This window comes from Callospermophilus lateralis, unplaced genomic scaffold (assembly GCF_048772815.1).
Source record: "Callospermophilus lateralis isolate mCalLat2 unplaced genomic scaffold, mCalLat2.hap1 Scaffold_63, whole genome shotgun sequence".
Classification (NCBI taxonomy): Eukaryota; Metazoa; Chordata; class Mammalia; order Rodentia; family Sciuridae; genus Callospermophilus; species Callospermophilus lateralis.
This window is the reverse complement of record NW_027514713.1, coordinates 6,391,660-6,463,748: the sequence shown is the minus strand read 5'-3', so window position 1 is coordinate 6,463,748 and position 72,089 is coordinate 6,391,660. Positions and strand designations below refer to the sequence as shown.

Sequence of the window (72,089 nt, the reverse complement as noted above, 5' to 3'; positions counted from 1 at the left end):
TGCTGGTCATTCTGGGAACTGAGCTTCTTCCATTCAGGGGTCCTGCCATGTTTGAGGACATGGGAAAGGAGGATAGAAAGGCTTACCTGCTCTCAGCCCCTGGCCCACTGCATCTCCATTGGTGAGAACTAGTCCAAAGGGCCCTTTATCCATGGGAGGTGGGGAAATGCAGCCCAGCGGCTCCAAATGGAAAGATAATATACAGATATTTGCTACAACCTCCCTGGTGTAGAATATGCCACAACATTAAGGATACCTGGTATCTTTCCTAGAGAGGGAGCTATTTTATTCTTAAGTCTATGTTCTCTTTCTTTTTTAACATGGAAAAAGTACTTTCTTTTGTAGAAACTGATGATACCAGACACTAAGAATTTCTAAATGTTCTCATTTGGCAAAATCAGATGCTGTTAATCTTTCAATGGACTACACGTTCCCTAATTTAAATAAACAACTTATTCTGGCTCATAAATTCCAGAAGTCTGGAACCACTGGCTTATAGAATCCTCAAAGATGAGGAAGATTTTTTCCAGGAATCTACTGACCAACTTCCTAAAACTACGTTTTATCTTTGAATGGGACATTGCTTGCCACAAGCACTCTTTGAAATCTCAAAATACTCTGATATTCCTTTTTACAGACTCCCACAGCTGCACAAGTGCAGGAGAACTAACAACAATGGTTCCTTGTCATTTTTTGATTGGTGGAAACAGTCACATCTTTCTAGCATACTGAACTTCAAAAGACGTTCCCCTAAGGGGATTTGGATGTGTTCTCAGAAGAATGGCTCTCACTGGAATTTAACATCAAATGTTGTAATTTGAGTAAAAGGGTAGCTGAAAAAATCTTTCTTAATAAATATAACACTGCTTCAGAAGGGAGGTCAACACTGCATCAGTTATTACTGAAAAATTTTAGACTTGGGCTCGCCGAGGTCTTCTAGGATAGTCTTTCCCTATCATTGCAGAAGTGTCTGTGATCTGAATATGTCCACCAAGCACCCAATTTAGCCTCTAGCTCCAGAATTGCCTCCCTGAGAGAGACAAACCCCTGCCAGCACCATCCTCAACACAAGTAGCTGCTCATGACATGCTGCTTATCCTAACTCTTTTAGGACTGTTTTCCTGCATACAGGGTGTGCCAAGGTCTCCCAGAGCTAGGAGCTCCTATTGGTGAGTATTGGGTTCTCTTTCTGGTCTTGGTAGGTTGGCTAATAAGTTCTTTTCTTGGTGACTCTTTGTTGCTTTGTATTTGTAATTCTGTTAATTTCTTCTCTAGTCCAGTCTTGCATACATCATTATCCAATCTCTAGCCAGATATGGTGTCCCATGGGTAATCCCAATGACTCAGGAGGCTGAGGCAGGAGGATTGAAAGTTTGAGTCCAGGCTCAGACCCTCTCTCAAAATAAAAAATAAAAAAGGCTGGGGATTCATCTCAGTGGTAAAGTGTCCTTGGGTTTAATCCCTGGTACCAAAAAAAAAGAAAGAAAGAAAGAAAGAAAGAAAGAAAGAAAGAAAGAAAGAAAGAAAGAAAGAAAGAAAGAAAGAAAAGAAAGAAAGAAAAGCAATCTCATATAATCATCTCTAAACATTGTTCTTACTATTGGTCAATTGGTTTGTTGATTTGTCACGTCTCAATGGGAGAAGGTGACAATTTGTAACACTTACTTTTAATTCCCAAAGCTCATCAATCTTTCTCCATGATGGATCATAGAAAGCACTGGGCAGGCTTCAACTAACCCACCTCTTTCTTTATATCCTCCAACAGTAAAAATTGTAGCTATTATGAGTCTTCCATGTTCCAGAAAAAATGCTGGGAGTTGCACACACACATGTTATCTCATTCAGTGCTGTCCACACCCCTGAGAGTGGATGTTATTAGGAATCTGAGGTGCAGCAAAGCACTCTTCAATAACTAGAAGCATCACATTACTTTCATAAATACTTGGGAATGTCCCCCAGGCACTCCTCATCTACCTACTGCAGTGTGGCTTTGTGGTTTGGTAGACACGTGTTTGAAACCACTCACTTTAGTGGACTTTGGATAAGTTGTTTAACTCTCTAAGGATTGTTTCCCTGGGTGCAGGGTGTGTGAAGGGCTAGGTGCTCCCATTGGTGAGTATTGAGGACAGAAGGAAAGCAGGGAGGCAGGGGTCATAGTGGAGTACCTGTTCTTGGTCAGCCCCTCCTCTTTTCAGGGTTCACTGGTAAGGTCAAGCTCTCCAAATCTCAAAATTCCCAAGAAGCCTCTGTTAGCTTTTTGTCACTCGTAACAAAATGCCTGATATAAGCAACTTATAGAGAGAAAAGGGTTATTTTGGCTCATAGTTTTGGAGGTCTCAGTCTATGATCAAATGGCCCCGTTGTTTGGGGTCTATGTGCTCCCATATCACCATGGAAGCACATGATAGAGCAAAACTGCTTGCTTCATGACCAGAGGCAAAAAGAGGAAGAGGCACTAGGTCCAACAGTCCCTTTTTAGGGCCTGACTCCAATGACCTAAGGACCAGGCCCCGTCTCTCAAAGGTTCTATCACGTCCCCAGAGCCCCACCCTAGGGACCAAGCATTTAACACATTGGCCTCTGGGGGACAGTTAAGATTCAAACAATAGTAAGCCTCTTTCTGGGAGTTGGGGTTTGGACCTGACTCCCTAAGAGTAGCTTGAGTTCTTCTAAGAAGACACAAAATTCTCACATTTCTACAAAAACTTTCCAGAAAGGGTCTCCAGGGCCCACCTCAAACAACTTGCATTGGCAAGGAGATCCTGTGGTTTTTCAGTGTTAAGTTGCATAGGTTTAACCCTTCTATCTGTTACAATGAGCAAAGATCTTTCTTTCGTGGGTATTTCTTCCTGAGTTACGGGTGTATCCCAGTCCACTGGACCCCTGGGAATATTCAAAGCATTAACACACAATGTTTACTAAGGTGACCCCAAAACATTTAACCATCATTAACATGAAAAGCATAGAACAAAATCTCAGAAAGGCTTAGCAAGTGGCTCTTTGAGGTGGACACTACTCCATCAGAAAGGTCCCTGCAGAAATATTACTCCTATAGGTCCTTGGTTGTAAATATTTAAAAGCACACAGCGACAGGCAGCTACAGGTTCTGAGCACACATTCTGTCTGAGCACACAGAATGCCAAATTTGCCTATTAGCTTTGTAATAACTCTACCTATTATTTTTCCATTTAGTGCTACACATTTCCTAATTTATATAGGCCCTAAATCGAGCTGTCCCTGCCTTATACAGTGGTTTGGCTGCTGTTGGGATAACTCTCAGTGAGTCAGCTTTGAGGAGACTGATGTTTTACTTGCATTTTGTTCTCAGTCCTTGACCTCAAGGTTAGGCCTTTGCTGGGTTAGGTAGGAGAAGACAGTGGTTTCTAAAAGAATCCAGTGGAGACACCTAGTGCCCTGCAACTCTGGCTTATGAAAAGTGAGGGATCCTTAGTCAGAAAGTCACCGGTAACATCTGAGACCAGATTCACACCAGCATTAACACATTTGGGGGGCCAGTATGCAAGAAGAAACCAGGCAGCCTCTGCCCGAGGCCTGGAGCACTTCCCAGCCATCTCTCCCCCACCTGACTTTCTGTCTCCCTGATGACTGTGCCTTAGGAGAAGGAGCAATGCTGATATTCAACACTACTTCTCTACAAATGCCATATGGAAAGAAACAGAGGATAGGGAAAGAGCCGATCCTCAGTGAGAAGGATGGATCACATCCAGGCTTCTAAAACTTAAATCTAAAAATCAGTGGAGGTGACAGATAAAATCCAGGTCCCTGAGTCTCTTCCCTGGTGATTCTAGTTCCTTAATCTCACTGGCTTCCAATCAGGGCCCTGAGTACCTAGGAGACCACTGAGTCCTCCTCCGCTGATGTGGTCTGAGATTTTAGATGTCATGGGCCCCACCGTTCAAGGCCAGATCTCTGATATAGGTATCTTCATTGAACCTGTAGCTGCCCCCTGTCTCACTGATCTTGGATGTCACCTGGGCTTCCAGGCCCAATTCTAATCCACACTGTTTTCCTCAATACCAACTCAAAGTTCCTGCATTCTACTGCTACCATAGTCAGGTATACCCCCAAAGCAAGGCAAATAAAATAAGAGACTAATTTGCAGCTGAGAAAAAAGGCTTTGGGGTGCTTCCTTCCCCCACCCACCACTGCCTGCTTTGGAGGATCCGGTCCCATCTCTTACTGTTCAGGCAAGAAAACTAAAGGAAAGAGAAGTTTCAGGCCTCCCACAGCAGGGAAGTGAGGAGTCTGGACTCCATCAGTTTGGCCCTAGCCCTCATGTCCTACCATCCAGAGATCTAATGAGAAAGCCAAGAGTGCAAGACAGGCTGGCCCAACAATGTCAGAAAGATTCATGTCAAGTTCAGGGTCGGGTGCTCCTTATGTTATGCTTGTAATTTAGTTCTACAAAATCATCAGCCTGTGGCTGATGAAAGAGAGGCAAAGCCACACACTGTCCTGTTTGAAAATACCAGTGACATCACAGAGGGGGTTCAAACCCCCACAGTTGGAGGACTTGGCTTCTCTCACTTCTTCTTGCCCATAACTCACAAGGAGAGGTGGGCCGCATGGGCAGGACAGAAGCCTCCTAGGGCTCTGGCAGCCTGGGGGTCTGCTTCCAACTGGCCTCTCTGCAGCTGTGTGGGGACATCACTTCCCCCCTCTGGGCATCTGTTTCTTATATGCTAAACAGGGAGAGGGTTGTTCAAGGTGGATGCTGAGGCTGCTCTCAGCTCTTTAATTGCTTGTGCATTGCTGGGTGCTGTGTCAGTCTCTGTGCAGCTAAGGGTGAGGATGAATGTCTCTATCTCTTGTATCTTCATGCATTCCTCCACCCCAAGGGACAGAGAGAAAACCATTTTAGCCCTTGTCACTCCCTTCAGCATCCAGAGCAGTATTCTGCCCATGATATGTATTTAGTAACTATTGCTGATCTTCTGGGTCTGGGGCGGAGCCACATAGAGGTCCCTCAGTCTTGATAAGATGCCCTTTCCATAGGTCCCCTTCTCCTTACCTTCCATCCAAGTAAGCCATGCTGGGTTTAGGACATGCAGCATTCACCAGAGCTGAGTGACCCTCTGACCCTGTCATCTCACAGTGACTAGACAAGAACAAAGCCTATCTCCCTGACCCTTGGACAGCTGCTCCTTTTGGCCTTTACAAATATCTGGCTGGAAGCAAACTATCAGTCATTTGGCTTCAGTTGTCTGGGGTCCCTCAGGGTTTTCTTGATAAAACAAGATGGGTTCGGTCTTGGGCTCTGTCCTGGGTGGCACCACCTCCAGAGCACTCCTGGAGGAGGGACGGTTGACATTCATGAGCCTGTTATGTCATTCACCCAGGAAGGCCGCCCTTGACAACAAGGGCCCATCCCTAGTAGTTGATTCCATCTCTTCTACAATATCCCTGTTCCCATCCTCTGGGTGAGAGAAAGGCTCAGTCCTGTTTTTTTTAAGGTGTAGAACAGACTCCAGAATGAGGACCCGTGATGACTACGAGCATGAGCTGCCAGGGAGGAGAGATTTCTGGTCCAGGGTTTCATCTTCCTGGGTGAAGGGCATAACATCAGGCTCATGAAAGTCACACATCCCTCCTCTGGGAATGTTCTGGAGGTTGTGCCGCCCAGGATGGTGTCGTTCTAAACCAGGTAAAAACTTCAGATGTTTAATTCAGTGGTTAGAAACTGGGCAAAATGCTTTGATCCAGGCAAAGGCCAGACTTAGCTTAATTCAGTGACTGGAGCTCTGCCAACAACTCTCCCTGGGTGGATCAGATGTGATTATTCAAAAGGAAACCCAGAAAGAGAGGTTGTGTCTCAACTCCTCTCGAGCTACCATACTATCTCAAAGCCACTGGAAATGCTGACAGTGATTCTGTGGGGACACGCCTGTGTCCAAGCCTCAGTTCCTACTCTGTGCTCCTGCTATGCTAATGTCCAGGTAAGATTTCCCTCCCAGGTACACTCGCAGGTTTCTGCACCACCCAGCTGTTTCCACAGCTCTCCGTGGCTGTTCTGGCTTGACTCTTGCAGCACTCCTCCACAAAGAATCCTTCAGGTCCGCAAGCCAGCCATGCACCTCTTTCAGAGAGAAAGCTGCTCATAAGAGCAATGCATGGTGGTATTTGCCCCGAGAGAACAGCAGCAGATCAGGGTTCACTGGACAGCAATTTTGCCTGACCTCAGGCTCTCCTGGGTTCCAGAAAGCATCCATTCCTTTTAATTCCTGTCTCATCTCGTCCCCAAACCCACCAAAAGTATCTCAAATTCAAACTAGTCCAACTATACCCTTGTGCCTTAATGTCACAGTGCTTGGCTCCACTTAGAGACTGAACAAAATCTCTTTAATTCCCTACTCTTTTCAGACCGTGAAATGGTGGCTGGTGGTAAATTGTTTATACATTCCACCAAAACAAGCAAACAAGAAATAGAATGAAGTTGGCTCGTTTCTTTGCTGTATGAATTCCAGAAAATTCCATCATGTTACTAATTGAGTTTCCAAAATGACTGAGCAATGGCCAAAAAGACAGCCACATTGTATAAAGGGACAAGCACTATACTACAAGTCAAAAAATTAGGTTTTCCTCTTGATTTAACCTGTTTTAATTTTCTCTTAACTTTGTCTCTACCTAGGCTGTGTGACCTCAGGAGAGCACACAGCCTCTCTGAGTTGAGCTATTCATGTGTGTGCTTGATGATCCCTCAGATCCTCCTACCTCCCTGATCCTGTTCCTTTCCTTCATTGCTTACTTATAAAGCCTGCCTCCTTGTCTAGGATATCTTCACTCTTCTGATTTTTCCCATGTTTAAAGAGAGTGAAAACTATTTTTGAAAAATGCCTAACTTTGAATTTCCCCATATACATTATGACTTGTTTTCCATCTAGGACTGAAAAACATTCATTTTTATAGTCCGCCATTCATTTTGACCTTATTTTTTCCCATCTGATCATAACATGGAGGAAAACAACTTTAGCTCACAATGAAGGAGCAACTATTTCTAAAACTTGGGGGAGAAGAACATAGGGAGGGAGAATTTGTGTTTGACGTCCTATTATTTGGGTTATTTTCCAGGAGCACAGGACGGGAGGAGGGGAGGGGTCTCACTCCTCTCCCCACCTCTTCCTACACGATGGCCAGTGAGTTCCACCATACATGGGAGGTGCTCTCTAAGGCCTCCCATTTCCCAAGAGACTCTTCACCCAGGTTCCTGCTGTCCAGCAGGCCCTGGTCAGAGGACTCGACTTATCAGCCAAATAATAAGTAGTCCTTGCTAAAGTGCCATCTGATTATTTTTAATTTTTTTTTAATTTGTTCTTTCTAGTTACTCATTACAGTAGAAAGTATTCTGACTTATCACATGTACCTGGGGTATAACCTCCCATTCTGGTGGTCGTACATGATGGGGAGGTACACTCGTCGTGTATTCGTATATGAACATAGGAAAGTGATGACAGTTCATTCTACTGTCTTTCCATTCCCAACTCTCCGCTTCCCTTCATTCCTCTTTGTCTGATCCAATGAACTTCTATTCCCCGCCCCCCACCGCCCTTATTGTGAGTCAGCATCTTCATATCAGAGAGAATGATCCGCCTTTGTTTTGGGGGGGATTGGCTTATTTCATTTAGCATGATATTCTCCAGTTCTGTCCATTTACTGGCAATGCCATAATTCCATTCTTCTTTATGTGCCATCTGATTATACTTAAGGCTTAAACCTGTCCAGTGCAATCGCTGCTTCTCTCACCTGGAGGAGAGATGGGCTACAGGAAGAATCTCAGGAAGTGGAGGTCTGAAGTTCTCCACAGAAAGTCCTGCTGTGGACCAAGGGTGGGGCATGGAAAGAGGGCTGACCAAGAAGGCAGAGAAACTCCACAAAATGTAAAAGAGGTGAGCCCCACAGGCCCTTGCCCTGAGACACCTTGGTGGGAGAGGGCTAAGTGTGAAAACCACCCTGGTGGGTCACCTCAGAGGCCCTTTACCAATAAAGAGTTCCAAGATGTCTCCACTGCCTTCTCTGTGGCCAGCCTAGACACCGGACCTGACAGAAGGAGCCACAGATCCTCCACCTAAGGCTCTGCCCTCTGCCAGCCCCTCTATCTGCTCCACTCTCACACCCAGACCCCCACCACTGGGCACACCAAGTCTCCACAGCTATCCCCTCGGCACACCCTTTCCCTTCCCCACTGTCAGGGTGCCTTTCCTCTGAGGGAGCCTCTTCTCAGCCTGCAAGATCCAACACAGACTGTCCATGGGCTTCTGATGTGATGTCCACACAAGTCATTTCTTCCTACCTTCATTTCTCCACTTGATTATCAACTCAAATGTTTAATACAATATTTATCATGTGATGGTTAATTTTGTGTCAACTTGGTTAGGCTGTTGTGTTCAGTTGTTTGGTCAAACACTGATCTAGATGCAGCTGCGAAGGTATTTTCTACACGTGTTAAATATTTATACAGGGAATCTTTGAGAAAAGTAGATTGCCCTCCATAACGGGAGTAGGCAAGTTGAAGACCTTCCAACGAAAGAGGAATGCATTTCTGTCTTCAGGCTTCTCTCAGATTCATGTTTGCAACATCAACTCTTATTTTTAATTGGTACATTCTAGTTATATTTAGAAGTTGGGTTCATTTTGAGAAAATGCATGGATTTGTTTTGCTCTGTTTCAGTCCCCTCCCCTCCCTCTGCTTTCCCTCTTTCTCCCTCCCCGTCTTCTCCTTCCTCTGCTGATCTTCCTTTCACTCACTCACTATTTGTTTCTGATTGGTGCTTCCCATGTATACATACAGGGTAAATTCTCTGTGGTGTATTTACATATGCATGCAATGCAATTTTGTTCAATTGATTCTTCATTTCCTCTCCTTTCCCGTCTCTCCTCCCTCCCTCTTGATCTCCTTCTCCATGGATCTTCCCTGTACATTGATGATAGCCTATCCTCCTCTCCTCCTGCCTGCAGCATCAACTCTTACTGGAACTTTCATCCTTTCAGTCTGCCTGCCCTACATATTTTAGATTTATCAGCCCCACAATACACTGAACCATTTCTTAAAATAAAACATCTCTCTCTCTCTCTCTCTCTTTCTCAAATATATATCCTATTATATTGATTCTGTTTCTTGGAAAAACCTGGATTAATATAGTACTTACATACTAAGCATTTATTGAACTACATATCTAAGAGCAAGGAAAGAAAGACAGAAAGAGAGAGAAATGGTTGAAACTATGAGACAGGTAGATAGAGATTTGAATAACCAGGAAAGAAACAACATGCTACTATTTTTAAAACAACGATGTCTAAAAGACACATCAAGTAAAGAAAACTTCAGACCAATATCCCTGATGAACATAGATGCAAAAATTCTCAATAAAATTCTGGCAAATTGCATACAAAAACATATTAAAAAGACAGTGCACCATGATCAACTGGGATTCATCCCAGGGATGCAGGGTTGGTTCAACATACGAAAATTAATAAACGTAATTCATCATATTAACAGACTTAAAAAAAAGAATCATATGACCACCTCAATAGATGAAGAAAAAGCATTTGACAAAACACAGCACACCTTCATGTTTAAAACACTGGAAAAGGGCTGGGCTGGGGCTCAGTGGTAGAGCACTCACCTCACATGTGTGAGGCCCTGGGTTCGAGCCTCAGCACCACATAAATAAAATAAAGGTATTATGTCCACCTACAACTGGAAAAAATATTATTAAAAAACACTAGAAAAACTAGGGTTAGTAGGTTCTATTCAACATCATCCTTGAAATTCTAGCCAGAGCAATTAGACAAAGAAATTAAGGGATACAAATAGCTAAAGAAGAACTCAAACTATCACTATTTTCTGATGAGATGATCCTATACCTAGAGCAGGTGCAGCTCCAGTTGTCCCAGTGTTCCTAGGAGGCACCATGCAGGCATGGAAGAATGGGGAACTGAGTGGGTAGCATTCTGGGCCCCTCCTCCACACCCAAAGAAAGTGTCCCAATTTGGAAAAAAGAAAAGCCTAAGAGCCACTACTTTTAGGCATGAAGTCTCAGAGTAACTGGCTGCAGGTCGTCGAGCTTCCTGGTGGCAGAGCCCGTGTTAGAACACATAGCTTGGGCTCCTCATGCCCTGTCCTTCTACTTGCATCTCACCTACTGTGATGATGACTGTCCTGTGTATATATCTCTCTCAAACAATGGTGCAAGCCAGTCATGGTGGTGCACACCTATAATCCCATCAACTAAAGAGGTAGAGGCAGGAGGACTCCAAGTTCCAGGTCAACCTCAGACTTAAAGTGAGACTCTGTCTTAAAATGAAACAATAGAAAGGACTGGGATATATCTCAGTGGTAAAACACATCTGGGATTCAATCTTCGGTGCCCACACAATAAAAATAAAATGAATAACAGCAATAATAATGGTATAGGATGCTCAGTAATGCACTGAAAAAGAAAGTACCAAAATGTACACAAAAGCACACTCAAGATTATCTATGGCCAACAGCCCAGTGAGACAAAGTATCTTGACACCCAGCTTGAAAGTGTACTGTTCTCCCTTCTTCACACCAACCCAAGATAACAAGGCCAACCCTTGGGAGAACCTGCTAGTCTGCGGCTTCATTTTCCAGGTGTTTCTTCAATGGCACACCCTCATCCTTAGCCCTTTTCTGGTAAAACAGGGAGGAATCTGTGACCAGTATTTCTCCCTGAATTAGCTCAGGTAATCACCTTTTTTTTCGTCAACAAATGTCCTCAGATTGCACCATTCCTTTAGGGGGATTTGATGTTAAATTTTTATCTCTAATGATTTTTTTTTTTTTTTACTTCGACTAAAGGAATTTCAGGCATCCATGAAGAAAAAGGGAAAGAAACTTTTTCCTAATGATTGGGGAAGATCTTGTGATCATATTCATTGTTAATTCAAGGGACCCTTAAAGTAGTTTAAGAGCAAGTCCTAAAAACTTTTATATTTTTTTATTTAGAAATCCCCCTTCTCAGCCAGAGGAATGAGAAGTTATGCTCCATTTGTGTACAATGTGTCAAAATGCATTCTACTGTCATGTATAACTAATTAGAACAAGTAAAAAATATTAAAAAGAAACAATTAGAAATGTTCAACAGCTAACTGAAATAAAACAACACAGAATAAAATAGCAAATAAAAAATCCTCCCTCTTGTAATCTTCATTTACAAGTAGAATGTGAAGCACCCTCAGATGATGTTTTGACTACAGCTGGCCTCTAAAGCCTTTCCATGGATTTTGCCAGAATTCTGCCTAATATGGAGACCCATGGTGTCGGGGTTGCCCCCTCTCCCCTGCCCCTTTCCCATTGACCAAAACTGTTAACTTTCCCAGCCTCTGCCAACTCTCCTGTGGTCTGGAGTGTTCCAGGAAGTGAGGAGTAATTCTTCCTGTCTTCCTTCATAAAGGGATACCAGGTGACTCCTTCTGATGGTGGTGGTGGAGGGATACTGAGGGGGCTTAAATAGAGCCTCTAGAGGTTCAAGGTCAGAACTCCTGGGGGGAAGAAGGCTCCGTCCTTTTCCCTCAGCATAGGCCAGGGCCAGCCTGGAGCCTGCCTCAACTTGGCAGAGCTCCTCAGGACTGTCCCTGCTCCTCTGCCCCTTGCCCTCCCCACACATCCCCACCTTCTTTGAGCACTTCCCTCCCTCTGCCCCTGGGCTTCTATTTGCATTCCTTCTATTTTCTGGCATTTTCCAGGTTGGTTGAATTTGTATTTAAAATAGCTTCATATTCTCTTCTTTATCTGAAATCAAGATTCATACCTGTATTGTATTCATTTGGGGAATAAAATTTGTAGAAAAGCTTGCTTTCAATAACTTCATACTTCTTAATTATTACAAATTATTTGCCTGTACCAGAAACAGTACCATTCTGTTCTCAAAATGTACTAGCCTTCAATTGCAACCAGAAGCTGGGAGTTTGCACTTGGGAAATGAGTTTCCTGGCTTTATGCACCAGGGTCTGCTGTTGGAGGGTGGGGAGATGGTGGGTAAGCCTACGTCTTCAGACTTCAAAGCCCACATGAGGTCCATGGCCAAATAAAAATTGAATTTTGCTTTGTCTGAGACATTAACTGTTTGATGTCTCAATTCTATAAATTGGAGTTAGACAGAAAGGAAAGATGATGTATATTTAATAATAAGTTTACTTTAAAATCAGTTTTGAAAAACCTATACTTCATATAATGAATGGGCTTTCAAAAGCAAGAAAAAGAAAAAGTATACCCACCAAAAGGGAGCGGCAAAATAAATCCCAATGGAAAATTTGTGCCTTTCTGTGGTTGGAGTCATTTGGTCAAGAAATGATGAAATTACAAATTTCTGAAAAGGGTGCTTGTTTTGGAGTTACTGAGGTCCAGGTCTCAGCATGATCTCTGGGCAAGGCCAGCATTTAACTCTGTTGCAGAATAAAGAGGAGGAAGTGGTCACAACCAGCATTCTTTGGCACCATGGCAATGCCTGCATGGTCTAATATCACCCATGAGTCTCTTCATCTCAATTTGGAACCAAGCTCTCTCAGTAGGCTGTGTACCCAGAGTCCCTTGCAGTGGAATTTATCTTTTAACTCTCTAGACCAGAATGGTTAATAAAAAGTGAATTACAGCTAGAGTCTTGAGAGACTGTACAAAAGACCTGTGTATGCAGCAGCAGCAGCTGTTCAGCTAAGGGTCTGGCGATAGGGAGCAGTGGGTGTTTTCCACTGAGGGAGCCTCTCTGCCCTTGCTCTCAACCTGGCAATTGATGTCAACACAAGTCATGAGATAATGTATCACACTTGAATTAACATGCAAGAAAAGAGAAAGAAAGTGGCCCATTTTAGAGCCCAGAGGGAAGACAAGTTTCCACGGTAAGACAGCACAGATGGATCCAGGGAAGAGAAAAATGTGTGACCATTTTTGCAACCCACCAGACCATTGCCAAGTGGAATAGCAGTAGCAGAGGTTCTAGCCCCCACGCCCCAACATGGTTAGCAGGAGGGCAGCATCTGTACCCAGCAGCTAGGGCATTCGGTCCTTGCTGGAGCAGTCCCATTAGTGATCTGAGTCTTTTCTCTAAGTGGCCTTCCAAGCATAACTCTCTAGCCTTCCTGAAGAGTCTGTGAGCCACCTAATGTCCTTGGACAAATTCCTTTTCTTTTTAGACCAGCTAGTGTGGTTTCTACTAATTCTAATCTCCCTAATACTAACAACTTCCTCAGCCTGGAGCTCTGTGGCTTTAAAGATTCTACATTGAAGAAAGGACTTTTTTGTTGTTGTTGTTTGTTTTGCAATATTTTCTGCAAATCCAATGTTCTATTGCCATCTTTTATGCAGGTATTTATGTAATCCACTCAGGTTTTAATGCACAAGCTCTGGACTCCCCAAATGTCAAAGCACATGGTTTGAGAGAGGAAGAAAAGCAAACTCCCATATCTCCCATTTAGAAAAGTGTACACTTAACTTTTGTGTAAAAAAATCTCAGCTCTCTGGCACCTCACTGTGTCCTGTTGAACCAGTGTGACATCCTATTAATTTGAAAGGATGAAAATGAAACTTGCTCACCATAGTTTCATTGGACAGACTTATTCTTTGATTAATTTGGATATAGATATCAATTAAAAGATTAAAAAACAGTATGGAATAGTGGCTAAGATCATGAGCTTTGGATTTAGATAGACCTGGATTTGCGTGCTACCACCTCTATATTCTAGCTTTGTGACTTTGGCCCTGTCACTCAGCTTTTCTGTGTCTCCTCTGGAAGATGAGGATAATAAAGGTGTCCACTTCATAATGTTACTATGAAAACCAAACAAGATCCAAGACCTGGCTTAATTTGTTATTACAGAATGACCCATGGAAGTTAATTTATTATGCCTGAGTGATAAAATTTAAATCAAAAATTTGGATATGGTTACTTTGTATGATTTCAATAGTCATATAAATTGTTGTAATTTTCCTCTCATTGTGATGCTAATCACAATATAATTTCCAGAACTGAAGCATTTTTAAGTATCAGAATCTCACTCTTAGTTTCTTTTTAAATATAATAGGATTTTCAATTCTCTTTCACACACAGAGGCACATACTGTATCATTCAAGGTTTAGTGCATATGAACCTTTTTCAGAGAAGACCACCACATCCTTGATGATGTTTTGTGGTTTTCAGTTATATAAAATGGCTTTAAATATTTTTAATTATTTCTGATATGAAGGTATATTTTGTGCATACCGTCAGATATTTCAAGATATTCTTAAACAGTTATTATAGGAAAAAAATTGAAAACAACTTAATTCTTTTCCCTTTGCAACTATTAAATTCTATCCAAATGATCAAAATGTGTTCAAACATAGATGCACTCTACCACTCAGCTACACCCCCAGCCTTTTCTTATTTTTTATTTTGAGACAGAGCCTTGCAAAGTTGCTGAAGCTGGTCTTAAACTTCTGTTCCTCCTGCCTCAGCCTCCTGAACAGCTGGGATCATAGGCATGCATCATGGCACCTGGTGAGAAATGCTTATGCTAAATAAAATAATGCAATATGGAACATAAATTAAGACTACATCTATGTGAAACATACATATAGAAACAAAATAGGATTTTTATCCACTTATTTTCAAAATATTTATACTGTTACATTTAGCTCCATAATTTGAATAAAAACAAGTCATGGCTTCTTAAATAAACTGTTTTGTATATCATTATAGCAGCTACCTGTGGAGAAATGCTCTGATCTGATAGAATACTGAGCTTTGCCTTCCTGTTACCAGCATTGGGATTTTAATCTCTGCCTCCATGGACCACCAGAGAGGGCCAAAGAGTCCAGACAAGGAAAGATCACATGCTGGTTACAAGAAATATCTTGAAGAACAAATTTATACCATGAACAGTTAGCCCTCAAGGACAGCAATAAATCTGCAGAATTCTGGAGATCAGATTTGCATGATCCAGTCTGGCACTCAGACATGAATTCATTCGGGTCTTCTGCTAGTGAAGACAAGTGAACAAACAGGATCCAGGGAGGGAAAGTCACAGGGCTCTACAGACACCAGGGTCCCGAAGGAGTAGCAGAGATAGGCAGGCGGGGAAAGGAGGGCAAGAGGAGGAGATAAACAAAGGGAGGTCAGGCCAAGGAGGTGACAGGGGCAAAGGCAGAGCCTGAAGGCACAGGTGCCCCTGACGGTATTCACAAGGCTCTGAGGGAACAGAGAAGATAAAAGTGGAGGCAGGGGCATCAGCAAGAGGCTAATGTTTCAAAAGAGAAAAGATAAGGGATTGACTCAAGGGGGCAGATGAGAGGAATCCAATAGATAAAAGAAGACAGAATCAGAAGAAGGAAAGTCAAGGGTGATCACCAGGGTGCTGGCTGAGCATCTGGGTGCACCTGTGGCATCAATGTTGCCAGACAAGTCTCAAGAAACCAACAGGGGCTTCTTGTTGGTTTATATCTTAGGTTGAAAACTGACTACCTGAGCACAGTCACATGATTATAATTCCGGCCCTCGGAAGTCTGAGGCAGGAGGATCACATGTTTGAGGTCAGTCTGGGCAACTTAGTGAGATGTTGTCTCAACCTTTAAAAATTAAGAAATTTTAAAAAGTGTTTGGGATATAGTTCAGTGGTACAGAGTCTCTGGATTCAATTTCTAATACTGCAAAGAAAACCAATTGCCTCTTTGCCAGGCTAAAATCCCATGGAGGCCCCAATATCTATATTTACACTTATGGTTATATTGGTTGACTCTGCTGTTACATAATCAGAGAAAGAAATACCTCTCCCACCCCCAAGGGAGGAATTTCAGGCCTCTCCAGGCATGACCTTTTGTCGTAAATAGCCAGAGTTAAGTAAATAGACAAATTTTGAGGCATTTATGAATTAATACTGACCCCCAGTGTCTAGGTGCAGAAATTTTAAAAAAAATAGCAAAATAGCAAAATTACTGAGAAATTACCTAGGATTTCAGCTGCAAATAACATTCCCTACAACTTAATTCAGGATTCAAAAATAAAAATATTGACCAGCCAATCTATGGCTTAGGGGCTGCCTGGAGAACTCTAATGAGTATTCTGTAAAGCCTGTGTTAGGATGGATCAAATAGCTTTGATCATGGGGGTGGAGTTATGTGCTGGCCTTTACCCTATTTGGTGCAGAGGTTAAGTATGCCAGAGTTCAAGTTCAACTACTTCCAATAGTCTTCCCACTAAAAGGGTAGATTTTGTGCCATTGATTTGACCAATGCAAACTCCAGTTCTGAGTGCCCACATTGGTCAATGTGACACATAATGATGCAAGGCAATATGGTCAGGCTGATGTTCCCTTTTCAATAGCTGTGGAGTTAGAGTGAATTCATGGGACATTCTTGAGTAAACTCTGTAGCAAAATAACTCCTTTGGATGAGTGGCATCATCATGAAAATGTGACCCTCTGACATTTTGGCCAGTAGTTGCCGCAGTTGCTATCAGGATGGCTTCTGCTTTCATGAGACTAGAGACCGGGCACTGGCTCTTTGGAAATAGACTTGGTCACCTCCTGAGCTGTTTTCTGTTTTTAAACTTGGGTTTAAAGAGAATCTAGGTCAAGCAGCAAAGCTGCCTTCATGAAAATAAGATCTTTTCCAAGAGCTTTGTTTTATTTGTTTCTTGAGATGAGGTCTTGCTACATTGCCCAGGCTGTATTGAATTCCTGGACTCAAGGAACCCTCCCACCTCAGCCTCCTGATGATCTGGGATTGCAGGCATGTGCCATGTGTGCAGTAGGAACCTTGTCTTTAAAAATGAGAAAAGACTTAGTTGTCAATGGCCAGCTGTATCACAAGTAAAAGCTAAAACTTTAATGCCAACAGGATCATTTGACTTCCATTGTGGGCAACAAGGACTGTTCATTTTAGGCCATTGGCCTTCAAGCAATCTCGGGAGAAGGGTACATGGAGGAGTAAAAAACATGATTGTTTTGGGGTCACATGGATTAAAGCTGGACTATGACAATAGGAACATTTGGGAGGAGGCTGCTGCAGGGAGCTAAAATTCAAAGAAACAAGCTCAGAAATTAAGTTTAGGAGCCAAATGATTACTCCAATATCACTCAAAGGTATTAAGGAGAATAAAAAAGGAGGTTTGCATCAAGCGAAGAGTCCATGACTATTTGTTCAGCTACAAGATGTAAGCAATTGTAATTCTGTTTCTGATTTGTTGCATCACCCTATAAGCTGACAACTGGTCTAATGTGGAGCTGTACTCAAAGACAGCAAAAGGAAAATGAGTGTGCAATTTATTTCTTGACAACATAACATAGACTTCAATTTTTCCCTCACTTACCAAGGACTGAGCTTTCGAGACACAAAGTGCAGAAGCCTTTCCCAACTCAGTAAAATAAGGAAGGTTTGAATCACTATACTTCATATAAAACTGTTAGACTTGTTTCTTGGTCAGTTTTTTGTCTTGTCACTTATTTTTCCAATTTCACTTTGAAAAATTCAAATCTACTGAAAAGTTAAAATAATAATAATATAACAGTATATTATAAACCATCTCCTCAATTCACCAATTATGACATTTGCTCTACTTTCTTTCTGTCTCTTTTAAACATGAAACGTTGTGTTGGCTGAGACATTTGAAAGTGACTTTCAGACACTGGGAAACCTTACCCTTAAATTTCTCAGAGGGCATCTCTAAGAACAAAGCCATTCCTTTACCCAATAAATGTAATATTTATTATTACCTGATATGTAGGCCATATTCAAATTTCTCCAAATGCCAAAAAAAGTCCTTTGTAACTTTTTTTTTAAAAATCAAAGATTCAATTAAGCTTTACACATTACATTTTGTTGTCCTGTCTCTTTAGGGTTATTTGATCTAGAACTGTCCTCTCATATTTTAGTTTCTTGTCCTTGATATATTTTAAAAAGCCTAAGCAAACTGCTTTTTGGAACATCCTATATTATAAATTGGCCTTGTTGCTTTTTCATTATTAGATTTACTTTAAAAGTCTTGACAAAGACTCCACAGGTTATATGCATTTCCCACTGATTTATAGAAGGAGACATGCAAGGTCACTTAATATCCACTTGACTCATCCACACTATGGTTAATTACTTGATCGTAGTGTGTCTGATCTCTTCATTGTGAAATGCTTTTTATCCTTTGAAATTAATATTATTATGATGATGAGTTGAGACTATATGAATGATCCCATCTCTAGGAGAGCCCAGTGGTTTTAGTACCTGCTGTGATCCTTGTTTGAATCAGTTATTACACTGGAAGTTGACATCTTCTGTAAAGATGTTTTTCTTTATGCTCCCTTACCCTTATTCTAAAGATTTTTTTAAAAATGTATGATATTATAGGTTACTTCATTCCCTTCTGTTTTAAAAATCTCAAACCAAACCAAATTTGATCCTTCAAACCAACTTTTATGTCCCATCAATCCTTGGACGTTTCTTTTCTGACTCATCAAGATGTTCCAAACTCTGTTCCAAGCTCACCTTGTGCTTTAAATGCCCCAACCTGAAGTCACCTTTCCTAACATTCCTCCTTCTGAGGAATATTTAGGAGCCAAGATCAAGGGAATTAGGTGTTCTGGTCATTAGTAGGTTGTGGTTTCCAGACCTTTTCAGAGGACAGAGTGTGGGGATGGATGGGGTAAAGAGAGAAAAATACACACGTGCACATGTACAGACACATGACCACAATACCTCCAGTGCAAAACCAGTAACACGGGGATTTTCTTTGCCTTCTTCCATTCTGTATCTCATGTATACCATTGTGTCCAGTCTGATTTACAGACAGTAATAAATTTACTCATTTTTAATGCTCTATTTTTTTTTCAAAAATGTGTTTTCAAAGAGTCTCAGCAACATTATAATCTTTAAACACTTGTATTTAATCTCAGAGGTACCCACACTGTCCTGCAAAAGTCACACACAGCAAGCTCATAGGCCTTTAGATAGTAACCAGAGATAATACAGTCTATCTTCAAGTCAAAATGCAAATTGGACTGCTTTATCATGGCTGCCATTGGCTCTCTAGAGTACCACATAGGACAAAGTTCACAACAGATTACTTGTGACTGATAGAGGACCATTTGTTTCCCTTTTCAAAATCAACCTCTGAGGTTTGCCACTTGTTTCAAGATAGTTCCACAGGGTCAGGGGGAAAGAGAAGGGATATGGCAGTGGCCATAAGTTTATGATGTCATAGATGATGTGCAGGGGTATGGCTTTTGTGCTATTAATGATAAAGCCGCTAATGCCATCATGGGGCCTCAACCTCATGACCTTATCTAATCCTAATCACCTACAAAATACCATCAACACATGAATTTGGAGACTGTTTCCAACAGATTAGGGAGACACATTCAAACCATAGGAACCTCCAAAAAATAAAACTTCACCATTTATGGAAAGAGTGACTTCATTCTACCTTCGATTTTATCCAATAACTTGATAATGAAAGGGAGATTGGATGATTACAGCATTCTTTACTTCAGATGTCCCATATTCCCTTTGAGATCAGTGTTTCAAATTCCTCTCATAGTCCAGTGTGAAAGCTCTTGGACCACATCACAACATGGCATCTGCCATCACCAGATCTGCTGTGAGGGAGGTGCAATTTATTATAACAAAGAATGATGTATGTGTGAGCCCAAAACTTGCAAAACCCAATTATTCAAAAGACAAAAACAGTAAATATGACCAGGATTTTCCATGTTGATCTGATGTTGGTGTTTCTGAGAGAAAGATGTAGAATCTTTCCAAGAGAGAGGGAAGCTGAACTTTGAAGACTTATGTCACTCATTAAAGCATAAAAATGAATTAAAAATGACACTGGGCATGATAATCTTCTGTCAAGCCTGTTTCCTCCATTTCATTTCATCAGAAAACAGCAAAAGGTTAGTAAAATGAAGAACTACACAGTAGGAAGCGGGGAGGGGAGTACATTGGAACTTGATCTCTTTCAGCTACCAAATGCAGCCCACCAAGGATTCATTCTAACAAGTTCACATTCTGACAAACAAAAAAGCATTCTTGGCAGAGCTACAGGGCACAGGGAGGCTTCTTAATCTAGAACACAAATGATCTCTGCTATAAATGTGCAACACTGGGAAATGCATTTTAACAAAAAAGTCATGATCTAAGATGAGAAATAACTCGAAAATTTGGGCAAAAGAATCTGGTTGCTTGAAAATAGTCAGATCACATTAATCCTCTGTGTACATTAATGATTATAACCAAGAATGCTATGATTCTCAGTACTCAAGTTAGTAGTAGACAATGCAAGAACCTCCGTTTTCAGGAACAGAAGTACTCTTTTGGAAAAATATGATGTTTCGGACTTGTCTGAGATACAAATCCTCAGCCAGGCAGGATGGCACATGCCTGTAATCCCAGGGACTCTCAAAGCTGAGGCAGGAAGATTGCAAATTTGAAGCCAGCTTGTGGAACTTAAAGAAACCCTGTCTCAGAATAAAAAATAAAAGGGCTGGGGATGAAGCTCACTGGTAGAGCACCCTAGGTTCAATTCCCAGAACCCAAACCAAACAAACAAGAAAAGAAAGGAAGATGTGGCTGCTCTGGCTGCCCGCTCATCTCACTACACTGAACCCATACTAAGTCATCATTTTTGCCTGAGCAGGGAAGACATGTTGAGCCAGCCCTAGGGCAAGACTACACTGGCAGCAAAAAAGGCTGGCCCTCTCCAAGGACCAAATTTTTAGATGGGCTGTCTTCCTTTTCTTCAGAAGAAAAAAAAAATCACTAATTTCTGTCCCAACTTCAGAAGGGTGCCAAGATTAGGATGCAGGTTAGACAGCCTTCCAGATTCTTGCATGAGAAGTTCTGGATCACCAGTTAACAATGCCAAGAAAACAGGTTCACTAGGTGGCCCCGAGCTTGAAGTGCGGGGTTGTTAAAAGTAATTTTACACCATTTCCATAAATGTCACCTCTGTTCACATTTATTTTAGCCAAGATCTGAAAAAGAATAAGACCAAATTGTATCAGAAAGTATCAGCAAAATCATCATTTTATCAAAATCATTTTTATATCCCAATATTAGGAAGCTAATAAGAGTCCAAAGTACCTAACTAAATGTCATTATTGCTTTGTGTGCTAAAGCACACCATGCTGCTAGAGGACCCTCTTGAAGTCAAAATCTAGATGAGGGACAGGAAAGAACTCAAGTCCAGGATCTGGAGTTGCCCTAAGACATGATGACCACTTGGGGTGGAAAACTCAAGAGGCCAGTTCCAGAGATAAAACTATTCAAAAATGGTCAGGACTGTATCCTAGCCATAGGTTTGAAATTCTAGGAATATATGACAGCTGCATTATCAACCTGTGTTATGGTTTGGATGTGAAGTATCCCCAAAAAGCTCATGTGTGAGACAATGCAAGAAGGTTCAGAGGAGAAATGATTAGGTTGTGTGAATTTTAACCCAATCAGTGAATTAATCTCCCTGGTGGGATTAACTGAGTGGTAACTGAAGGTGGGTAGGGTGTGGCAGAGGAGGTGGGCATTGGGGGTGTGGCTTTGGAGTATATATTTTGTATCTGGCAAGTGGAGTCTCTCTCTGCTTTTTGATCATCATGTGAGCTGCTTCCCTCTGCCACACTCTTTTGCCATGATGTTCAGCATCTCTAGGAGCCCCAAGAAATGGAGCCAGCTGTCTATGGATTGAGACCTATGAAACCATGAGCTCTTAAATAAACTTTTCATCCTCTATACTTGTGCTGGTCAGGTCTTTTAGTCACAGCAGTGAAAAAGCTGACTAAGTCAACCTGCTGTCTGAATTCTAGAGGATTATTAGTTGAAGAATGGCACTAAGATGAAAGGCTGCAGTAGAGGATAACGGATGGAAAGCATCCATATTCCATGTTTTCATGTATCACAGATATGGCCAGCTGGGAGCAGACCAGTTCATCTTTTCAGCCATCTTCTTCGTCTAATCCCTAGGAGTTCTAAATTAAATACTGAATGGAGAGCAAGTAGCAGCGAAGATTTCAGACTTTACTTCCTTCAAATGTCAATTTTAACTATAAAATGAATGTAAGTAAACTAAATCCACCAAAGAAAACCTGAAAAATGATAAAGAGCTGTAATAGCTACTAAAATTGCAATTTTTTATAAGACTATCACTGAAATGGCCTACCCTGACTACTCTGTACTATATACCATGATATTTTGCCCTTAGGTGAATAACATAAGAATGTGACAAACCCCAATATACCACTCCCTCTGCTCAGGTGAATAAATCATATGCACTATATTCTACATTCCCCAATGCCAACCTTCAATTTAAAGACAAGGAGAAGTGTCAGGGTGGTAAAATGAGTGCAGTTCTCTGAGTGTTAACAGGAAGACAGGAGTACAAGACTAGTTGAGATACCAGCCTAAAATTTATCAAACACATGAAAACACTTGGAGATGTCATTTTCAGTCACAGAACTTTATTTTTAAACCAACCCTATGTACCCAACAATTAAAGTTCAAAAAAACTAAAACAAAACCCAAAATGAACATAAACAGCCATAGTTGTCTATATTGTACTCATTCTAGTGGCCAAAGAAGAATTCTACTGAATACCGAACAAAGGATGACTCTGGACTAGAGAAAGTTAGGGGCCTTGCTGCTGCTGTTATCATAGTGGCTGCTGGCCTTCCTGAAGGACCCATCTGTGATTTTCCCATTAAATTAATGGACCTCTGGTCTTAATGACCAAAGCATCCCCTTTCCTAGAGGAAAAGACTAGTAATAAATACTTACATACAGTGTGTTATCTAGTATTCCTTACTATCATTTCAGAAAGTCTTATTAAATAAAAGGTGAACTACTTATTGAAATAGTGCCCATCCATGGTGACTCGATAATGATTTATTGAACAATAAATACCTTAAACTTCATCTCTACCTGTTACTCTTCCAACTCAGAAACTAATAAAAGAACCTGAATTAAACACCCCTGGTTACTAATTTGTGCCTAATTCAAACAGGCCTAGCAGGAAAGCTAACTCCTAAGACTAATGCCATTAGTTCTTAGGTACTCTAATGCTTCATCCCAGCCTGGATAAGTTATCTAGTTACCTATACAAAATTCTGCTGCACAATCTATCCCTGGAAAAAATATGGAAAATCAGGGGGAAAAAAAGAGAGAAATTAGCACCTGTAACACACTGCATGCCATTCCTTCTGTGTCTATTTTTAGGCAGTACTTGGAGACACTATGGGACTTTTTTCAGTTTTCCTTGATCATCCACTTTCTTAATGGCTTGCTGGATAGCCTCTTGGTCACCCAGGAACTGGTGAGGCCCAACAGCACGCAGGTTTTCATCCAGTTCCAGGAGAATTGGGACTCCAGTAGGGAGAGTAATGTTAATAATGTCTTCATCTGAGATACCTGTTGAGCAGAAGAGAAAGGGACAAGTGTTAAAAACAAACTCCAGAGGGAGTTCTGTTTAATTGTTTAACTGCACATTGACTTAGTTCCATATTAACTGTTTGGTTGAAACCAGGCCAGGTGCTGTGAGGGTTTCCAACTACAATTTCATAATGCCAGGAACTTTCTAGAAATTTAGGGATTCACATCAAGTGCTGAATCTTAAAACAGTATATAACTTCTGGGGCAACCTGCTCCTGCCTAGTTACATGTGGAAGGAATTAAAATCATCTTTTCCACACTAGTCTTAAAATTAGGACTTTCCATTAATGTCTGAATCTAGTTCATTTGATGGGAATGTGGCTGGTTTTCGAACACTAAGTGAGCTTGGAAAACCCCAGGAATTCAAGCAGGAATTCTCCCCTAAGGCTTAGGGAACATAGCCCAGGGGAATCAGGAAAGGACTTTACAGTATGCTTTGTAAACAGCCCTCATTCTCCACCTGTCCCTTTAAATCCCCCTACTAGGAAGATATGCATAATGGACAGGCCACCTTTAATCCTTTTAAAAATACAAGTAAATTGTTGGTAATTCAATCTGAAGCAGAAGAATTCCATAGTTGTAATGGTCACTGTGGTACTAACAATATTTTCATCATTACAATTACTTTTAACAATAAACAGCTAACATTCTGAGCACATACTACATGCTAGGTACTTTTCCTTTTGTGAGACAATTTCTCTAATTTGCCAAGGCTGGCCTTGAACTTGCAATCCTCCAGCCTTAAGCCTCACAGGTAGCTGGGATAACAGGTATATACTACCATGCCTGGCTTACTTATTCTAAGTACTTTATATGTATTATATGAGGCTATAAGTTACTGTTTTCTCCATGTAACAATTTCTGGCACACAGAGGTTAAATAACTCAAGACCACGCAGAACAAATGGCAAAACTTGGATTAAAACACAGAAGTCTATACCTGGGCTTCTCTGAGTTCAAAACAGAAAAACAGAAGATATGAGAAAAAAGATGGAGCAAACTAAAAAGCAACTGAAAATATTTAAATATTTACTTTAAAAAAACAATTGGCTGGGCACAGTGGTGCATGCCTATAATCCCAGCAGCTCAGAAGGCTAAGGCATGAGGACTGCAAGTTCAAAACCAGACTTAGCAATTTAGCAAGGCCCTAAACAACTTTGTGAGATCCTGTGTCTAAATAAAATATTTAAAAAGGGCCAGTTTGTGGCTCAGTATTTAGGTACTCTTGGGTTCAATCCTCCATACTCCAAACAAAACAAAACAAAAATTCAAAAAACATAAATGCTCTATAATCTCAGTGACTTGGGAGGTTGAGGCAGAAGGATAGCAAGTTCCAGGCCAGACTTGACAACTTAATGAGACCCTTTCTCAAAATAAAAGATTAAAAGGGCTGGGTGGGATGTAACTCAGTGGTAGAGGGCCCCTGGGTTCAATCCCCAGTAGGGTCAGGGGAGGGGGGACATAAGTGTTTTAATTACATAGACTTCTAAATTCTAATCATATGTTTCTATTCCATAAGATAGGAAGGATCTAGGCAGAGCAAATTGTGAGATGAGTCCAAGGTTGTCCTTATTTGATGGTGGCAGAATAAATTATTACTAGTTAGCTATAAGTGCACTTTGTCATTTTAATAAGTCACTGGTTATAACTATACCAGCCACGAGCCACAGAATCAATGCACTGAATCCTTACTCAGTGGGATGGCTCTTTATTCCAATTTCAGGTCTAGGACCAGAAGAGCTACCTACTAACTCTGATGTACAAACTATCCAAATTAGAACAACTACAAAATAAAAGAATCCTAACTTGTAAGAGATTGTCTCTTCCAAGTGTGCCAGCCAATCACCTCCCCTCAATATACTAACTGTAAAGTTTTAGGTAAAAAGTTCTATGGGCTTCCAATCCCTCTGTCAAGTTAAAAAGAGAAGAAAAAAGAAACACATGCTTTACCTTTCCGAGCATTACCAAAGGTTGTGGGATAAGAGGACTAGCTTAAAAATGAACATACAGGGAAAAGTACCCATTTCTTCTACCCCTAACAGGTAGAGGACTTAAAGGGAAGACTGTTTGCCCTGCCCTCATCTCATGTTGCAATCTTACTCAGGATTATCCCCACAAACTAAAGCTGGCAAGAATAGATGCATTCAGACAGGCACCCAGCTGGTTAGCTTGGAGTTGAGCACTCTAAATTCTAAAAGTCCTCTGCCTCCACTGGGTCAGGAAATGTCTGCTGGCTGTGCGAGAGGGGCGTTCAATAGTATGTGGTTTAGAGCCAGGGCACCATTGGGGCTTACAATCCAGCAGTTCTCCCTCCGAAATCCAGGGAAAATTCTGTAAGTCCTCAATCTTGACTCACCCATCTAACCAGTAGCTGAGTACAGTACTCTAGAGAAGAACATGTGTGACTTTGGCCAGGATTTTACCTCCAATGAAATGAGGGAGGATAGTTTTTTCCAAAACCAGAGTTTCTCTATTTCATACTTAATGGTTAGGAAAAGCAGAGACATCTTAGAGGTCTGAGAAACACAGGGACACCAAGTACTTTCTATAATAATCTGTTGTGCAAGACCATGTTTTATCTGTTTCTAGAATCTATAAGCCTTGGAGAGAAAAAGAGATTTCATAGATTTCTCTAACGAATCTGGTTTCGTAGGTCTCAGTCATGGATGGCTGGCTCTATTGCTCTGATCCTGAGGTAAGGCAGAACATCATGGTGGACGGGTATGACAGGAGGAAAGCTGTTCAGCTGATGGTAACCAAGAACCAGGGAGGGAGGAGAGGCAGGAACAAAATAGAGTCTAAGGTCACTCTCCAGTTACCTACTTCCTTTAGCTATGCCCCATCTGTCTACAGTTACCACCCAGTAGTTCATACAAACCATTAATCTACTAAATGGATTAATGCACTAACAGAGTTTTAGCCCTAATCATTGCCTAAAAGCCCCACCTCTGATTCTTGCTTTATTAGGGATCGTGCTTTCAAAACATAAGCTTTTCAGGGAACTTTTCTAGGCCAAAACCATAGCAGTCCATCAACTAATAAACAGATAAATTAAATGTCACATAGTCATAAAAAAAGGAATATTATTTGAGAATAAAAGGAAATGAAGTACCAATACATGCTGCTTACATGTAAATAAAACATGCTAAATAAAAAAGCCAGTCACAAAAGGACCATATATTGTATGATTCTATTAATATGAAATGTTCAGAATAGCCAATCCATAATGACATAAAGTAGATTAGTTATCTACAGCTAGGGGGAAGTGACATAATTGTGTGTGGTGACAGCAGAGGGGTACATGAAGGTAATGAAAATCTAATTAAACATCTATCTTCTCAGTCATCATTTCTTTATAGTGAAAACATTTAAAATCCTTTCTTCCTAAGATATATAGTACACAATTGTCATCTATTGCCTCTCTACTGCACAACAGCACACCAGAACTTCTTACTTATATTATAACTTAGTACCCTTTGGTCAACCTTTCCCCACCTGCCTCCTAAAATAATTTAAAACTGATTGTGGTGGTGGATTTACAACTCTGTGAATCCATATCCACTGATTCCTCACCCATGGATTCAATCAACCAGGAATGGAAAAGACTTTTTAAAATATAGCTATATCAAATACGGATAGACTTTTTGTTCTTGTCATTATTTCCTAAACAACTGTTGTATTTACATTGTATTATGTATTATAAGTAATCTAGAGAAGACTTAAAGTAGATAGGAGGATATGTGTAGGTTACATGCAAATACTAAGTCACTGTATATAAAGATCTTGAGCAACTGCAGATTCTGGTATCTGCAAGAATGTCTGAACCAGTCTTTTATGGATACCAAGGGACAAATATATACTAAAAAGCAATGAAGGACTAGGTCTAGGTTTAGCTTAGTGGTAAAGTGCTTGCCAGTGTGCATGATGCCTTGGGTTCAACCCACAGTACCATGACAAAACTAAAAATAATAAAATAAAAATCACTAAATTGTCCACAATGAGTGATATAGATTGTATGTGAATTACACCAGAAAAAAAGCTGTTACACAAGTATGAAACAGGTTCAGAAAGGTTAAATAAACCTGCTCAAGTCACAAGACTGTTAAGGTAGTCAAAGTGGAGCTGTTCTTAGATTTTGTTGTTGTTGTTATTGTTAATTTCCAAATCCTAGGGCTTACATTATAGTCATCTGACTTGTTTATGGTTATTTCCACCACCAAAGAAGAAAAGAGGTGCAATGTTTATATTTTTTCTCCTTTGTGACAGGCTAGGTTCTCAATGGACACCAGCACCTGGTGTTTCTAGGACTGAAAAAGGGCATAGACAGGTTTGGCTAGCTCCTGAAGTAGCTAACACACTGGAATTGTGATGGGGCAGGTTTAGGGTACTGTCTGCATGACCCAAAAAAGGGTTTGAGGTCTTTGCAAAGGAGCTAGGGCACATGTGGGACCCACTTGTTTGTCCATGACTTCAAATATACCTAGGTCCTCTCTTTAATAACATTCTCAAACTCACACCTATAGCTTCGCTAACAACCCACTTTTGTGTGAGTCCATTAAACAAAGGCCACCAGAAACATCATCTTTCACCTATAAAGGAAGAAGCACACAACAAAAATACTTTTTCCAATAAATAAAGTTAATATTCCACTTTATTGACTCTTCAGGCCATTCACAGGAGACTAATTACTTTAAAAATATTTAAAATACTTAGTCTGGTTAATAATCAGTCAATGAGACTTAAGCAATTGAAATTTTAAAAGAGCAAATTAAGAAAAAACACAGTGAAGCCATCACTCTTACTCAATCTTGGCATAAGCTATGTTCTGCATCCTAAGGAAGTTAAGCCAACAGAACTCCTGAGGCTAGAACACTGAATCTGCACTGGATTAAACCAAAGTGAATGAGGGGTATATTATATAATCTTACTACAAACTCATTCACTGGGACATGACTTGAAAGCTAAAATGAGTGGCTAGCTAGCATATCACCTATCTGATAACTGGCTCTATTTTTTTTAATACAGAGCTCAAGAATGTTCTACAAAGAAATATCACCAAGCTCTCACACTGAAACTACTTATCTCCATCGTAGTCCCTTTATAGACATCTATTCATGTACCCACTGTCTTTCTAGAATATTCTTGTAAGGGGCACTTAGGAATTAACTGTGACCAGTTTAAATGACTGGAATATTTCTAGTAAGAAAGTCAAGGATGTAACTCTGCCTAGACAGTCATTTCCAGAAAGTCAAATCTGCATCTATAAGTGCCTCCCCCAAGTCACTATAATAAGAACAGTCACATACACTGTACATGGATGGCAGGGCTTACCACTGTGCCTTTTGTGAAAGGGCTTGTGCAAGTGCTAGCTTCTCCCATCAACATTATGAATTTCAGTTTGGGGTTACCACCTTGAGAATGAATGATATGCTACTGAATAAACCATGGGTTACAGAAGACATCAAGGAGGAAATTTAAATTCTTAGAGAGAAATAAAAACACAGACACAATATATGAAAATCTATGGGACACTATGAAAGCAATATTAAGAGGAAAATTCATTGCATGGAGTTCATTTCTCAAAAAAAGTAAAAGTCAATAAATAAATGATCTTACACTACATCTCAAAGCCCCAGAAAAAGAAGGGCAAATCAGCAGCAAATGCAGTAGAAATCAAGAAATAATTAAATCACAGCTGAAATCAATGAAATCAAAATAAAAGAAACAATTGAAAAAATTGACCCAAGTAAAAGTTGGTTCTTTGAAAAAATAAATAAGATTCCCAGACTCTTAGCCATGCTAATGAAGAGAAGAAGAGAGACAACCCAAATTACTAGCATATGGGATGAAAAAGGCAGCATCGCAACAGACACTAAAGAAATACAGTGATAATTAGAAATTATTTTGATACCTTATACTCCAATAAAATAGAAGACAGTGAAGGCATTAAAAATTCCTTGAGTTATATGATCTGCCCAGATTGAGTCAGGAAGATCACAACTTAAACAGACCAGTATCAAGTGAGGAAACAGAAGAAGCCATCAAAGATTACCAACCAAGAAAATCCCAGGAACAGATGGATATACAACAGAGTTTTACAAGACCTTTAAAGAAGAACTAATACCAATACTCTACAATCTATTTCAGGAAATAGAAAAAGAGGGAGTACTTCCAAATTCATTCTGTGAAGCTAACATCACCCTGATTCCAAAACCAGACAAAGACAATTCAAAGAAAGAAATCTTCAGACCAATATCTCTAATTTACATAGATTCAAAAATTCTCAATAAAATTCTGGAAAATTATTTACAAAAACATATCAAAAAGATCATGCAACATGATCAAGTGGGATTCATCCCTGGGATGCAAAGCTGGTTTAACATACAGTAATCAATAAATGTAATTCACCACATCAATATACTTAAAGATAAGAACAATATGATCATCTCGATAGACGCAGAAAAAGCATTCGACAAAATACAGCATCCCTTTATGTTTAAAACATTAGAAAAATTAGGGATAAGAGGAACTTACCTTAACATTATAAAGTTATTTACTCTAAACCTCAGGCCAGTATCATTCTAAACAGAGAAAAATTGAAGGCATTCCCTCTAAAATATGGAGCAAGAAAGGGATGCCCTCTCTCACCATTTCTAGTTAACATAGTTCTGGAAGCACTAACCAGAGCAATTAGACAGATTAAAGAAATTAAAGGTATAACTATAGGAAAAGAAGAACTTAAATTGCACTATTTGCTGATGATATGATCCTATACGTAGCAGACTGAAAAGGTTCTACCAAGAAACTTCTAGAACTAGTAAATGAATTCAGCAAAATGCCAGGATATAAAATCAACACGCATAAATCAAAGGCATACCTGTATATCAGTTACAAATCCTCTGAAATGGAAATGAGGAAAACTATCTCATTCACAATATCCTCAAAAAAAATTAGATACTTGGGAATCAACTTAACAAAAGAGGTGAAAGATCTATACAATGAAAACTACAGAACTTTAAAGAGAGAAATAGACCTTAGAAGATGGAAATATATACCTTGCTCATGGATAGGCAGAATTAATATTATTAAAATGTTCATATTACCAAAAGCACTTTACATATTCAATGTGATTCCGAACAAAATCCCAATGGCATTCTTCACAGAAATAGAAAAAGCAATTATGAAATTCATCTGGGAAAATAAGAGACCCAGAATAGCTAAAGCAATTCTAAGCAGCAAGAGTGAAATAGATGGTATCACTATACCAGGTCTTAAACTATACTACAGAGCAATAGTAACAAAAACAGGAGGGGACTGGCACCAAAACAGGCTGGTAGACCAATGGTACAGAATAGAGGACACAGGGACCAACCCACAAAATTAAAACTAGTTAAAGCTGCTAAAAGCATGCACTGGAGAAAGGATAGCATCTTCAAGAAATGGTGCTGGGAGAATTGGAAATCCATATGCTCAAAAAGAAATTGAATCCCTATCTCTCACTATGCACAAAAGTTAACTCAAAATGGATCAAGGATTTAGGAATAGAAGAAAAAGTTGGCCCTAATCTCCATCACATGGGTTTAAGCCACAAGTTCCTTAATAAGACACCTATAGCACAAGAATTAAAACAAGAATCAACAAATGGGATGAATTCAAACTGAGAAGTTTTTTCTCAGCAAGAGAAATGTTATATGAGGTGAATAGGGAGCCTACATCCTGGAAACAAATTTTTACCCCTCACACATTAGATAGAGCTCTAATCTCTAGGGTATACAAAGAACTCAAAAAGTTAAACAGCAACAACAACAACAAAAAAAAAACAGCTCAATCAACAAATGGGCCAAGAACCTGAACAGACATTTCTTAGAAGAGGATATACAATCAATCAACAAATACATGAAAAAATGCTCACCATCTCTAGCAATCAGAGAAACGCAAATTAAAACTACTCTAAGATACCATCTCACTCCAGTAAGAATGGCAGCCATTATGAAGTCAAACAACAACAAGTGCTGCCACAGTCTGGCTGGGCAAATACCCGGGGGGGTGAGTGACAAGCAACTTGTGAAGGTTGAAACCGTGGGAGCCGTTTTTGGTAGGACAGCAGAGGTATTTATACCTAACTCATTATACATAGTTTGTTTCAATTATCATCATCTAGATACAGCAATTTGTCATTAAGGAATCATCATCATCTTAATAATTACATACAGCTTAACTTAATTAACATCAGCAGTCAGTCATTAAGGAATCTCCATCATCTTAATGGTTTTCTGGCTTTACTTCTCAAACCACTCCTCCTGGCAAAGTGCCAGGTGCCATCTTGACTTTATCATGACCCTCAACAAAGTGCTGGCAAGGAAGTAGGGAAAAAGGTACACTCATACATTGCTGATGGCACTGCAAATTGATGTAGCCAATTTGAAAAGCAGTATGGAGATTCCTTGGAAAGCTGGGAATGGAACCACCATTTGACATAGCTATTCCTCTTCTCAGTCCATTCCCAAAAGACCTAAAAAGAGCATGCTACAGAGACACAGCCACATCAATGTTTTTAGAAGCATAATTCACAATAGCTAGACTGTGGAACCAACCTAGATGCCCTTTCAATGGATGAATGGATAAAAAATGTGGCATTTATACACAATGGAATATTATTCAGCACTAAAAAATAACAAGATCATGGCATTTGCAGGGAAATGGATGGCATTAGAGCAGATGATGCTATGCGAAGTTAGCCAATCCCTAAAAAACAAATGCCAAATGTCTTCTCTGATATAAGCGGGGGGACTCAAAGTGGGGTAGGGAGGACGAACAAGAGATGAAGATTACCTCTAGATAGGAAAGAGAGGTGGGAGGGGAAAGGGAACCAGAAGTGGAATTGCATGGAAGATGGAAGGAGACCCTCATCATTATACAGAACACATGTATGATGATGTGAGGAAAAAACAAAAGAAGTGTGTCACATTATATTGGGTAGAGAGAAGTGATGGGAGGGAAGGAGAGGGGTAGGGGGTAAGGAAGGACAGAATAGACATTGTTATTGCTGAGTGTATATATATGACTGCATGACCAATGTGATTCTGCAATCTGTATACTCAGAAAAATGAGAAATTATATCCCATCTGATTCAAATGTAAAAAAAATAAAAATAAAAATAAAATTTTAATAAGAAAAAAACAAACAACTCTTGCTACTGACAGCCTGGGGCTGCTGGAAGAAGAGGCTGATTTCCAATATGGAAAAAAACTGCAATCTATTAGCCATGTCTGTCAGGAACATGGAAGCTCTATGTCCATATCCTGAGGGTCTCTGCTCCCCTGTGACATGAAACATCATGGCCCCAGAAAGAAAAAACTGGCTCACTTCCCTGCTACCTACTATCACAAACATTGCACAACACTGGTGGGCTCCCTTCACAAAGGACATCATACCATAGCCCTGAAAGTCACTTGCAAGTAGGGGCAGTGGATGCTGGGTATAAAGTTCTGTTTAGGGCCACAAACAAGTCAAGATGGCCCCTGGCAGTTTGCCAGGAGGAGTGGTTTGTGAGCCAACACCACGGAGCCAGTAAGATGGTGGAGATTCCTTATTGGCTGACTACTGTATCTAAATGATGCTAATTGAGACAAGCTCTGTGTAATCAGATGGGTATATATACCTCTGCTGCCCGGCCATAAAGCGGTTCCCACTACCTGAACTAAGTTGCTTGTCACCGCCTGGTTATTTGCCCAGCCAGACTGTGGCAAAGTTCAGTCTTGAGACATTTGCCTAGCATTCTCTAGGCCTGGGGCTTCCATCTGAGCTTCCCTCAACTGCCCACCCTCCATAGCAGACATAAGAAAAGAAAAAGCCATGGTAGTCAGGCAGTCAGCCCTGGGTCTATAGGGAAAGATACCTGGAATTCAAATGGCTTTCAATGGAGAAGTCGCTGAACCATGATACATGCAACAAAATAGTTGTTGATTTTATAGATTCAATCTCAGATAGAAAGAAAATGATTACTAATTTGCTAAAAAGAATGTTACTGAGAGGAATACATAATCTTCTTTTCCCCCTGACACTTGTCTCCATGTCTATTTGTTTCTATACTGATGGAATATTTTAAAGAAACTCATAAGTAGAGGGGAGGAATACTGAACCACCCAGCTCAGTCCATTATCACCTTGTAGCCAATTTTATTTCATCTCTGTCTCAATTAGTTTTCCCCTTTATGCATTGTTTTGAAGAAAATCCTGAAATCCTGTCATGTTGCCCACACATACTTCAATATATTTTCCTCAATGTGGCCTCTTTCAAAAAGTATATTTAAAATTCCATTATCAGAACTTTAAAAAATTGCATAGCCAAGCCAAGCACATTGGCACATTCCTGTAATTCCAGCAGATCGAGTGGCTGAGGCAGAAGATTGCAAGTTCATCACCAGCCTCAGCAACTTTGTGACACCCTTTCTCAAAAGAAAATATAAAAATTGGCTGGGGATGTGACTCAGTGGCTCAGCACCTCTGGGTTCAATCCCCAGCATGAAAAAGTAAAGTAAAAATTTCCTTAGGCAGTCATTAACAAATTTGACCATTTCTGTTTAATGCATAAGTTTGTACTCATGCTCTCAATAGTGAACATTCATTTGAGCCTATACAGAAGAGAGGAAGTTTTACAGGGGACCCAGGAATAGACACATGCAATGAACAAAAGGAAGCAGAAGAGGAGAAAAATAAATCTTCCAGGTTCCTTGTATATGCTTTTTCTAGTTCAAAGTGTACTTGTTTTCCATTTATAAATTAAGAAGTTAAAGTGATATATATATATATATATATATATATATATATATATATATATATATATATATATATATATATATATATACACATACACACACACACACACACACACACACACACATATAGATTTTTTTTTCAGTGTGATCTCAAACATATTTCAAAGCAGTCTGAGAAAAATAAGTAAAATAATAATTTGCTTAATTATAGATGGAGATAGTATGGGTGAATTTTTTTTCTTTTTCTTTTCAAAGCAATTTCCCAACTTTCTAAATTCAATTAAACTCCTCCTCCCCTGTTATGAAGGTTGCCACACAAGTGCTCTAAAACTGAGCTACAGCCTTTTTAAAATTTTGAAACATGGTCCCACTATGTTAAAAAGCTAGCCTTGAACTTCTCATCCTGCTGCCTCATATACTTCTGAATCATATAATGTATACTTTATAATGAATCCTGCCTTTCTTTTGAAATCAAAAATTGTATTAAAGAATCCAAGAAGGTGAAAAAAATTAGGAAACTGTATTTTATGTAAGCAAAAAAAAAAATGGTAACACCATGCCCAGGAGACATAACCATTGCTCTGGAGAGTCATGGCTACTGCTGTGAAAGCTCAGGGAGACTTTAAGTCAGGAGAAGAGAAAACTGGAGAAGGGAAAACCAGTGTGCACATTCCATAATGAGGGTGGAGATCAGTACTCCTGAGAAAGCCCCCAGGTCCACACAGAAGACAGGTCTGATAAAAGCGTTCTATAGTGTTTCCAACAGCACTTCTGAAAATGTGGTCTTCTTTCCACCCAATCAAGATTTGTAAAAATGCAGCTTCTGGGTACTTCTGAAGGGCAGACAATATGCTACATGGACCCACCTGCTTTTGGGGGTTTACCCCTGCATCCCTAGTTATTTGCCACAGCTAAAAGGCTCATCAGATCTGTTATGGCTTTTAAATCTCTCCCATTAAAAGGTTTGGTCTTTCCAGGACTCCCACTAGTGGAGAACCTAGGAGGGTTTTCCACCCAAAAAATCCACTATCCCACTGGCCTTCCCAATGGTGCAGAATATAATTTTTTATTCTGCATTTTAAATCCTTTATTAAAGTGCTTTTATAGTTCTCATTTTGTCTTGAACATAACCATGAGTGATCAGTACCATTAAGGAACAGCAGCAGTGAACTGTCTCTGACAGGTGCTGGTTCGTGCAGGCACTTTTTAGAACCAGCTGGATCCCCACTAGCACCAAGGATGGGGACCAAACTGGGTGGCCTAAGTCCCCTAGCAACAACCCACAAGCAGGGCTCTTACTGGCTTTGACAGTCTTCTCCTCCTCTCCAAGCTTTCTGAACCAATGGTGATGTAAAACCCTTAGATTTTCTCAGCTTGCAGGGCTGCAGCCTTCTCTGACTTCAGCTTCTGGCTGAGCTCTGTGGTTCTGTAGGACAAGAAGAAATGCCTATACCAACTGGATGGCATCACATTTCTAGAAGATGAGAGTTAAATCAGTGATGAGAACACAGTGTAGATGAAATTTTGTATTAAGTATTCTCACTGCTTTTGAAAAGTGTTTTACAGTTCTCAGTTGTTCTTTAACAAGCTTGTGAGACATTTTTGTTCTTCAATGATTGAAGACTTTAATGTCCCCCCTCACTACCAGACATCCACACATGTGATGTGACATGGCTTCCTGGAGGTAACAAGAGTCTCCAGGGAAATGTTTCACACCAGACTAGTAATCTAGTTTATTCCATGAAGATTGCTCTGAGGTATCCCTATTAAAACCCTTTAACCCAACCAGACTTACTGTTCCCATTGCTCATTGATGTCCAAAAGGGTGAAAGGCTGAGGATGGATTTGTTTCTGCAAAGAAGAAAGACAAAGAACCACAATTGTCACCTGACACTGTAAGGCCTCTTATTGGCCTGAACTATCTTCTCCTTGACCTTAGAGCTTGCATAGATAGATGTTTCAGAGAAGACTTCTTTGCTCTAGTATAAATGTCTGCTTGGTCTTGCCAATCTTCTAGAGATGGGAAGTGCAAGCAATTCTACTGGCAAACCCTTTTAATACAATGTGTCAGTAAGAGGCATCTTTGTGAGGCTGGAGCCAAAATATTCCCAGCTAGCATTTATCCAGCCTCCCTGGAACAAGCCACAAGGCATTTTTTCTACCCCTGATCTTTTAGAAGGCCTTCAAAAGACTAAAGAGTCAATTTTCAAAGCACAAAGTGGAGCCCAGATACTCACACATCCAGAGGGCATGAGTGGAGCCCACTGGTCTGTGGGGAAGAGGCTGAGCCCATGTGGTACTGAGTTCTGGTAGAAGACAGGGAACCATGTAGAAAAAAAAAAACCTTGGAAGAGATGCCAGAATGTTTTCTGCTCTCTCGCCCCAGGGAGGCAGTTCCCCTTCTGCCCTAGTGATCCCCAAGAAGTGAGAGCACCTGCCTCTGGAGTGTCTGGTGTCCAGGCAGAACAAAAGCACATGGGGATAGACAAGGGCCACGGGAAGTGGTGGAGGCAGCTGGAATGGGGGCAGATGAGGTACCACGGCCCTACTGAACGCAGGCAGCAGACCAAGGCATGTGTGAGGTGCTCTGCTGCCCGCCAGAGAGCCCTCCATCTTACCAAGAACCTGCCCTGCCTCCAGGGTTTTTCTGTCCCAGGAATTGACCCCCTCCCTACAGGGAGTCATAAGGTTGTTAATTAAGACTTTGGCTCCACCCCATACCCCTGTAGGTTTTGAATTAGAATGAATTCTCATTTTTGTTTTTCAATTTGTTTACAACAGCAACAATGGCTCAGAGCCCAGTGATATTATCAGCTTGCTAAGCACTGTGGACAACATAAGATACTGGAAACTACCACTGATGTATAAAACAATAATAGCTGAAATGAACAGAATCTTTTAAAAATTAATATTAGGAGCTGAAGTATAGCTCATTGTTACTTTACTTAGCATGCATACAGCCCTGGGTCCAATCCCAAGCACAAAAACATGTAAAATGATAAATCATGCAATGTGAATGCGACCAGCATGACATTAGGAATAAAACTTGGCAAAGTCAGTAATAGGGTCTTGAAAGCTAAAGACTAAGTTTCAACATTATTTTCTGTAGCTTAACTATTTCAGATCTACTTTTCCCTTCTTGCTTTATGTCAATCAAATATTAATATATTTCTTAAGCATGCAAATTTATTTCAAACATCAAAGATACAATTATATTTAAATTAATAAACTTTTAGATTAGATCCTAATTTCACTGGTAAATGGTAAATCTTCCACAAGATAAAAAAGTTTATTCAAGCAGTCTTTAATAAAAAAAGAGCAGAATAGTACAAAGGGGGCACAGAATCAGTCAGCACTTCCAGACATAAAAGAGATGCAAACTGCAGGAAGAGCTCAACTTGTTTTTTTTTTTTTTTATTTTTTATTTTTTATTGGTTATTCAAAACAATACAAAGATTTCAGAATCACATCGGTTACACATCCACATTTTTACATAATACCATAATAGTAACTGTTGTATTCTGCTACCTTTCCTATCCTCTACTATCCCCGCTCCCCTCCTCTCACATCTTCTCTCTCTACCCCATCTACTATACAAAGTCAGTTTTGCAGGTTGCAAATGGTGTTTGCCTCATTTGGTCAGTACAAACCTCTCTGCTGTGATTGGTTGGGATTCTCTGTTAATTACAAAATAATTCTCTTAGCAAGGCTTTCAGTATCTAAATAATAAATAAATTGCAAATGAAGGTTAATTTCACAATACCATTGGTGTACAAGAGCCACAGAAGAATAATGTGTACACGGAAGACATGGAGCCACACTAAATCTCCTAGACTATTTCCACATGGAATTATAAACAGCAATCCAGGACCTTTTTTGGCTGAATGTGATCTAGGCCCAATTTAATGCCAGTCTTGTTGCAAAAATATCCATGGGATATATCAAAGTGCATAAATGCATTCTATTGTCATGTATAGCTAATTAAAACAAAAAGAAATTTAAATGTCCATGGGTATGCAGAAGACCAGCCTCTAGGAAAAGATGCAACAGACTTCATCAAGCCTCAGCTGCAGCCAAACCTACAGTTACACAGTTTTTATGTTCTACCAGGTACTCCATGGAAAGCGCAGCTCTCCAACCAGGAGAAGTGGCTCAGCCTGGATGCACCTCGAGCCCGCTGCTAGTCTCCCCACCTCCCTGGGTCTGGCTCCAGAAACCTCCTTGCTGTCCCTTCCACAGGGACTCCTGCCACTCAGCCAGAGCCTGACCGGGTCCTAAGGTCTCTCTTCACGTGTCTGTTGGTGGGTGGGTCCGCCAGCACAGGCCTCAGCGCAAGCACTGCTTCCTGCAGACAAGCTTCTGCCCCGCCCAGAGACACCACCCGCTCCAAGGTCCCAGCCCTTCAACTCCTGCTCACCTCGCCCCTTCCGCCCCCTGCCCCCTCTGAAGGAGGCCCCATCCCCTCACTTGGCCCTCCATTCCAGCTCCAGACAGGCATGCTAGACCAGGAGTGGAAGCACACTGAGGAGGGTAGAGGATTTGGAGGGTTGCCTCCCCTGACCCCGTTCCTTTCCCACCTGGATACCAGCAGTCGGCAGGGTCCTGGGAGACTCACCTGGCTAGGGGCACTAGAGGACCTGAGTACTGCAGGACCTGAGTCCTGCAATGGAGAGGTCCCTTCGCAGAATCCTGCCAGCTGGAAAGATGCACAGGCCCTTGGAAAACCCAACAAAGGAATCAGCTGTGAGAAGAGGGTGGCACAAGACTGTGTCCCTCTGTAGGAAAGAAAAGCAATATTCAGTTTTAATTATTTAATACCAACATTTTTCCTGTCTTCCACATACTTTCTAAATTAATGCAGTAATGAACCTTATTCAGACTTTTCTACTTTTCATGTATTTCTTGTTTGGTCATGAAAAATTTCAGGCTTAGAATAGTTATTGATATTTACATAAAATCCTAACAATTTAAAAAACTAAAAGTTCTCTTTAACATGACTTTTTCAGAGTTAAAAAAGTTAGGGAGAGCAGGGGAATTCTAGGATGGCTGACAACAAGCAAATTTTCCTTATAGTTTAAATCATTATTCATTATAACTTCTATTAAGGAATGATCCTTGCTCTTTTAAAATTAAAAACATTTCACAGTTTGTGGCTAATCACTTAAAGCACTTATAGTTCTTAGCAGTTTCAAATAAAGTTCAGAATAAATTATAGAAATCATGTATTCTATAACTGGAGGACAGTGTGGAGACAAGAGCATGTAGTTCAGTAAAGGATCATTGTGTTCCTTAAAAATGTCAATGTTTTATTCTGATTTACAAATCATCTGAGGATGGAAAAACCCAACATTCCTTTTACGCTTTTAACTTGAAAAAAAATAAAAGATTCAATTATAGTATATAATATGGGATATGACATAATAACCCAAAATCATATTTTCAAGGTCATATAGATCTCTGACTTAGTGTTCATGATAGTAAATGAAAACTTTTAAAAGCTGTAATACCAAACAGGCATGATGGTGCAGGTCTATAATGCCACCTCTGCAGGAGGTTGAGGCAAGAAGATAACAAGTTTGAGGCCAGTCTAGGCAACTTAGCAAGGCCATCTCAAAATACGTAAAAAAAAAAAAGACTGGGGACTTAGCCCAGTAATATAGTACTCACCTAGCATATTCATGGCCCTAGTAACACACACACACATACACACACACACACACACACACACACAAATATAATACACAATTGTTATCAAAATAACCACAATGATAACATCATCACCATCACTATCATTTTTTGGTAGCCTGGCAGGAATTCTCTCAATTTTTACTCCTAATCATATGATGAGGAAGTTGATACTATCATCCCACTGTACAACAGGCTAATTTTGAAAGAAAAAAAAATCATACATTCATAATATACATAAAAATATTGAGAGAAAATACATTAACACAATGTTGAAAGGACTGCGTGTTTAAAATATTGATCCAAGGAAAATATAATACTAAAATCATCAACATTTGTTTGATTGTACATTTTTTAACTTTATATTAATGTTGAGCAATATTTATTTAGGAAATTCAATAAATATTTTAAAAGTAAATAAGGTTTATTATAGAAAATCACTTAGTATTTAGATAACAAATTCTCTCCTGAATATTTTAGAAGCTTTGGAACTAGGAGAGTCCACTTATATTAAAACAGCATTTTACATTTTGGGGGGATACAAAGGGTTTGAACTCAAGGGCACTCAATCACTGAGCCACATCCCCAGTCCTATTTTATATTTTCTTTTCAGACAGCATCTCACTGAGTTACATAGCACCTCACTTTTGCTAAAATTTCAAACTGTTACTTTTAAAATACCTATGAAAAAAGACAGCTAATTTTAAATGTTTGAATATATTGTTATTGATTTTTTATTCAAAGTGTTTGGAAGAATTTTATAATGCATGACATGTATGAAAAGAAACTTGAGGAATTGACACAGTCTTTGGCACCGAATATGATCAATGTGCTTTGGAAAATCATGTGTGGGATGCAATAATGAAAAATACATAGTTTATGTTACTCTGAAGTATTTACGTTCTTGTATCACACATGAAGTTTTACCCAAGAGAGATGGAAGCATGTCTATGTCAAATAATTTGTACATAATCTCAGTCATCAGTCATATGTGTTAAATATGATAATTTTTTATATTGTTCCCTTATAAAAGATGTCTATAAAATTGACAATCTTGAATCCATCTTCAATGAAGACAGTGAAAAACTAACCCTATCTTCAAATTATGTCCAATATAGGGTAACAAACTAGATTTATCTTGTCACTTAAAATGGGAGTATGGAGAGATAGAGGAAACAATAATTTTCAAGTCAATGGGTAGCAGGAAACAAAAGATTAATTCCTAAGACATGGTACAGAAAAGAAGGAAGCCTTATGATCTACTCAGTTCATTCAAAGTTCCCAGGCCATCAATTTGTACAATGAACATTGAGGGACCAGGCTGACTCTCAGATTGAGGATCTGGGGCTTAGATTGCAGAGGAAGAAAATGACTAAAATTTGCAGCACATAGGTTAAGAAGTGTGGGAACTTATGCATAGAGACATACTGGAACCATGTTGGGGGTCTCCCTCAATTTTGAATTTGATCAGTAGATATGTATAAATAATTTGGGAAAAAATCAGAATGATGAGAGATCAAAGTGTCCAGCACTCACACAGGTTTAGTAATTGTACCCTGATTCACCTATTATGGAGGAAAAAGTTATGATTTATTGTACCTTAAATAGAGTGCACAAAGTTCTTCCACTCAGGGTAAGAAATAAATCTCATTAATGTTAGCATTACCCCATTCTCTTTGACCTGGATTTGTGTGTCAGAATCCCCAGCCAGCCTTTCTCTAAGAACACTGAAAAGGATAAATACCTTTCTGAGTAATCATTTGCATCCTAGAATAAAGATCTCCACAGCTTATGATGGTGCTCTGTGCTCAGAAAGGACTTGCAGCCAGACTCTACCCCAAAGTGGATGGGGAGCCTGGGCTAAGGCCAGTGAGCAGAACCACAGGGGACTGGGCCCTACGGGGCTCACAGCAAGGATGAGCATTCCCTTTCTGTCTCTTGGGTGCAGACTGGTGATCCTCTGTGTGTGTGTGTGTGTGTGGAGGGGGGGCACATGTCCTGAGAAGAAATGAAGACCTTAGTGCAGCTGTTGTGGAAGGACAACATCCATCCCAGATCAAGATCTGATCTGGGACATAACTGTCCCTTTCACAGACCAGGTTACCCAGCCTCAGGAGGTGTTTCAGCCAACAGCAGCTGTGGTTCATGTCCAGCCTTCCTGACCTTCAGGTAAGCCACAGCCCCACCATGTCACTCCCCACCAACCCTCCAAACATGGATGCTCTCATGACCCTGGGTGACTGGGAGAATGGCTGGCTGGGGATGCTGTCACAGAAATCCAGGTCAGTTGGATTTGCTAGAACATGAGCAGGAAATCAGTGACCAGTAATAGCAACAGCACACAAAGGCAGACACACAATATGTTCATGGAGGCCTTCATGGCCACTCCAGCCTCACATGGGGAAACAGAGGCATGGCCTCACATTGTTCTTTGGGTTTCCAAATATGTTTTTTTCTTAATTTATTCACAAAAAGTTAAGTTTCAGAGTTTATAGGGGCTGTACATGGGCAGAAGTCTGGAAAGCTCTGTACACAGGGCTGAATGAAAAGGGAGCCTCCAGATGGAAAGGTACTTTTAGTAAAAAAAAATTAAAAATGGGAACTATATCCACTTCACCTTGCTCCCCAAATAAAAATACAGAAAAAGAGATAGCTCAGGTCAATGGGGACCCTTGGACTTAAGGGTGTTTTAAGGGTTTCACAGATGGCAGGGCTTACAGGGGCTGTCCTAAGTACTGGGAGGGCCCCTACATTAGTTGGTAGAACACCACATAGCCCTCACTGGATGCCACTTGATTTTCACTTATAGGGGAGACACAAGAGTCATCATAGACATGCCAACCAGTCTGGCTTTGGCACAGGGCTGTGTAGTGGCCAGAGTGGACACTGCCTGAGTGGTTGCAAAGGGCATAAAGCTCATAAACAGGGCTCACAGTTTTGTCACTGGTAAAGTCCCCTAGGCTCATTTGCTGCAGTGGGAAGTCTACATCTACTGAAATTTTTGTGATGGTGCCTTGGGAGGTGGAGAATTGGTTCAGATGGAGAATGAGGATTGAGGGGAATCTTTGTATTGTCAACTTTTTGGTACTTTGTGTTTTCTGGCAACATCGGTCACACAATGGGGCATTCTCCAACTCTATCTCTTCTTCCTTGGTGAAAAGGTTGAAACAATCCCACAGAGAGACCTTCTCCCCAGAAAACCCTTCCTTGGGGATGGGCAGGGACAGATCAAAAAAAACCCTCAAAGGTCATGGAGCGATACCCACAGGCCTGGCACATGCAACAACTTTTCAACTGGCCCACAAACAGGTCCACAATCTTGCTATCCTCTCTTTCCAGGTAATGCTTCCACATTAGGTTGCCTCAATCATCATCACTTAACTCAGGTTCTTTGAGCAGAGTCTCTCCTCTGAGAGGTGGAGAAGGAGCTGGATCATTGGCCAAGATTGGTGGAGCCCGGCAACCTTGTCTGTTGAGTTCAAGGTGTAGTCTTTCCATGAGGAGTCTCAGGAACTCTTGGGCATCCTGCTGGTTGTTTCCAGAGAAGAAGGGAATGTATTTCTGGAAGACAGCTTGGAATTCAGTAGTATCCACAGCTTCATAGGAGTTAGGGTGCCAGAGGGCACCAATAACATCTGCAAAGGCTTCAGTAAGTTCTTGGTCCTGGCCCATTACGGGCACCTCTTGATGGAAGTCTCTTCGTAGACAGAAGTCTCCAAGAGGCCGAGTGCTGCTCAAGCACTGTAGCACAGCATTCAAAAAGCATGTATTTCCTAGATTTTGGAGGCCAACATGACCAGAGCCCAGAAGTAGTGTATGATGAGCAGATGTGGAATGGGCTAAGTTGGTCCAGAATGGGATGGGCAGAAACACAGTTGGGGGTGGTGAGCCAGGCAGGGGAACCCTATGATCTGCCTGAAGGGGATGAGGCCCCAAGGTCTGTCCTGATCCAAGTTCCAGTTACTTGAGCCATTCATCAGTGGGACCTGGCAGGGGAGGAAATTGACATAACATAGAGTTTGGTTTAGGGGCTGAGTTCCCGTGATCCTTTCTGCAGGCCCACGGTACAAATTGTAGCTTAGATCTCATGTGGGATTGGACATTGACAGGGGTTTTAAGGTCCTGCTCATGCAGTGCTTAGAATCCAGGGGCATTGTGGAAACCACAGGCTGGACCTGTCCCACCATGAGGTGGTGTGAAGGCCAAACAGGGCCAGGCTCTAGCTCAGGTTCACCCCTGCCTTACTTCACACAAACCCCTGCCAGCCAGACAACAGCTATGGCAAGAGATGTTGCCCAGATAACTCCTTCTGCAAGGACCACTGCCATCTTTTTTGGTCCAAACCACTTCACTGTCTCTCACCAAATATGTTTTTTCTTACTTTCTATGGTACCCACATGTCCAGATCCAAAATGAGACACATGGTTTAACCACAGGTTTTTTTTTCTTCCCAGGCTTATAATTTTATAAAACTAATCAAGAGGCTGCATCTGAAGTGGACTGGTCACTGATACCATTCACCACCCTCCTGGGCAGGCTGGCTAACCAACTTTGGAGGAAGGTGGCTCCACAGGCCCTGCAGCTTGAGCTCCACACATTGGGACTAAGTGGCTGCTGGCCAAACTCATGGCTCTTTCTGCTGGTGCTCTTGCTCCTGTTCCTCCCCTGGACCCATGTCAGTAGTCCTTGGCCTACAGAACAAGGAACTGCAGACCTGGGGCTTGGATCCCTTTCTCCTGGCTCATGCAGTGGCCATATCTGACTGCAGTGCCCCAATTCCTGTACTGGGGTTCTCCTTCCACAAATCTAGGGGCAGGCATGTTCCCTATTTCACAGATAAGAAACACGACTGAGGTTCAGTGATTTACCCAATGTCCAAACCCCAAGTCCAGGATCCATATGGTACCTAATAAAGCAACAGAGCCTGAGTATTTTCCAGATATGGGACAGGGAAAGACTGGACTTACCTTGCCAGTCTAGCTTGAGGCTATACTCAACATAGGGTGGTGGGATCTCACTATAGCTTACAAGACCTTTGTGTGATGGAAGCGCTTCATATGGGCAGCTATAAGAGCCAAAATGAGGGCTCTCTGGGTTCCTGGGATTACGGACATTATGGGAATTCCCACCTGTTCTCTGCATGGCCTGCAGTGTGAAGGGTTCTGTGCTCCTGGGCAGGTAGTTATCTTCAGATGCAGCATGATTCAGATGACCCACATCCACTCCTGCTGGCTGAAGAGAAGACAGTGTAAGAAACAGCCTTTACTGACCAGAAGAAACAAGGAGGAGGTTAAAATCTGTATTCAAGTCAATATAGCCACCACTGTGTTGTGGAACATATGGAGACCAGGCAGGAAGACAAGTGGGAATGGGAATAGGGGAATTGTCTAAGTCTCTTTCAGCTTTCCTGAATCCAGTATCTGGGGTAAGTCTCCTGTAAAATGCTCCTAGTGGCTAGGTCCACCCAGCCCTGAGGTCCATTGGGCATGGACAGCCCTGGCTGCAGTCTGCATGGGATATATGTGCCTCTGGCCTCACCATGCCCTGCCAGCCTCCCAGAGCTGATCAGGGAAATTATCATGTGGGCAGTCCTGTCCCTGAAATGTGGGCTCTGGGCCATGGTGCATGCCCAGAAGCTTTCAGCACAGGTCACAAGCTGCAGTGGAGGTGAACAACTCAGCTGCCTTCTCAGCCCTGGCCATACAAGCAGGTATTTCACAGTACTCAGTCCACCAATTGGCTTGTTGTCACCTTGGTACACATCTGAGCCTTCCACCTGACTCATCCTCTGCTGCACCATTCCTATTCTAGTTGAAACTCTGTGAATGAGGCTGTTGCAGGGAGTAGCACCACCCAGGCTTTCCTGCTCTGACCATCAGATGAGTCAAGGTGCCAGTGCCTCAGTCCTTCCAGAATAGGGACTGTGCACTGACCAGGGCCCTGACTTGAGGTATGAGCCCAGACAGGATCCTTTGAGGGAGCTCCCAGGAGTGGGGATGTACTGACAGCTCTTGGGGTGTGGACTTACACCTGTCCAAACAGTCTGCAGATACATTCAAAACCCACTCACCTGGTGAATGCTAGCTCCAAGGCTCCTGGACTCAGCAGAGGGTCTTGCTGTCTCCATGCCCCATAGAAAGTGCTTGCAGGCCTCAGGGAAGGTATCTGTGACAGAGGAAATCAGACCAACGTGGCCCCAGCTGGTTCTGCATGGACCATCTGTATGCCCTTCAGTCACTCTGGGTCTTATTAGTCCTCCAGAGGACACAGGCTCTGATCCTCTAGCACATGATTCACCTCTTACACATTCTGCCGCAGCACTGAGAGTTTGGAAGTCCCTCCTAAATACAGGGATTGCCCCAGTTGAAATCTACAGAGACCTCTTGATTTCTGCCTTCTCTCATTCACTTCCCCCTTTTACTCTACAATCCTGCTTAACCAGCTTGACCAGCACAGTGGGCAACATCAGTTTGAGGCCTGTGCAGCCCCCACAAGCCATACTAAAAACATGGGCACAGGTTTATATATGTGTGTTTTATCTTCCCTGCTGGAGGTGAATTCTGGGGCGGGGGTGGGAGGGTGGGGCAGGAGCTTGTTTTCAAAAACCTCTGCCTTAGTTCCAGGCCAGGGGCATTAGCACAGAGCTCCAAACCAGATGAGTTATCTCTGCCTCTGAGGATGCTAAATATGTGTCCTAATCTCAGGCCTCATATGAAGGGGAGATGAAGCTCTGTCCTGCCCAACTCTCCTAAGCAGCAGGTTTGAAGAAAGAAGGCTGTGCAGGTTCGCAGGTTCTCAGGCGGATTGCCAATGGGAGGACCCGATACTGTTCCTGCATCAAGAAGATGAGGAGCGCACAGACCTGGAATGCACACAGGGAAAACCAGTGGCAGTGGAAGGAAGGACCTCAAAGAGAAATTCAGACTTAACCATAGAGAGGTAAGTGTCTCAGAAATTACCCTTAATTTCTCATGTTGTTGTATGAGTACTTCTAGGTTTGGCTGCAATCTGGGCTGAGGTAGATTTTCTTTTGAGTCTTTGGTTTGATTTATAAGTGAATGAAATGCTATGATTTGAGCCACAATGAAGCCTGTGACACACTGCTCTGTGGTTAACCAGGAGGGCCTATTTCCTTCAGTGAGCAGGAACTTCTCCTAGAAACAGCTGGGGTGGCATGGAAGGCCTGCATCCCAAATGTCAGTGACCACAGGTGGATTAAAGTCTGCCTGGGGCCTGGGTGCTGAAGGCCAGCAAACTGTGAGTACCCTGTCCTTCCTCCCACTCCCCTGACCTAGCTAGGGTTGACACTGACCTTGTGGAAGGAAGCTGCTGTCCACTGCAGGGAAGTCTCTGTGTCTGGGTATGGTGGCAGCAAAAGACAACGATCTATCCTTCTTCCTGACCACAGGGTCCTGCGAAGGACAGCTCTGCTGAGGTGTTTCTACCTGGCTTGTGTTGTGGGATTGGCATGGGGTAGCCATGACATTATTGCCTGAAGCAGCTGCTGCCATGGTGCTGTGGCGTCCATCCATTATGAATTTCTTAAGGATCTGGAAGGCTGAGAGTGGTGTCATTCTGAGTGCTGTGCAGCAGGATGAATCCTCCCTATGTCTCTCAGGACATGTGAGAATGCCTGTGGTCTGGCTGTTGGAGGTCAGGTACTGGGAGAAACTGCCACTGAGACATCTGAAGTCCAGGCTATGCCTCTGAGGCTTGGACTGGATACAGAGGTCTTGGACATAACCACAGATCCAGCTAACACAGTGCCCACTGCCCTGGGAAAGCTTCTGGCTGGCCATGTCACTCCTCATTTGGAATGAAGTCCTTGAGTTTTGAGAGAAGCTGTCACTCCTGAAAGAGGAAGAAAGGAAGGTCAGAACTGACTCCAAAAAGGAATCAGGGGTTGTCAAAGCCCCATTCACCCCGTTGGACTGGAGGAAGCTGGCTGAGGCCTGGCAGCTCTGAAGTCTACCTGGGACATGTATTGCTCATCTGTGACTTTCTCTCAACCTAGGATACAACTGCAAACCCATGATTTAAAACATGTGGAATGTTTCTCCTGAATTGCACTCCAGTGCATCCACTAGCTGGACACTCAGCCAGTGTTTGCCTCACCATCCCATGAACCTTTGTTAAGCTGGGTCAGCCTACTCTGCATCCCAGCAGGTGTCTCTATGCCCCTCACACTGCCTGTTTGCTGACAGAGGGTCAGTCTTCACTGCACCCCCAAAGGATGTCCACATTCATCTCATACTGCCTACTTGCTCACTGTGGCTGTATTCCCTGCAAACCAGCAGGTCTAGACACACCACTCACACTGCCAGATTGCTCACTGTGGCTGTCTTCCCTGAATCCCAGCAGGTTTAGACACCCCCTTCACACTGCTTGCTTGGTAGCTGTGGCTCAGTGTTCCCTGCACTCCAGCAAGTCTAGACACAAACCTCACAATGACTGCTTGGTCACTGTGTTTGTCTTCTCTGCACCCCATGAGTTCTAGACCCACCCCTCATACTGCCTGCTTGCTCATAACAGTCTTCTCTGCACCCCAGCAGGTCTATAAAGACCCCTCACACTGCTTGCTTCATCACTGTGGCTGTCTTCCCTGCACCCCAGCAGGTTTAGACACAACCCTCACACTGCCTACTTGGTCAATGAGGATCAGTCTTCTGTGCACCTCAGCAGGTTTAGACACTCCCCACACACTGCCTGCTTGTTCAATGTGGCTGCCTTCCATGCACCCCAACAGGTCTCGACACCCCAGTCACACTGCCTGCTTGATCATGGTGGCTCAGTGTTCCCAGCACCACAGCAGGTTTAGACACACCCATCAAACTGCCTGCTTGCTCACTGCGTCTGTCTTCCCTGCAACCAAGCAGACCTAGACACACCCCCTCACACTGCCTGCTTTCTCACTGTGGCTCAGTGTCCCATGCACCCCAGCAGATCTAGACACACCCTACACACTGCATACTTGCTCACTGTCACTGTCTTCCCTGAACCCCAGTAGGTCTAGACACATCCCTAACATTGCCTGTTTGCTCACTAAGGGTCAGTCTTCCTTGCAGCACCCCAGGAGGTCTAGACACACCCCTCATACTGCCTGCTTGCTCACTGTGGCTGTTTTCCCTGCACCACAGCAAGTCTAGACACATCCCACACACTGCCTGCTTGGTCACTGTGGGTCAGTCTTCCCTGCATCTCAGCAGGTTTAGACACAACCCTCACACTGCCTGCTTGTCTTCCCATCACCACAGTATGTTTAGACACATCCCTCACACTGCCTTCTTGGTCACTGTGGCTCAGTCCTCCCTGCACCTCAGTAGGTTTAGACACACCCCTCACATTGCCTGCTTTCTCACTGTGGCTCAGTGTTCCCTGCACCCCAGCGGGTCTAGACATGTCCCACACATTTTCTGCTTTGTCACTGGGGCTGTCTTCCCTGCACCCCAAAAGGTCTAGACACACCTCCACACTGTCTGCTTGTGCACTGTGGCTGTCTTTCCTGCACCTCAGAATGTCTAGACACACCGCTCACACTGCCTGCTTGCTCACTGTGGCTGTCTTCTCTGTACCCCAACAGGTTTAGAAACCCCTCACACTGCCAGTTTGCTCTCTAAGTGTCAGTCTTCCTGCACCCTATCAGGTCTAGACATGCCTGGTTGCTCACTGTGGCTTTCTTCCCTGCACCTATCAGGTCTAGACACACCCCTCATACTGCCCGCTTGCTCACTGTGGCTGTCTTCCCAGCACCCCAGCAGGTCTAGACACACCGCTCACATTGTCTGCCTGCACACTGTGCTTGTCTTCCCTGTACTCCAGCAGGTCTAGAAACACCCGTCACACTGCCTGCTTGCACACAGTGGCTCAGTATTCCCTGCACCCCACCAGGAGTAGACACCCCTCACACTGCCTGCTTGGTAAATGTGGCTGTCTTCCCTGAACCCCAGCAGGTCTAGACACATCCCTAAAATTGCCTGCTTGCTCACTGTGGCTGTCTTCCCTGCACCCCATCAGGTCTAGACACACCCCTCACACTGTCTGCTTGCACACTGTGCTTGTCTTCCCTGTACACTAGCAGGTCTAGAAACACCCCTCACATTGCCTGCTTGCTCACTGTGGCTCAGTATTCCCTGCACCTCACCAGGAGTAGACACCCCTCATACTGCCTGCTTGGTAAATGTGGGTGTCTTCCCAGAACCCCAGCAGATCTAGACACATCCCTCAAATTGCCTGCTTGCTAACTGTGGCTCAGTGTTCCCTGTACCCCAGCAGGTCTAGACACATCCCACACACCCTGCTTGCTCACTGTGGCTGTCTTCCCTGCACCCCATCAGGTCTGGACACCCCCCTCATATTGCCTGCTTGCTCACTGTGGCTCAATGTTCCCTGCACCCCAGCAGGACTAGACACACCCCTCACACTGCCTGCTTGCTCACTGTGGCCGTCTTCCCTGCACCCCAGCAGGTCTAGACACACCTTCACACTGCCTGCTTGCTCACTGTGCATCAGCCTTCCCTGCACCCCAGCAGTTCTAGACACACCCCTCACACTTCCTGACACCCTTGCACCCCAGAAGGGTGTCCACACAACCTTCAAACTGCCTTCTTGCTACTGAGTATCAGTCTTCCCTGCACCTCAGCAGGTTTAGACACAACTCTCGCACTATCTGATTGCTGACTGTGGCTGTCTTTCCTGCACCCCAACAGGTCTAGACACACCCCTCACACTGACTGCTTTCTCACAAGCAGGCAGTGTGTGGGATGTGTCTAGACCCAGTAGGTCTAGACACACTGTCTTCTTGCTCACTGTGCATCATCCTTCTCTGCACCCCAGAAGGTTTAGAAACACCCCTCACACTGTCATCTTTGCACTCCAGAAGGGTGTCCACACAACCCTCACACTGCAAGATTGCTCACTGTGGATCACTCTTTCCTGCACCATAGCAGGTTTCCCCTAGCCACTCACACTGCCTGGTTGCTCTGTTAGACCACATGGAGGAGACACATTGGAAGGCAAATATTGAGAGGTTGAAAGCAACCTGATATGGTGTCAGAGAGCATCCAGCAAGCACTGCCACCTCTAAGTGTTCACAGGATCCAGCTCACAGGCTAGAATTCAGTACACTAGAAGATGTCTGAACCAAGCCACAGATCTGTTTTCTATCATGCGTTACAGTCTATGAAGAGGCATTCAGAGGGATAAATACCTCTCCATAAAATGTAAAAATCTAAAGCAAAGTTTCCCATTTGGGAACTGTATTTAGGTTAGAAAAGGTGTGGATCACTGTTTCTTAAACTCAAGTGGTAAAGAAGAACAAATACACAAGACTCTGTCAGGTTCCACATTATCCAGTCCTTCTCCTGGGCAGCACCCTCTGGGAACCTTGTTCCTTCCCCTACATAATTTATTCTGCTTCACAAGAATTTTGTTTCAATATGGGTTTGGGGAACTGGAACATAAGATTCTGATTTCCAGGTCTCTTTTTTCATCCTTTATGTTGGGATTCTTAATAGGATTTTGTTTGTGTGAAAGAAAGTCAATATTCACAATAGCATCTCTCAGCTTTTGGAGGCCTCAAGGGTCTTGATGCACCTGAGATCTCAGAAACATACCAAGGTGCAGCTGTTTCTAGAGGGCCAGGGCCTCTCAGGCCTACCCACAGAATATCTGCCTAGTGGAAACTCCTCAGTTCTCAGGTCACATAGAGAAGTAGCCACCAGTGTGTAAGAAGACAGGCAGACGTGCAGGCCAGTGCTGTCTTCTGTCAACATGAGCCCTTGATGGTTGGAAGCTCCACTTCTGTTCCCAGGATTCACTGGCCTCCCTAGGCCTCTGTATTCCTTATGTCCCAGGCACACATCAACATCTGTGACTGATTACGATAGTCAACCTTATTTTATGTTTTTCACAGTTTACTTTTTAATATCGTTTTAAGTTGTAGGTGGACACATTACCATTACTTTTATTTACTTATTTTTATGTAGTGCTGGGGATCGAATCCAATCCTTCACCCATGCTAGGTGAGCATTTGACCACTTAGCCACAACAGCAGCCCTTCAAAGGTTATTTTTTATAAAGAAGTTAAAGTAATTCAGAAGAAGAAAGAATGAAGAACAAAAATAATGTTGATTGCCCATCAGAATCAACTGGGGACAGGAGGCTGTAGAATGAAACTCTTTTCATGCCAAAAGAAAATTAGTTTTGAAATTTGAAGCCAATAGAGTCTCTCATAAAATGAAGATCCCTAAGCTGAAGCATGGTGGTCTTACTTGTAAACCCAGCATTCAGGTGGCTTAGGCATGAGGATTGCAAGCTCAATGCAGCCTCAGCAATATAGTGAGACTGTTTCAAAATTTATGCAGAAGGGGTGTCCTATATGCATACATGATTATATAACCAATGTAATCATACATCATATACAACCAGAAGAATGAGAAGTTCTTTTAAATATATATATATATATATATATATATATATATATATATATATATATATTTCAAAATACATTCTACTATAATGTATAACTAAGAAGAACATTTATATATATATAAATGTACACTTTAGCACTTTTTATATTAATTATTATTATGAAAATGCATGCTTTATTGCCTGTATCATATTGTAGGCTCTGGTAATCATGTTTTGTTTTTCTATTCTAGGTATACATATGCACAAATATCTACTATGACTTGGAATTAAGAAGTCTGAGTGAACCTCACCCTTGCTACTGATTGGTCATCCTGGACTTAGGTGAGGCCTTTGTCCTGGTCTATATTCCAGGTCCTCCCATTCCCACTTTCCCTCTCCCTCCCACAACACACATGCCCTCTTTCTCGCCCTCATTACCACACTCATTTGTTAATCAAATGTTTCCTGGCAGGTGCCAGGTGCTGATAACTATAGGTGCATGCTGGTGACTGAAGAGACATGGTCTCTACCTTAATAGAAGCCACAATCTAATGAGGAGAGGCATAATAAAAAGTGAGTTGATGAATACACATGTATGAACTGTGACGTGGGTGATTCAGGGGGGGGGGCAGGTTTATTTAGATTTGTGGTCAATTTGAGGCAATGACCTTGAAGCAGATCCTGGCAGGATGAGGACTCAGCTATGCACAGAGCAGAGGAAAAGGGGCCTAGGCAGGGGTAGCTGATCTGGAGGTCTGAGATGGGACAGCCCAAGGTGTGCTGGAGTCCAGGGAGGGAGAATATTATATGAGGTCCAAGGTCATTTTCTCTTTATGGTAACCTCTGGAGTCTTTTTTTTTCCCCTGGGGGTGAGGGAAGATGCAGTGTTATAAATTGAACCCAGAGGTGCTTTACCAGTGAGCTATAGCCCTATACTTTCTATTTTTTATTTTTGAGACAAGGTCTCTCAAGGGTGCTTAGGGTTTCACTAAGTTGCTGAGGCTGACCTCAAAATTGGGATCCTCCTGCCTCAGCCTCCTGAGTTGTTGGGATTATAGGCATGCATCACTGTACTTAGCTGCAACCTCTTGAGAAGAATGGCTATCAGGTCAGTTTCCTGTCTGCCCTCTGCGTTGACTCTTTGGAACTTTGGGTGCATCATAGAGAACATCTGATTTAACATCTCTCAAGGTCCTTTCCAATAAAGCATAAAGATTAATTCCATTCTTATGCATTACTATATCTAGGTAAATAGGTATCTATTAATATATTTGAATACTATTTTAAAGTGTATACACACACACACACACACACACACACACACACTATTTCTTATGGATACCATGTCTATAATCTCATTATAATGTCCTTTTGATATAAATCAGGGTTTCCTCACCCAGGAGTGATTTTTGTCATCCTGGGACATTGAGCAATGTCTAGAGATATTATTTGATGCCCCAACATCTGGAGCAGTGGTGGGGCTACTGGCATCTAGTGGTTAGTGGCCAGGGATGCTGCCAAACATAATACACAGGATAGTCTCCAACACACACACTTACAATAAAGATGTATCTATCCCCAAATGTCAATAGTGGTGACATTGAGTAAGAGTCAGGATGAACATATTCTGTAGATGGAAAGCTGAGCTGTCACAGAGGCTGCCAGGTGGCCTCTCTTATCCATTGTTCCTCTTTCTTTAGAGGAGAAGCCCAAGTTCTTCAAGGTCACAATGCATCCAGCTAAGAGGCTATTTCCCTAGTGCCCATGCAGTTAGGAGTGGCTAGTGACTAAGTTCTAGCTGCTGAGATATAAGCAGAAATGTCTCATCTTTGGGGTCCAGTTGCTAAAATAGAGTTGACTTGGCTTGCAGATATGTCAAGGGGACATTTGCTCTTGTGTTCCTATCTTCTTGCTCCCTAGAATACTGTGCAATAGCAGTTGCTCAAAAGAGCCATCTTTGAATGCCAATGACCTTGAGGTTACCTTGAAGATGACAGCACAAAGTCAGGAGCAGCTTTGGTTTCTGATGGTTTCATGATTACTCTGGACTCGTTATCTCTCTGCCTTCAGATTTTTTTTTTTACATGAAAGAATGCACCCTGCATGTTGACATCTCTTACTTGAGTTGCCTGTAACATGCCACTGAATCTATGTCTAGCTGAAGTATCATCAAAAAAGTTAAAAGTCTAGGGTCTGTTCTATTGCCCCATGTCTCTTCTTGAGGGCTCTGTCCTCACTGTAACCATCTGCACTTCTCTTTGAACTGGTCTCCCTTCCATGCTAACTTGTCGGCAGCCTTAGACAGAATTTTCAAGTTCTAGGCCAGATGCTATGGATGAGGAGATTTGCATGGAGCCCATCTTCCAGGTCACCATGCTTAATGCCTTGTGGGGGAAGCTATGGTGCAGGCACAGTGCAGTAGCCTCCTTGAACTCAGAGATTCCTAAGAGATGGTTGGAAGTTATGATGGAGCCCGGGACTGAGGAATGTCACTTAAGAAGCCTGAAGTTCTGCACCCGCACTTAGATTTGGAAGTGTTCAGGCGTGTTTGCCAAAGGCTGGAGTTTTGATGTGCAGTGGAGAAGGAGCTGTTACTTTGAGGGGGAGAGAAACACCTTTCGTTTCTTTATGGAAAGACAAGACATGCAACTTTGTGGTTTCTCACTTCTGCTCCTCTGGAGAGCAGATGTTCCTCAGGAATGGCTCGTCCAGAGGCGACATATTTAAGTTTGCAAACACCACACATTTAGATGTTAGACATTTCAGTGTTGCTAAAGAAAACCACCAAATGAAACAGCCAACTTTCCCTCTTAGTTTGTAAAAGAGAGACTTTATAAAATTAACTTGGCGGCTGGTGGAGGGACTGGCTCATTTGCCAGTCTCAGAGATGGGGAAATTGGGGGGGGCATGTGGCTGGGGCTGGGGAGTCCAGCACAGGAGGAGGGAGGAAAGGAGGTTCCTGAGCATGTGAGAAAGTCTCCTTTCCTTGTGGCCACCCACATGTCTGCTCACCCACCTTGCAGGTAGCCATGGGCCACCCACATGTCTGCTCATCCACCTTGCAGGTAGCCAGACCCTTGCCTCTTTGAGAAACAGAATCAGCACACTGAAGGGGGAATCCAGGCCTTTATCATATGGGTGATTATTTCCTACAAGATGCAGAAAAGAAAGTGGAAACTAGCAGGAAAGGAAGAGCTTAGGTGAAGGAATGAAAAGTCTTCCTTCAGATTAGAATGAATGACACCTGGGGTTTAAAGGCTGTGCTTTGGTTGGGCAAATTGCTTCTCTGAGCCTTAGGACCCTCTTTCCATTTTGGAGGCTGGCTATTGGGGAAGGTGCTGCAGAGAGCAATGAGGTAGAACCTCCAGCAGCTGTGTCCTAGCTGTGTTCTGAATGAGATGAAACCCAGCCCTTTATTTTTAGCAGGGGTTAGGGGAGTAGAGAGAATCTTCCAGAGGAGTTTAGAGGGCTCCTTTAGGACTATGAGGATGAGAAGTTTGGGGGGTGGTCCCTGCAAACATCTGTGCACAGATCAGCAGCAACAGCAGGGCAGTCAGACCACAGGCACAGCACCGCTCCAAATTCTATTTTCACTCCAAGTGCCAGTGGTTTGGCAGAGAAACTGAGGCCCAGAGAGTTGTAGTGACTCGTTGCCCCTCCTCCAGAAATTCCCTAGGGGGAGTGCAGCCAGCCTGGGTCTCCTGGCATCTCACTGAAGGGTTTTGTCTGCATGACTGCTTTGGTTTCATCTTATCACTTTCTGCTCTGGTCCTTGGAAGAGTTCCATAAGTGCCCTGCTCTGCAAAGCTCTGTCTTAAAATAGGAAGAGGGTGAACTCATCTGAAGGGATGGAAGGACCTTGGGAAGAGAACTGGCAGAATTACAAGTCACCCTGGTTTCACTAGTTCACGCAGGCAGATGGTAGATAGAACTGAAGCCAGACAATTTGCACTTACCAAATTAGCACCCGTCTGTTAGAGTCTGCAGAAATGGGAAAAAAAAATGGGCACCTCTCTTTTCACCATATAAGGTAAATAAAAACCATTTTTCATGGAGTTTGGGCCTTACAGGATACAGAGGCAATGCTGTCCAAACTGCCCTCCACAGGCCACAGGCTGCCCCCTTCCATTGCTGCTGGGAGGCAACTTAGAGTGACAGAATGAACCCCAGCTCTGAGTCAGCAGCCACGGGTTCAAATCCCAGCTGTGGTACCTCCAGAGAGGCTGCTCATTCACTTATAAAATGTGATGACAGTATTTATTAATCTAAGTAAATGAGGGTAAAGGAGCCCTATGTGGTAGGACTTCTGTAACCATTGCTTATTAGTAATGGCTGCCAGCCCCACTCTGACCTCATCCAACCTTCAGCTACAAAGGACAGTGGTGACCAGAGGGTTGGCAGAGGGACCACGGAGTGTGACTGGCCCAGGGCACATTCCACTTCTTGCTAGAATATTTCCCACAAACCACAGGCTGATGTAGTCAGCCATATGTGAAGGAAGGATGGTTCTTTATACTGTGGGGCTTATGGTCATGTGATAGAGCAGTTCATGTGCTGGGAGGGGCCTTGGGCACAAATTCTGGAAGCAGGCAGTTTGTCCCTCACCATTCCTTCCACCCACCAATACTGAGTCCCCCTCCTCTGTGTCAGTCACTGACCCAGCATTGGGAGACTGGCTCTGCCTTCAAGGACTTTGGAGTCTAAATATACATTCAAACAAATAATTATGATAAAACTTTTAAAATGTATAATCAAGATGTGCTGAACCCTGCTTGGAGTGGGAAGGAGCAGTGTGGAGATGTCACTCATGCAGGCATTGAGCTGGGCCTTCAGGCACAAGGGGCATTGCAGCAGGTTGATGAGGGGAGGAAGGGTCACCCAGGCAGGCGGGACAGGCTGGAGCAAGGCCTTGGAGTGTGGCCGTGCCCAGCTCTTCCAGGGAGCAGTGAGACCCACGGAATTCCCAGAGGAAGGTCCACCCGGACTGTGGGCCTGGGGACGAGGAAAAATTTTGGCCAGTGGACTGAGTGACTCCTTCAGGTTTTGGCCTCCATCAGATTGCACTGGGATAGTCTAGTTTTGAAGCTATTCCAAGGTCCCCGAGGGCCTAACACCAAGGCAGTGGCATGAGGGGCAGATGTGAATCACTTTGAGAGGAGAGACAGGGCAATTTTTTAAAAAAATATTTTTAAATTTGTTCTAATTAGTTATACATGACAGTAGAATGCATTTTGACCCATCATACATAAATGGAGTATACCTTCTCATTCGCCTGGTTGTACCTGATATAGAGTTACACAGGTCACGCAATCATATATGCACATACGGAAATAAAGTCCAATTCATGGCACTTTCATTCCTACCCTCCCCTTCACTCTCCTCAAGCCAGGGCAGTTTTGATGATGAACTGAACATGGGGTGAGTGACAGGAGGCTGAGGGCCCTTACCTTATTTCTTTCTCAGGTAACTAGAATCTTGGGGCAACTTTCTCTTGGGCACTTCAGTTGTCACCCTTGCAGTTTATTTTGCCTTTGCTGTTAGACTGGGTGCTCCTTGAGTGTGGGGACTCTGTCTTAGCATTCCACCTGTACCCCTTACGCTAATCCAGAACAGGGTTAATGACCACCGAAATAATATGTTGATAGGTAAATAAATGCATGTAGGAGTGAGCTATTATTCTGTCTCTAAAACACTTAAACCCCTGGAGGACTATATGTGTCCACTTGGCTTTTTATAGCCCCCAGCATGGCCCCTGAGGGATGATGATGATGATGGTGATGATGGTATCGATGGTGATGAGGTGCTGTTGGGTACCTTCCTCTTTCCAGAACATAATGCTTCTGAGCTTCTCTGGGAACACAGGAGGCTTAATTAATTAATGTGAGCAAAGTGCCCTGATTGGAACTTCTAGGTTGGAAGAAGCCATCAGCTCGGCGAACGGTCCCATTACACAGTGATCACTGCTATCAGAGCTCATGTGGGGCCCTCTTATGGATCTTCATCAAAGGTAGAAAGCTCCCATCCTCTTAGCCTGCTTATTACATTTCAGAACCGCTCATCTCTCCATCTTTGAAACATCCCCTTGATTCCTCGTCTGCTCAGTACAGACTGTGGCTGCTATTCTGTTGTAAACTCTGCTGCTCCTGGGGAGGTGGGGGAAGCCCTTTCTGCCTCCAGGGAAGCCAGTGGCGCCAGGTTTGTGGGGGAGAATGAGGAAGGGAGAGAGAGGCAGCTTCACCTTAGACCAGTTGAATACACAGGAGATTTCTCCAGAACTCTAAGCTGAGACACCTTGTGTGCTCAGAAGTCATACCTGCCGTGGACAGGTGCCAGCTAGCCTCCTAGAACAGGGGTGTTCCGGGTGTAGGTTTACTGGTTTACTGTGGATTGTCTAAAATCCTTGTTTGGGTCAGGCTGGTTACAACTCCTTTTTAAAAGTTATCAGTCCATTTTCCTTCCTCGGCCATTTCAATGTTGAACACTGTTTACCCTTGATTTGGTGACTCAAAAATGCATCCAGGATCACGATTCAGAAATCCCATTGCAGAATGCCAATTTTTATCCCGCTTAACACTTAGGTGTGGAAGGCTCAGGGATGGGGTGAATTCATTTGGGGACATGTGCTTGATGCTGTTTGGCTCAATTTCAGATATTGCTTGTTTCTTGGGATTTATTTCTTCTTATGTTGAAGGCAGATAATTCTCCATATATGAAGGTTTGAGTTGCTTTATGACTAATGAAACTTTTGCCACACTATCAGAACCTCCCCATTGATTCTGGGCTAAAAGTGGATTGGACCCTGCAATTCAGGAGAGTCACATGTCCGCTGCGCCGGGCTCTAGCACTGACTCCCTGTGTGAGTTTGAATGTTCACCCGGCTCTGCAATCATGCTTGTTTTGGAAACGCAAATCTGTTCCAACACAATTGATGGATTAAGGAATGATTTGAGCATAACATGAATTTCACATTTACTTACATGTGACTTAGCCTCTAGAAGCACTATGTGAATGCAGAAAATGGCTGTGGCAGAACTGAGCGTTCTAAGAAGGTATAAAATGCACATGGACCATCCCTCAAGAAGCAGCAGGCTACCTCAGTTCCCTGAGTATGTCATAAGCCACAACTGTCCCATCTGATGTCACAACCACCTGTCTGACTTTAGATTACCTTCTGCTCTAGTTTGGATCTGGAAAGTCTCCCAAGAGCTTTCCCCAGGGTAGTTCTATTGGGAGATTGTGGAATCTTTGAGAGGTGAGACCTAATGGGAGGCCCTTATGTCACAGGGTGGGAGACAGGAGGGCAGGACCTCAGAGGGGATAGTGGGACCCTGGCTACTTCCTCTTTCTCTCTGCTTCCTGGACATAAGAGGAGCAGTTTTATTCTGGCACATGTTTCTGCCATGATGTGTGCCTTGCCACAGGTCCCCTAAAATTGGGGCTGACCAGCCATGGACTCGAGCCTCCAAAACTGTGAGTTGTTTTGGCATGACACAGCCGTGGGTTTGGATCTTAGCTTTGCCATTTTCTACCTGTGTGATCTTGAATAAATTACTTATCCTCACTGCGCCTCAGCTTCTTCATCAACAAAATGTGGCCAATAACTGTCAATGTTGCAAGTTATAACAGGAGTTAAATGAGATGAGTCCTGGGGAATGCTCAGCAGGGGGCCACAGATTTGTGAATTTTACTTTGGCTTTTAAAATTCCCCTTTCTTGGGTGGTGCCAAGGCTGGGCTGCTCTGTACCACTAGAACAGGAGTCAACAAAGAAGGGACAGCCATGGCTGGGATAAAGAGAAAAGTGCAGGAGCACATGGGTGAGGTCCCAGCAAGGGGTTATGGCCAGGGACAGAGTCTGGTGCAGGGACAGGGCCGAGAGGTGCAGCCATTTGCATGTGGAACTAGAGGTACGTCATGGTTCCTGCCCACAGAGAAACGGCTTATCACATGCATGAATCAGTGAATAGCAAGTTTAGGTTGAGGTAGCTGTAGAAGGTGTAGATGGTGAAGGGCTCCCAGGAACCAGTTATATTCAGTTAGAGGTGGGGTGGGGGGGAGGCTGGGTGGAGAACAGATAGCCTCTCTTCTTGGCCAATTCTCTCATTTTACATAGTTGGTATTTACTGTTTATTGAATAACGAGATAGACCAGTGTTCTATTCCCTGTAACAAGAGCCACCACAAGCTAACAAGGGAGATAACTTTCTTATGAGGACACACAGGTGTGGGCTTCCTGGATCCCACAGATAAAGTTAAATTAGAAGGCAAGGACTTGAAGGTGACCTGCTCTCCATCTCCCTGTCCTCTCCAAAGATCTGTGATCCTCTTCTCTCTATATATGAAGACTGACTTCTCCCTCTGCCCCAGGTTCTTGGCAGAGCATGGGGTCCCCATCATCTCCTGAGCTAGTGGATTTTTGTAGCCCACTATCCAGAGGGAGGCTCATCTCTCTCAGCACCCATCCAGTGCTAAATCTGGTAGTGGGAGGGCACTCTTATTGGCCTGGCATGGTGTGTGTGCCCACCCTAGACCATAGAACCTCAGCACCCACCCTATATCTCTGGAGAGGAGACACGGAGACTTCTCAGATAGAAATAGCTGGTCAAATAACCTCAACTAGAGCCTAATACAACTAGGTGGTCTGCTATGCACTTTGTGTTATTTTATTTTATTTTATTTTTTTGGTACTGGGGATTTAACTCAGGGGCCCTCAACCACTGAGACACATCCCCAGGCCCTTTTGTATTTTATTTAGAAACAAGGTCTCACTGAGTTGCTTAGTGCCTCGCTTTTGCTGAGTGCTGGCTTTGAACTTGATATCCTCCTGCCTCAGCCTCCCAAGCCTCTGGGATTACAGGTGTGTGCCACTGTACCTGGCTCTGTGTTACTTTTACAATTCTCATCACAACCTTGTGAAGTGTGAATTAGCATTCTCCATATACTTGTAGAGAAACAGGTTCAGTGTGATTGTATCTTTTGCTCATAGGCATTATTGACATGTAGCAGATATAGGGTTTTAATTTATATCTACTTGAAACTAAGTCCCCCACTCAGAATAAAGTCATTTGTCCAATGCCAAATAATTTTCAGTTAAAGATGGATTAATCAGTGTGACATATTTTTTTAAATGCAAAAACATATGTACAGAAAACCTACAAATGCTCACCAGCCCTCAGCGGTGGGAGCGTAGCATCCTTGATTCGAGTTGGCCACCCAAGCTCCCAAGTCCTAATGTACACTCCACCCTCCTGCATGCCGTCGAAGTTGATCCTGGGGTGCAGGGGTCCTTGCCTACCTTGGAGTCTGTATTTTTAGCAGTGACTTCTACCCAAAGCATTTATCTGTGAAGCTGAATTCTGGTCTGAAGGTGATCAAAAAAGTTGGTGCATATTAGGGGCCCCCACTTCTTCCTGCAGCCAAAGCTGGTGTCAGAATCCTTGTAGGGGAGGTCAGGGGAGCTTCTGATCTGAGACCAGACACTGTCTGGATTATCTGCAACTCAGGGCTGCCGAAGTAGCTGGGCAGAAGTGATTTACGGAGGAATAATTTCCAATAAGGATTTCTGGTGACCTTATAAACCATGAGACAGAAGCAGCTCGGCTCCTCTCTTCCCAGGGTGAATTAATTCCACCTAATTCTCTGCAGTCCATTTGATATTTTTTTTTCAAGAAAGCGAATACAGATCCCAGCAGTCTATGCCATTTCTTTTAGATATTTAAACTACCAGGCGCAATAGTGTGGGAACTACTTGAAGGAAAATTGAAACCAGCAAACTGGCTATGAGAAGTATAGAACATGGCATGGAAAAGAAAGAGAGCTGGTTCAAGTTTTTTAACACCTTCATTTCCAGGCTAAGACCCCTTTTCTGGGTATTTGGGAATTTGTCTTTATTTTTTTATTTATTTATTTTTTTTGTGGTGTTAGGAAGTGGACCCAGGGCCTCATGCATGCTAGGTGAGTGCTCAACCATTAAGCTACACCCCCAGCCCTATTTTATTTTTGTATTAATTAATCAATTGTAAATGATTGATGAGCATATGTATTGGGAATTTGGGGTTATGGGAGGGGAGAAATTCTCTTTATTTCTCAATGACTCTTCTGGTTCACAGGATTGTACAAACACTTCCTGTCAGTGTCAGAAATACCTTTTTACCTCTTTCTGGCTTCTCCATGGGCAAAGGGGACTTCCACTAACAGGTAAAGTGGTAACAGTCTGACATCTCTTTGGCCGTGTCTCTTCATGGTGTAAGATCTGCATCCAAGGCTAATTCTCATGGTTCTGGTCTCTCTTGTACTCTTTTCCTTGGCTGAGAAGGTGGTCAGGCCCTTTTGGATCCTGAGTAACTGTCTTCGTAGTCAGGTAAACATCTGTTCTGCAGGCCCAAACCTCCCTGGGCCTGAGGACCATCTCTGGGACTTGGGAAGAAAGAGTAGAATTATTATCTGCCAAATAATGCTTGCTTTGGTCTTGCATTTAAACTTGCCTCCTGCTAAAATAAAAGCCATGCTTTCATTCCCATTTAAGTCCTGTTTAACTCTGAATCTCAGCTGATTTTGATGTTGGTTTTGAGAAGGCATTCTAAGAAGCACCCAAGGAGGCCACAGGGTCTTGAAGAAGTTGATGGAGTGACAGAGGCAACATGGCCTTTTGATTGTATAGATTACGGAGCATTAGATGTCATCCAGGAAGGGAGCTTGTTCTGATTTGAACTTCAAAATCTCCCTGCAAAACCATGACTGATGGTGAACTCCAAACCCCAGATCATATAAAAGGAGGTGGAGTAGCCCTTTGAGAGTCAAGCTCATTAGCCACAAAGGTTGAGATAGGTTTTCATATTTTTATTTAATTGTCTTTGACTTTCTTAAGAAGAACTGGGAACCTAATTAGCTAGTTAGTCAGAGAGTTCGATCAGAGAAAAATCATTTCAGATTCAGAAATTTCAAACTGAAAAATTGAGGTTCACTTGGACTTTGCCCTGGCAATCACTAGAGCTACGGATTATTGGGAGTTTCCATGAGAAACCCTGGACTCTTCTATGGTGAGAACCTTTGGGACCAGCCTTCTTCTCATTGTTTTAGTTGAGAAGCAATAAAGTTATCTAGCAAATTGAGGTCTGAGTGAGATCAAGGAATGATCTTACTCTCAGCTCCCTCATTGCTTTTCCCATGTATGAAATGTGGTTATAACATCAGCTTCTCTTAGGTCTTTGTTATATGAGGAACATTTTTTGGGAAAGATTGACATGCACCCACTCAATCAGTTACTAATCTAATTTACTCTAATTAGTCACGTTGTTCAGCTACAGGTCAAAGATGCTTTGCTTATTTCCCCACCAAAAGAACCAAAATGAGATCTTAAATAGGAGCACTCTTAAAAATGATCATCTGGGGCTACCATGGAAGCTTCCAGAAACATGGAAGCTGGGCACTTTGCCTCGTTGCTCTATCATGTAGAGGGCTTTTATTGCCAAGGGCGTCACCTGATTCCCTGGAACTACTAGAACCCTAATCATTATACACAGATTCCAGAAAGCAAGATGAGAAAAGAGGAAGAAGAAGGACACATGTCTTCCCCTTTACATTTTCCCAGGTCATACCTGGCATTTCCACTTATATCCCATTGGCCAGAATCTGGTCCCTTGGTCTTTCTTCCCAATGTTTGTATATCTGACTGAAATTAGGGGCATTATCACCAACGAGGAGGAAAAGAATGGAGGATCACCATCAGATGTGGCTATTTGTTTTTTTTTTTTTTTTTTTTGCTTTTGACTCAGAAAATTTTATTAGATGCCATCTGGGGGTTCCTTTAGACAGAAGTGTGTTTATTTATCTTAAATATTCCCTTGGTAAATATTCTCAAAAGTACTGAGGTTTCCTATTACTAGGGAGTACAGTAGGTATTTGGAGGACTTTGGAGGTGGATAAGACAATTCCCAATCTCAAGGAAGATGGACAAGACATATTATCTGATCTCAAGGTATTTATAATTTATTCATTTTTTAAAGAAATATTTGATAAAAAGCTTCTGCACACTAAGTATATGCTGAGATCTGGAGATGATAACATCAAAAAAAGAGCATACTATGGAGTTGAACCAAAGAAACAAAGAGTAAATAAAAAACAAAAGGGCATACATCAATAAGACTGAGAACAAGAGAAAAATTATAATTTTATATTTTATATATTAATCAATAAAATAAAATGCTGTTTCTTTGATATTAATAGTAAAATAGCTAGACCTCTGAAATTATGTGTGTGTGTGTGTGTGTGTGTGTGTGTGTGTGTGTTGAGAGTGTTGGGATTGAACTCAAGGCCTTGCAAAAGCTAGGCAAACACTCTATCATAGAGCTACACTTCCAGATCATAGTCTTCTGAAAAGACTATTTAAGACAAAAAAAGAAGATACAAATAAATAAAATATGGAATAAAAAAGGAATTACTAGAGATAAAGCAGGGATCAAAATAATAAAAGTACTGTGAATAATTTCAGGCAAGATATAATGGATACATTTTTAGAAAATATGAAATGCCAAAATTGGCTCAAGATAAAAAATTAGAGAATGTAATTAGAATAATAAAAAGAAATTAGAATGGTAGCCAAAGACCTCTTATTCTTTCAAAAACCTGTCCCAGATAGTTTTATGTTTCATTATGCTTCATTCTAGTAACTGGGAATTCCCATTCAAGTAACTGGGAATTCCAACCTTATGTATATGCTATTTTTTTTCAGGTGTGGGGGGAGCTACTGGGGATTGAATTCAGGGGCACTCGACCTCTGAGCCACATTCCCAGCCCTATTTTGTATTTTATTTAGAAACACAGTCTCACTGAGTTACTTAGCGCTTCACCATTGCTTAGGCTGGCTTTGAACTTGCAATTATCCTCTCTTAGCCTCCTGAGCAGGTAGGGTTACAGGTGTGCACCACCTTGCTGGGCATGTATATGCTATTCCAGGGAAGAGAAAAAGAATAAAACTATACAGCCTGATTTCTGAGATTAGTGTAATCTTTGTTTCAAATGAGATAAGCCCAATATAAAAAACAAGAAAAATGTAGGCATTTTTCATTTAGGAATGTAAGTACAAAAATGCTAACTAAAATATTAGCCAACTAAATTCATCAGTATATTAAAATATATCATGATCAAGTAGATTTTATTCTAGGAAAGCAAGGATGGCTTAACATTAGAAAAATCTATCAATGTAATTTACTGTATCAATAGATTAAGGAGAAAGTTCATGCCATTATCTTAATTGATGCAGAAAAATTATTTGATAAGGTTCAATGACTATTCATGACAAACTTCTTAGCAAACTGGGATGGAATAGAACTCTTTACACTGGTAAAAGTCTTACACTTAAAGTATATAGTAAAAATCTTTATTGGAGAAATTTTGGATACATTTCTTTTAAGACTGAGGATAGAATAAGAGTTCCAAATTATTACTGTCACTGTTTAAGACAATACAGCTATAAATCAAGAAAATAAATTAGAGGTCTAAGAGCTGAAAGTAAGAGAGAAAAGTGTTATCATTTGCAGATGTCATGATCATTTACCTTGACAATACAAGAAAAACTGTTATAATAAACAAAAGATTTTTGGACCACAGATCTACTGTATTAAAATAGCATTTTTCTACAACAATAATAAAATACAAAATATTTTAAAACAGGATATTCTTATTAGCATGAAAAGTAACCAGGAATTAAGAATATCTGAGTCCTTTTCAGAGAAAAAGTTAATACTGTCACAAGGTCCAGAAAATTTAGTCTGAATAAAAAACAAATGCATTGCCCAAATATGAAATTTCAGCATATTAAAGATGTGAATTTATGTCCAATTTACCTATTGCAATTTTGAATCTAAATTTCAATTTATTTAAGGAACTTAATAATCTACTCTCAAGTGTATATGGAAGGTAGTGGCCCAACCACAAAGCTAGATTAACTTTGAAATGGAAGTGTAAGTAGGAATACCTACCAGACATCAAGACACATTAGAAAGGCACAGTGGAGTAGTTGGACAAGGACAAAGATCGGTGGATCAGTGTGGCCCAGAAAGAGCCCTGTGTTGAGGTGAGAACTCAAATACAGTGTAGGTGGCTCTCAAATGAATGAGGAGAAAGATGGGTCAATTAATGTACTTGGGTACATCTACTTACTACAGCAGAGCATTAAGCTAGATTCTTAGGTAATGCCCTGAACAAGAGTGAATTAGAATTAAGGACCTAAGTAAAAAAGCGTAAGTTTAAACTGTAAGGTTTAGAAGACTACCTTTGAGAGCCAGGCTAAGACAAGACTTCTTCAGCAAAATTTAAAATATTAGGCAGAAACTGTTGCATTTAATCATATTCATATAAAAATTTTAATTTCTATTGAATGGAAGGTACCATGGAAAATTAACTCACAGATGACAATTGGGAGACGATGTTTTTCTGTGACTAAAATGAACAAAACCTACTGTCTAGAACTCATAGGAAATTCTTACAAGTCAACAAGCAAAAGATAAGAACTCCAAAGAAAACATGGGAATAAGTTAGGAACAGTAAATTATAGAAGAGGAAACCCAAAATGTTAACCCAAAATGAAACCCAGTGTATGTAGAGGAAATCCAAATCTAATTTTTTAATGAGAATTAAAATATCACTTTAGTCTATGAAACTGACAAAAATTAGAAAGTCAGATAGTGCTTTTTAGGGTGTGGAGAAATAAGGAAAATTCTCCTTCTCCACCAGTAAGGATGTATAGCATTGCAGATATTTATTTATTTATTTATTTAGTAAGTATTGGAGATTTAACTCAAGGTGCTTTACCACTAAGGTACACCTCCAGCCCTTTTCATTTATTTATTTTATTTTGAGACAAGCTATCACTAAGTTGCTGTGGCTGGCCTCAAACATGCAATCCTCCTATGTGAGGCTCCCAAGTCACTGGGGTCACAGGTGCCGTGGCACCTCAGTGTTTTTAAGGGAAGATGTTTTTAAGGGCAACATAGCACAGCTTAGTCATAAATACTTGTTAACCCTATAATCCAGAAATTCCATTCCACAGGTACCTGAGGGGAGTTAAAAGCAATCTGAGTGTCTCTTAATGGGGAGTGAAAAATGTACAATGCACTAAAAGCAGAATATGGAATCCTAGTAGAAGTTAAAAGTTACAGAGTGTATATACATGTAGAGACATGGATGGGTCTCCAAAGCATAACATTGAGTAAAGGGAATAAGAAACAGAATGGAGCAAATTAAAATTCTAAATGCACAAAAGGTCTACACATTTTATAAGAATGCCAATAAATAAAAGAATTTCATTCGCTTCCTTAGAATGGTTGTCAGTGATCAAGATAACAGGATTGGGAAAGGGGAGAAACAGGAACACATAAATATATAGACCATGCAGGATTGAATGTGTCATGAGTTAGGAGTCTGGCTGAATCAATTATTTGACCTAATGTTAGGCAGAACAGAAAAGAAAAAAGAGATGACCAAATTGTTGTCATCAGGATTTACAATTCAATAAAGGAGAGGGACATAGTTTGCTTAGAAAATGGAATAGAATTATTTAGATATTTTAAAATGATTTTGTTCATGATTGAATAGAGATACAAAGGTTGCTTAGGGGATTATATTCCCATTGGATGGCCAAAGTGCTTGGCTCCTGGAATAGGGACTCTTTATGTTACAGAGAAGAAAGCAGAGTCATGTATTTGGGATGCTGGGAGCTGCTCAGGACGGTGCTTTCATGGGATGGATTGTTTGGGAGGAGATGAGTTCCGTGAGGAGTCTTGGCCAAGGGACCACTGTAATACATAGGTCCCTCCCTCTGCTTTCCCCCAATGACTTTCCCTTTTACTTTTACCCCAAGCCAATTGTAGTTCTGGTATCCCTGTTTCACTCCAAGGCCATATTGTGTCCATGCTGGCTGCCCAGTAACAGGGAGGATTCCTAGACCACTGTTCAGTTAATGCCACTTAGGAACTTGGGTGGCACTATTTGTGTTAGAGGTCAGTCCAGCTTCTATGAAGAAGGCTACAAAATGAACACTGTGGCTACATCCAGTGAAACACAAAACAATTCCTGCTCCTGGGAATACAGCTCATGGGAAGAACAGTACACTAAAGATGTTTGTACAATAATGATTATAATGGCATCAATCTTTATGCCAAAAGCAGTGGGAGGAAACTAAAGAAAATTCTCATAAATAGGAGAACGGCTAAAGAAATTATGCTAGATCCACACCAGGGAATACCAACAATGTCCCCAAATAAAATCACACCTAAACCCAGTAACTGGGGGATTTCAGTGAGGGATTGTGGAGGGAGAGAACATGTATAAATGACTGTGTGTCTTCAATTATATGAGCATGGAGAAACATGGAAGAATGTTCAGTGTGAACATCCTCCTGGAGAAGGGAGGCAGGAGAAGCAGGGGATGGAGTGCCGTGGTCTCCGGCTGGGCACAAATCACGAGCATCCACACAGCTTGTAGATTCAAACAGCAATTCTTTTTTCCCAAACTGTCACCGGCACGCTACAAACACGTTCCGGGGAAATCCACGTTCTCTGCCCAAATCCACCCACTGGGGTTCTGTCTCCCAAAATATACTGTCTGACCCTAAGAACTCAAGAGGAACTCAGCAGCAGGATACGCCCTATTCTAAAGGGGGAACACCCTAATCTCTTATTATGCTAAACCGGGAACACCCTAAACACGGATCCGCTCTGGTCCTTGAGCAAGGTCACCTTTCAGGAGTCCTTCCACTAGACAGTATGGGAGTACGCTGGCAAGGAAATTGTCATACCTACTTGGCTGATGGCTCCCAGCATCTCCCCCCTTCTTATTAATTAAACAACAAGTAATGTGGCTTAAGGACTGTGCCTGGTAGGTTGTCCAGTTCAACATATGGTTCTTACCCGTCATTGGAAAACTGACCTTTAGGCGTCAGCCTCCTGTCTTAGGTTGATACCACTGCAACTGGATCATACCTGTCACTGACTACCGGTCCAGCATGCAGCCATACTTGTGGATAGGTCTATGCACCAGTGGGGGGGTGAGGTTCTTTGCCTCACCTCTTATTTATTAGCAGGAAGATGAAAAGCAGTTTCTTTCCACAATAGTTTGTTGTAGACTCAAAGCTCAAAGGAACTGCCCACCAGAAATGTGTGTTTGACCCCTTTTGTGCACTTTCTGTGGTTTGCTTCCTCATACATTAAGTATGGAGTATACATTATTAACTCATTATGGAGGTATCAAGGTCTGCGTGTGGCCTAGTCTTATAATCTTGGAGATTTTGCACGTAAGTCATTGGAGAAGTACTGTGAAGGAGAGTTTAGAACTAAGGAACACAGGCCATGATCAAATAGTTCTTTTGATCTGTTATTTGTTTCAGTGGAGGACAACCTGGATGGTCTGCCAGGCTTTAGTACCCTCAATGCCTATTTCTGCTCAATATCATTTACTGAATGGATTTTACACTGGGTATCCCTATTTGGGCTAAAAACTTGGGGCAACACATATGACATGTCTGAATACTGATGATACTTTAGAATAGCATGAGAGAATTACCATTTATTGTTATGAAAAATTAGAGGACAAAACAAAACTCCAAATTGTTGTGAAATGGGGAATTGAATATAATTAGATGTGTCTGTGGGTGGCACAGTAGAGCTTGGTTGTTGAGAGTGCAGCTCTCAGCACCTGCTTTCCTGGGTCTGAATCAGAGTTTTACTGATAACTAGTTGCATGTGTGTGAGTCAGTTAGTAAAGCTACTTATTCTTTTTTTTTTTTTTTTGCTTTTTTCCACTTTTTAAATTAGTTACGCATGACAGTACAATGACCTTGACTTATCATATATTTGAATCAGCTACTTATTCTTGATCTGTAAAACTAAGACTATATGACCTATCTCATCAGCTATTGTGTACATTAAATGTGATCCTCCATGTGAAACAATTGACAGGGTCCAGCCCTGCTCGAAGGAAGGCTATGGATGATGTCCAAAGGAGAACTCCTGATACTTATGGGGCTTTGTAATGCAACCCCTTTTTGACACCCTGTAGTGCTAAAAGTGGTCCCTTCTTCTTTAATCAAATTCAGTGAGTTCTCCTTCCCATCATTCTGACCATGATTTTAAAATGGGTTTCTAATTTCTTCTTCCATTTTAAAAGCTGGTTCTTTTAAGAGCCAATTCTGAATTCTCTTCTGGTTAAACCTATTGCAGGTTTTCATTTACAATGACTCACCTTGTAGTATTTGCTCCTGTGTAATTCAGAGACCCTGGTCTTCGGCCCAGAGCTGTCTCCCTGGAATCCAGCATACCTGCCTGCCTGCTGGGCACCCCACTGAGTAGCCTTCTAGTTTCCTTCACCGTGACAGGTTGGGGCATCCCATTCTGATCATACACCAAACTGTGCTAACTTTCTGGATGATCTCATTTGGCAGGTGCCATTTCTGTCAACGCAGTGATACCAGTCATTGATAAGGACTTGGATTTCAAGGCTGTGCACATTACCTCCACACCCAGGCAGACCTACAGCAGCCCTGACACTGTACCCTGATAGACACCCATCTTCCTCTTGCATCTCTCCTCACAGCTGCCTGCATGTCATGGCTACCCCTCCAACCATGCTCTCAGTCTCCACAGTAATTTAGTAGAATCATTAATTGTTTCTTTCTAGGTTATTGCATAAACTTACAGCTGAGTATCTGTTTCCTAACATTACCTCTCTGTTTCCTTCTGCAGAGAAGGGAGCTGATTTGAAAAGTCCTTCTAACTTTTCTACAAATCTTTCTGTAGTCTTTAAATGGAAGAAAAAAGGACATTCCTTTATATTATGGGCTCTACATGCTCATAAACTCCCTCTCTGGGTGAGCAATTCTGTCTCCTTATATTTGTGGTAACAGTGTTAAGCACAAATGAATCCAAAATTAACATATTTTTTTTTTATTTTTAGTGATTGTAAACCCCTTCAATTCCTTCCTTATTTCTCAAAATTCCACAATAGGCAGCCTTTAACCGCACTATAGAAAATTACTTGCAAATCTTACACTTTGGGGTTGGAATTGTAGCTCTGTGGTAGAGTGCTTGCCTGGCATGTATGAGGCAATAGGTTTGATTTTCAGCACCACATATAAATAAATAAAATTTCATCAACATCTTAAAAACCTATTTTAAGGAAATCTCTTAATTCTTGCTATTTTTTCTGTCCATATCCTTACATATGCTACTTTAAAATTTTATAGTCATACTATATACTGATGACTAAGGAGTGAGCAAGATAACTCACAGTTCTTGTCCTTGAGAAGATTATAGTTCAACAGGAGAAAATTAAACAGGCACTTTAAATATGAGAGGAAACATTATTGTATGTTTTCTGCAGAAAATGATAATTCCATATATGTCCATAATTGAAGAAATTATTGACTTATTGTACATTTATTCCAGGAACTATGAGCCCAACAAAAATAAAGTAGATCTTTAGTGACTGTCATAGAAAGATGTCTATGAGATATTATTTGAAAAGACTAGGCTCCAAACATGGTTCCCTACCATTATTAATACACCTTACTTACTACTCATATTTTAAGCTTTAAGCTTAATTGTCATTGTTTCCTGAAAATATGTCCAAGCTTCCTCAGTCACCTCTGAACTTCATGTTATACTAATATAGAAAATGTGTCAGACATTTAAAAACAAACTTAATTTTTGAATAGTTTTATGTTATAGAAGAATTGTAATCATGGTACAAGGAATATCCTGTGTATTCCTTCACCAGTGATCATCCTAAATTATTATTACACATTCATCCCACT

General features: G+C 41.9%; 1 pseudogene; it reads right to left on the bottom strand.

Moving 5' to 3' along the window:
* Positions 1 to 42,624: 42,624 nt before the first annotated feature.
* On the bottom strand, positions 42,625 to 44,031 carry LOC143389594 (ubiquitin carboxyl-terminal hydrolase 21 pseudogene; annotated as a pseudogene).
* Positions 44,032 to 72,089: the final 28,058 nt, after the last annotated feature.